General features: G+C 34.8%; 3 protein-coding genes and 1 pseudogene across 5 annotated transcripts; 2 read left to right on the top strand and 2 right to left on the bottom strand.

Moving 5' to 3' along the window:
- Window positions 1-5,453: 5,453 nt before the first annotated feature.
- Window positions 5,454-6,852, bottom strand: LOC133858937 (probable aspartic proteinase GIP2; annotated as a pseudogene).
- A 2,704-nt stretch (window positions 6,853-9,556) lies between these two features.
- Window positions 9,557-11,092, bottom strand: LOC133882075 (probable aspartic proteinase GIP2). The gene has a single exon (XM_062321180.1). The coding sequence runs from the start codon at window positions 10,962-10,964 to the stop codon at window positions 9,690-9,692; it is 1,275 nt and encodes a 424-aa protein (XP_062177164.1). The 5' UTR covers window positions 10,965-11,092; the 3' UTR covers window positions 9,557-9,689.
- Window positions 11,093-14,817: 3,725 nt separating this feature from the next.
- On the top strand, window positions 14,818-18,955 carry LOC133882059 (dual specificity protein phosphatase 1). 2 transcript variants are annotated; one of them, XM_062321165.1, is made up of 7 exons: window positions 14,818-14,997; window positions 15,417-15,573; window positions 15,713-15,848; window positions 16,258-16,378; window positions 16,774-16,919; window positions 17,520-17,556; window positions 18,698-18,955. In XM_062321165.1, exons 2-7 carry the CDS (start codon window positions 15,466-15,468, stop codon window positions 18,699-18,701), a joined length of 552 nt encoding a protein of 183 aa, XP_062177149.1. In that variant the 5' UTR covers window positions 14,818-14,997; window positions 15,417-15,465; the 3' UTR covers window positions 18,702-18,955. The 2 variants fall into 2 exon arrangements, with proteins under 2 accessions (XP_062177149.1, XP_062177157.1); XM_062321173.1 differs by lacking the exon at window positions 17,520-17,556 and having other exon boundaries at window positions 14,822-14,997.
- A 4,317-nt stretch (window positions 18,956-23,272) lies between these two features.
- On the top strand, window positions 23,273-24,511 carry LOC133858936 (transcription factor MUTE). Of its 2 annotated transcripts, none has more exons than XM_062294385.1 (3): window positions 23,273-23,453; window positions 23,581-23,982; window positions 24,327-24,511. In XM_062294385.1, the coding sequence occupies exons 1-3, from the start codon at window positions 23,397-23,399 to the stop codon at window positions 24,417-24,419; spliced, it is 552 nt and encodes a 183-aa protein (XP_062150369.1). In that variant the 5' UTR covers window positions 23,273-23,396; the 3' UTR covers window positions 24,420-24,511. The 2 variants fall into 2 exon arrangements, with proteins under 2 accessions (XP_062150369.1, XP_062150368.1); XM_062294384.1 differs by having other exon boundaries at window positions 23,274-23,492; window positions 24,327-24,509.
- The last annotated feature ends 32,310 nt before the right edge of the window (window positions 24,512-56,821 follow it).

Raw genomic sequence — 56,821 nt, 5'->3', positions numbered from 1 at the left:
TTTATTAACTAAAATAGTTAGACATGTAGAATTCCACATCACACTAAATCCAGGTGGAAGCTTCCATGGACAAAGCTTCCATGGACGGCTGGCGATGAGCTTGGGACAGATGGACGGTCGGCAAGAAGGGAGAGGAGAAATGCTAGGGGTACTTACAAACTCTTACAAAAAACATTTACAAACTGACATGGCATGCATGTGGCATTTTATTAAGTAAAAAGTTAGACACGTAGGATTCCACATCACACTAAATCCAAGTGGAAGCTTCCATGGACGGTTGGCGATGAGCTTGGGACAGATGGACGGCTGGCAAGAGGGGAGAGCACGGCATGCGGGCAACCCTGTGGTCGGGGTCGAGCACACCGGCCGGATCTGAGATCCAACAAACCCACGCCGGTGTGCGTGGGTTTTTGGCCAGATCCCACGCACACCGGAAGAAAATTTGACATGCAAACGAACCCAAAGATCTGGCCGGAAACCCACGCACATTGACGTGGGTTTGGTTGGTCCGGTCGGAAACCCAAATCCGTCCAGAGATCCGGCCTTCTCGAACCCAGATCCGGCCGAGAATCGATCGTCCATTCCAGTACCCAGTTCCGGCCGAGCATTGAGTGTCCATTCCCGAACCCAGATCCAGCCGACTGTCCATTCCCAAACCCAGATCTGGCCGGAAACCCACCCCTGTCGCAGTTCCCTTGCTTCGTCCTCGTTTCCCATTCTCTGTTCTCGACGGTGAATCTGGGTTCAACCGGATCTACTGGTCGGGCTTCCACCGAGCTGGTCAAGGTCGTGGTTGGCCGGTGTGTTGGATTTCCGACGGTGTCTGGGTTCAACCGGCCGGCAAATGGAGGGGAGAACGGGTTTGGAACGACGACTGTAGGTGAGAAGGGCATTTTTGTATTTTAACATTTATTCCATGTAGGATGCCACATCAGTTTGTAAACTTCTCTTTGTAAAGGTTTGTCAGTACCCCTAGCATTTCTCCTTTATTAATTCTTTTTTTTTTTTGACAAAATATGTGAACAGAATGAGTATGAAAAAATAAAACTATTGAAATTAATTTAAAGTCAATGATGTGGATAAGAAATATATATATAATATACGTGAAATATATAAAAATATATATTTTTTCAATAAAATAGCTAATAAAAAAAATTGTTATTAGCAATCTAGCTAGAATATAAATATGCACAAAAGATATACAAGAAAAAAAAGGTTAAATAATACACTTTCTTTATCATACACTAGACATAAATGTTTTATATCTTTTGCCCACGTCTTTGTATAAGAAATTAGCAAATTTATTATTGAATATGTGAGTTGATCCTTTAAATTTTGTGATGGATTTATAAAAAAGATAGATAAGAGAAGTATGTGTATCAACTCTCTACACTAAAATTGCTCAGTCACTTTTTTTATTATTATTATTATTATTTTAATCTTTAGCACCCACAAATGCTGGCATTTCACCAAAAATATGAAATGTCTTATCCGAAAGAAAAATATAATATAAAGAAAATTAAAGCGAAATAATAAAATAGAGGCAAGAGATTTACGTGGCTTGGTCTATGACCTATATACACATGATAAAGTCCAAAGGACTACATTATGCTTTTATTTTTCTTGATGAATTTATAATACAAATGATCCATATTTATAAGAATATAAGGAGAATACAAAAATGTATGAAAGAATATCAAATCAAACCATACAATTTCATATATTCTCCAACCATATCCGATTTGAATTATATAGAGAATATACACATTATCAATATGCCTTATTCTATATTTGAACAAGGGATTTGGAAGTAGAAATTTTGCTTAAATTGTAATTTTTTGTGAATTATTAATATTAACTTATTTTGTTTCAATTATCAAGAAATAACTAAATCTAAAAAGTTTGTGAAATTTGAATTTAGGATTTGGATATTTAATTTAAAATTCTATAAGGAAATATTTTATTGTAATTATCACATTCCAAAAAATTCAATAAAAAATTATTCACAACAAGTCTTAACTCTTTTTGGGCGATAATTCTTGTGAATTCAGAGTGACTTTTGGACAACAGTTAATACGCGGAATGGCCCACAAGAAGTCTAAAACTCATTGTTGTACGGCTCTGCAGCAAGGACCCCACAGGCCACAAATATTAGGTCCTCCCGATCCCACCACCGCCTGATGCGTGCTAAAGCCCTTAATCACGACCAAAATCTAAATTAAACAATTCTGCCGGGACACTTGGTCCAACAAAATTACAAAAGTCAGCATCCGCAACGTGGGGGATAGTAATAACTCCAAGTCCACAATGGAATTAAACGTAGAGGATCAGATGCCCGGTCCCACAACATGTTACCCAACCCTTCTCCCTGCCTTTCGCATCGGATACTGCCACGTTTACGTTACTCGAAATTTACCCTAATACCCATCCCAAAATACAGTCCATGGATTGTCACAGAACATTAGGAAGGTTACCCACAGTCATTTCGTACATCGCACAACCAACATGTTCTAGTTCATATCTCCTGTATTGGACGCTCGGCGCATGCATCATGCTCAGACTTTGTTTGTTTTTGAAAGAAAAGGTTTTTTTTTTTTTTTTTTTTTGACATTTTTTTATCGGTTGAAAATTGCTTTTGATGTTAGGTTCATATGAAAAATTATCGACAGCAACGGGTGGCGGATTCCGACAGAAGATGAACTCGAGCAACCTCCAACGACAACAGAGAATGAAGTGCAAAAGAGAATGCATGCAAGAATAATAAACTCAAATTTAAAAAATGGTTTACAATTTTAGAAAGGGAAAACCATTTTATATAAATTAAAGAAGGTTTTACTAGTCAACTAAAAATGTTTTCGATTTGAACACAATTTTCAATTGTATCAAACATCCAAAACGTTCTCTATAAAATATTTTATGTCGAAATAAACGAAACCCAAATAGCTCTATTGAAGCATGTTGTTCAGCTGCTGGAGTACAAGTTCAGTCATTGGAGCTCACCTTTTTTTATTTTTTATTTTTTATTTTCTTTTAGCAAACCATTATATTCATTAATAATCGTCGACAGAGAGCCTATATCTATTACTCTCCTAATACAATATCATAGATAGATTTCAGTATCTCATTTAACTACACTTGATCTATGACATGTGTAGTTGCTATTTTAGCTAATTCATATGCAGCAGAATTAGCTTTCCCTTTTCACATAATAAATTTGCCAATGTTGTGATGCAGGCTTTCTGATGGAATTGATGAATAATGGAGATGAATGTAGAAATAGAATGGAAATATGATAGTGAACTCCAATTAATGGCTGGAGACAGACCGCAAGTGAATCCAATTAAGGCTGGAATCAAACCACAAGACAAAAGTCTATATCAATTCTTTTCTCTCTTCTCATTAACGACCAAATGGTCTTTAAATAGAAATACAAGTAGATAATACCTAAAGTGATAATGCTTGAAGTTCAAATATTCAAATTCAAATAAGCTCTAATCCTAATGAGTTGGAATTCCATTCCAACTCAACTATTAAACCTATCTAACCCTTTATCCCTATCAATTGATATAGAATTTTGTCTTGTGGTTTGATTCCAACCTTAATTGAATTCACTTGGGGTCTGTCTCCCGCCATTAATTGAAGTTCACTATCATATTTCCATTCCAACTCAACTATTAAACCTATCTAACCCTTTATCCCTATCATATTGCAACTTATTCAAAACATCTCTTATATTATCCACAATATATATGTTTAAATTTACTTCATTATATACTATTTGCTTTCACAGCATTCACAATACGCATTGAATCTCCCTCTAGTATAATTTCTTATGAGTAATGATTCACTACCACCTTTTAATACAACTTTTTACCACCTTACTTATGTGGCAAGGTGGTCCCCTACTACATTTTAGGTTTTAAAAATAAAATAAGGTGGGGGACCACCTTGCCACATAAGCAAGGTGGTGAAAAGTTGTATTAAAAGGTGGTAGTGAATCATTCCTCATTTCTTATAGTCCCAAGTTGCAATTGAACTTCGTTGCATATAAAGTAGCCAATACTTTCGCTACTACTGACTCTATTAATATATTTTTAGTAGTACTTATTGCTTTTTAATACAAAACATTCAGAGTCCTTTACTTAGGGGGCGCAAGATGAGCCCAACCGCTCGTGAATTCAGCTCGGCTCAGTTCGGTTAAACACAATTCGGTATCAATTCGAATAATAAATGAGCCGTTCATAAACACAATCATATGTTCAAATATTAAACAAGACATATTTGTATAAACTCGGCTCAACTCGACTCGGATAATTAAGTTTGTATAAACTCGTATAACAATTCATTTTTACAATTTTTTTTTTCATAGTATTTTCATTTTGTAATAAGAACATCTTAAGTAATATGGTAGATATAACTTGAATTATTGTTGTGAGTTTAATTTTATAAATTTGTGTGTACATGAGTGTGTTTGTGAGTATGTGTGGTTATATATATGTGTATGCACGCATGTAGTTTGTATAAGTGCATATATAATGAATTTACATATATGTAAATATGTATATATAAACTTGAGATTATATTATTTAATATTCAAGTTAATTTATTTAATTAACTCAAATAATAAAATTTTAACAATATCTAATTAATTAATGATTAGTATGGATTTATGAAAAGGTAAAAAAATCATGATATTTACTTTATATAATAAATGAATAAGTTAATTGAGTAACTCCCGATAAGATTGAGTTCGACTCGTGTTCGAAATAAAATTAAACGAGTCAAATTAATTTGAACAAAATATCTAGCTGGTTATAAGTTCGACATCGACTCGTGTTCGAAATAAAATAAAATGAGTTAAGTTTAAACATTTAATATTCGACTCAAACCAACTCGAATACATCCATACGGCTCTACTATAATGCCGATGCCTATGTAACCATTTGTTTTATCTAGTGCAACATGCTACTAAAAAAATGTCTTTTACTAGCGCATACTTTCCAAGCACTCTAAATAGGCGTTGATACGCATTGTTTTTACACGCGTTTTTTTCGAATGCCGATAGTTTGTGATTTTAAAGCAAAAGTTGATTTATCAACAAAATTTCTCATAATATATATTTTTGAAAAAAAAAGAAATGAAGGAAATTAAAAAAACTTAAATCAAATGGTAGTCAATTAGGTTTAGATTATTTTAATCAATGGGGACGTAGCTCAATTGGTAGAGCCTCTACTTAGAGCTGCGTAGAAGGAACGGGGATCGATACCTCGTGTCTCCAATCTCCATACCCTTTTTTCTATTCTAAATATTAGAATGCATGTGGAGATCATGAAGCTAAATCTTGGTCAAAGTGAAGCACATGCCCTGGACTCATATAATAATGTAATATATTTATTTATTAATTCATTTGTAGCAAAATTAAAATAAATATACAAAATGCGATGTAATAAACATATTGGTAAGGCCAGTCTTCATTCATCTGGTCATCCCCGACACTTGGTCCAAATTATTGCCTTCAAGCAATATTAGAGGTAAAGTTGAAGTTGGCGCAGGTTGTTTGCCGAAAAAGTAGTGAGGAGCTGAAGCCAAGCCTCGATTTGGCTAAATCAAACTGCAGAAGATTGTCCTCTATTTGATGCCCTCCAATCACAATCGAAGTCCTTGGGTTTGAGCCTCCATCCACGAACCCCAAACACACCACATCGTTGCTAACCTGGATCATCGAGTTTGCGCCAAAGATCGCCCAGTACACGCGTTTCCTTTGCAGAACAAGATCAATCTGGGGCACTGCCGGCCCAATGCGTGTGCTACCGATGTTTTTCGAGCTAAAGCACGCCCCGAAGGGTGCCACCGACGCCACTCTAGTGACATTTGCGAGCGCTTTCACGAAAGCTTCAATGATAGCCTTGTAGATTGTGGTCTCCATGACGGTATAGGGATTAACGGAGCTGATTTTCGTTCGACCAAAGCCTTTTTTGTCAATGGACAACAATGTTGCATTTAATGGGACAGATTTTCCGTTGATTTTGATGGATTTTACGCCAATGAAGTATTCCGATGAAGGGTCACCTATTTGGTAAACTGAGGCTGTACTTACGGGGTTGAAGATTAGCGGTGTGTAGATAAGAGACTTAGAGACATCGATATTTGGAAGCATAACATATGGCCCATCGCCGAAGAATATGACACCATTGGATCGTGTCGAAGAACTCAAGCAAATGGCAAACTTTCTATATACAGAAGCGAAAAGCGGCAGAGAATTGGGAAGGAAGCGAAACTCCAGTCCTTCCAAGGCCAGCCATACCCTTAACACCGCTAGCAAGGCGGTCTAGGATAAATGTGGCGCCACAAGCGAAGGCGAGCTTGGGCACTGAAACCACCCTGCCGGGGTTAGACCCATTAGTGGATTGGATGGAAGCAACATCGATAGCAATCTCACCGTTTGTGGCAGTGCCTATCACGGTGTTATCTGGGTAGACATTGCACTTGTGGTTGTTGCACCCTGGCTTAGGGCCAAAGGGGCAGTCTTGACACAAAATAGTAGCCTTAGCAAGTAAGCATTGGGCTGAGCCGCAAAGGGCAGGTTGGTAGGTGGATGAGACATAGCCCTGTTCACAGTCTACCCAAAGGAATTGGCCACCAAGGTCAACGGTTAGTTTGACGGGGACAAGAGGGGTCCTCTGGTTTAGTTGGGCAAGATATTGTAGAGTTGAGGCATCCTTGGAGACAGGAAGAACAAGAGCTTTGGGACGGAAGGATGTTGTGGCTATGGTTATGGAAGAGGAGATGAGGAAAAGGAGGGAACAAAAGAGAAGGAAATGAAATGAGGAAGCCATTGATGATTGAAAAGAAATTGAGTTTTGTGCGTGGGTGAAGTAGTGCATGGGATCGATCGCAGTGAATTGAACTTTATATATATAGGTGGTGTTGGAATTTCTTTAATATTTGTTTCACGTTGCTTTACATAATTTTTGGTTAATACAGTTTTTGTCACGTCACGTGTACAAAAAGACTGAAGACTCTTACAAAATGTTCCATCACCACTGCACTTTCGTTGTTTTTTTCTTTTCCTTTCTTTCTCTATTTATTGTTTTGTTTTAAGGGATATATTTATATGACAGAAATATACACTTAATAATATTTTAGAACTCTTACGTAACTTTTTATACACACAATAAAAATTCTATTAATTAGTTCTTTTTATGGAAGATGGATAAAGGGACAATTTTTTTTATAAATATATAAAGTATGTGGATGAAAATTTATTGCTTTTAAAAAGAGTAATACTTTATATCAAAGGTGAATTAATCACGTCAACAAAGAAAAATAAAGATGTGGTATATAATTTTAATCAATTTTTACTTAAAAAATAAAAAGATAATTGTAACCAACACACATTACCACTGTTCTAAAATAAAAATTTGTTATATAACGTTACTCCTTAAACAAGTATGTCATGGGTTGGTCATTGGTGGGTGGTAAAGATAGAGAATATGGTTTTTTATTTTATTTGAAGTGGATGGGTTTTTTTGACCCATCAAGAGCAGTATATACGATGTCGGTATGTCATCCTGTTGATGGGTCAAAGTCTTCCACCTCGGGAACGGAACGCGTTCATACATGAAATTGCAAGTCGTTTGTTATTTATTAATTCTTTTTTTAACCAAATGTGTGAACAGGATGCGTATGAAGAAGTAAAACTATTAAAATTAATTTCAAAAGCCAATGATATAGATAAAAAGAGAAGTATATATATAATATACATGAAAGATATAAATCTGTCTTATAGCATGATATACAATCACACACAAAGCCACCCATATATATATATATATATATATATATATGAAGACTTCTTATTTTATTTTATTTTTTTTTAAAAAAAATAATAATAATAATATTTCGAATTTTATTGAATTGATAAAGATATTGCAAATTACTCTAATAAAACTAATGGTCTGTTTAGGTTTACGATTTCAAAAAGTACAATTTAAAATAACGAATTTAAAATTTAGGCGATTTGAAAAAAATGATTTTTAAAAATGCAGTTAAGCGTTTGACAAAATCGCAGTTTAACCTTTAAAATCTCAAATTAGCCTTTAAAATTATGCGTTTCTAAAAAAGCATCATCTTACCTACAATTTTAAAAAAAAAAAAACATATTTTTTTGTGTTTTCAAATTGCAATTTTAAGAAATGTTTTAAAATTTTATGAAATGTATTTTTGTCATTATAGGATATTAACATTGTTTTAGTAGTTTAAGAGTGAGATTGACACAATTTTTTTTTTTTTTTTTTATTCAAACATGGGAAAGGGGAAGGGGATCAAGCTACAATCCAACCGAACCATAATGGAAAAGGCAGTAAAAACAGACACAAACAGAGAACAATAGGCAATGGTAATCATCGATGATTCCAGAAAAATCATAAACGAGCCGGACCTTTCCTGGGGCCGCACTAGTCGGTTTAAAATGGCAAAAGGACTCAAAGAACCCCAACCAGTAAAAACAACAACCACCGAGAGATGGTTGTTGCAAAAGAACCACTGCCAAGGACCGGAGAGGAACCGTTGGTGAAGAACGAAACCCAGCTACAATAATCTCCACTAACAGAACAGCTTTCAAAGGAACTGGGAGATTATAACCCAAACCACATAACAAAACTAACAAAACACAAACAAAAATATAGAAAACACCCACAAGTGTGGAAAAACAACAAAAATACAACGAAACAGTAGCAGTATCGGTGGAAGAGGAGCTCGCACGGTGGTGGATGGCTATCTACACGTCGGCGCGTGAAGAACACACGCCAACGAGTAAGATCTACTCGCGGGCGCGTGGGGGCTACGCGCCGGCGTGTAGAAGCCGGTTGGAGACAAAATCGGTGGCGGATGGAAGCGGTGAAGCCGAGGAGCATGGTGGTATGGCGCGTTTGAGGGTGTGGCTTTCAAAAATAGGTAGATCCGAGTTTGAAAAACCCAAATCCAAAAATTTCAAGAAACTATTGGATCCGCCAAAGGGAACGGTTGGTGGGAGCAGAATCCGAAGGGATGGTGGAGGAGGAGCCGATGTTGGTGTTATTGAAAGGTAAAACCTCAAAAGAGGTAAATAGGGCCTCAAAAAAGGCAGGTAAGGCCTTCAAGAAGGCAGGTGGAGCCTCAGAAGAGGCTGGAAAGGGAGGGGAAGGTAGGAAAAGGGAAGAAAGGGGGAAAGGAAAGGAGGAGGCAGTGGATTCCACTCCCTCCTCCTCGGAAACCATGAGTAACAGAGATGTTTTCTGCAGGGCTAGGAGAGAGAACAGAGAAAATTGAAAGAGAGGCAGTGCGCCTGGATATCTGTTTTTTGTGAGATTGACACAATTAATAGTACATTGACAATAAAGTAATAGTTTGAGGAATTCTGTATCCTTTTTTTCTTTTTAAAAGCTTAAGATGCATCTCTTCGTAACACAAGTTTATACATGTTCAACTCGTCTAATAAGTAAGCTAAAAAAAAAAAGGAGTCTCATATAATAAACTAACGGATCTCAAGCCGAATTAATCAAAGCCAAACCCAAAGTTGATCACGAACTACTCTCTTCATTTACATCCTAAAACACAAATACAAGAGGAAGCAGGGGTAGTAGTACAAATATTTACAAGCCCCACCCCACCGTTTCGGTTTTCCAAAAGAGGGAAAGCTAGAAAACAATTTACAACGAGTAGTACTGATGAGGCCAGGAGTCAAATTTGAAGTCGGAACATGTTCTTCGCCACATCAGCAGAGACGGACTAAATCCTAGCATGGAAGTACCCAAATCAAACTGTAGCATAATGTCCTCCAATTGATGTCCCCCTAACACAATCGGAGTCCCTTTGTTCAAACCTCCGTCCAAGAATCCCAAGCACATCACTTCGCCGTTTACCCGGACCATAGAATTTCTACCGAATATCCTCCATTTCACCATCTCACTCTGCAGCACTAAGTCAATAGCCGGCACTTTTGACCTCAACTGCGTGATATCAATGCCCTTTGAGCTAAAGCAAAGGCCAAAAGGTGCCACGGATGCCACCCTTGTCATGTTCATTGAAGCAGCAGCCTGACTGTAAGCTTTGATAAACGTGGTATAAATTGTGCTCTCCATGGTGGTGTAGGGAACAATCGTGCTTAATTTGGTCCCTCCGGACAAGGATAGCAGTGATGCGTTAAGGGATAATCGCTTGCCATTTATTTTGATAGATTTAACGCCAATCAAGTGTTCTTCGTGTAACGAGTTATCACCATGGTTAGTGACGAGGGGTGTGTACATTGCTGACCCGGAAATTTCGGTGCCGAAAACAGAGCCGTGAGGCCCTTGGTCGGATACTATGATGCCGTCCGATGATGACAGGCAGATTGTGAATCTCTGGTGATCAGTGCCTAGAGCCGCGGAAATTTGTGATGGCAGAGCAATGCGGGTCCTTCCGAGGCCTATCATTCCTTTGGCGCCACTTGCTAGGCCACTCAATAAGAACGTGGGCGCGCAAGAGAGGACGAATTGATCGACGGTCGCCTTCGACCCGTCCATGGACAGAACGGCGACGACGTCTTCTACTAACTCTCCTCCTGTGGCCATTCGCGTGATCCTGTTTTGTGTGGAAAGCTCGCACGTTTGAGCGCTAGAGGGGCAACTCTTTGTCCCAAGATCATGGGATTTTGCTCTTGAGCACTTGATTGAGCGATTGGGGATCGAACGGGTAGAAGATGACACGAATCTGGAGGCGCAGTCAGTACTCCAGAGGAGTGGACCGCCGAGATCGACAACAAGCTTGACGGGTACAAGTGGAGTGCCATGAAGAATTTTGGTCACGTACTGGAGGGTCGTAGCATCTTTGGTGATGGGGAGGAGCAGAGCATTTGGTGAGGGAAAACTGTGAGCTTGAGATACGTGGGTAAGGCACCAAAATGAGCAACAGAGAAGAAGGAAGTGATGAAACGAGGAAGCCATGGAAGGAAACCTGTCTAGTCTGAGGGAGAGACAGAGAGTACTGATGGGCGTCTTTCAAATTCTGTAAGGGGAATAACAACAATTCAACAAATGGTAGTTAATGGGTGCTGCGGCGGTGGGACGCCGCGGCTGGCTAAGATTGACGTGTGGAATGGATAAGGCCTTGGGAATTCAACCTTTGCTGACTAGACACCCATTCCCCACTAGTAGGTAACCAGAGGTTATCTTCTCGACTGTTGCCATGTGGACTCATGTCAGGGGCGAGTTTTTTAATGAAGAAATAAGAAAGAATATAAATTTATATTATATTATAGGACATAATATAAATTCATATTGAAATAAATGGAAACACCATTAGAGGTCCCTTGGCTGGAGATCTCAGAAAAAGCTTAAAATTTAAGCTAGCGTCTCCATTGGTTGTTTTTTATTAAGAGAAAGAGAGTAGGAAAAACCTTTTTCTTTTAAAAAGAAAAAGGTATAAGAAATAATGATAATGCAATTGGCGTCACATTGGTCATCGCATTGCTTGGAATCCAATCAATCACTCCCTTTATCACTTTATACGTACCGAAGAAATTAAATGGTTATATATATATATATATATGATTATATTCCATGTCAAGGACAATAAACTAGTCTCAGACTCTCACTCATGTAGGGGAAATGATAAAAGGAAAAGGAAGAAGACAATCTTCAATCCTATAAACACTATGTATGATAAGAGTAGCCAAAATAGTTATCAAAAAATTATTAAATTTTTTTATTTACACTTCAATAAATTTCTTATTTTTTTTTAAATATTAATTTTATTATTTCATTTTTATTTTTGGACTCTAGTAACGAAATAGCCCGTTAATCAAATATTTAATAACAGATGACTACCGGATGGTACCCAATTAACTGGTTGGTAATGTCTATGGAAAGAAGAAGAAACTGCGGCATATAAGTTGGAAATGAGAAGGCTTTACGATTACATGGCTCTCTACGTTTCGAAATCTACAAGAGCTGCATGCATATGCATGTCAATTATTCTACAGAGACATTGACATCGGAACAAATAATAACAAAGGCAACACAAGCTATAAACGGGCGATCGAGCATATGATCAGGTGATAAATATTTCAAGAGCAACTTTGAGAGGTTAGTGCATGTTAAGACTTTGTTTCAATTCGCTAGACGCTCGATCTGGACCGTCTGGTTCAAAAGAAAGAAAATCAAACAAAAAGAAACTTGAAAGAATCAAATAAAAGAAAATAAGACCTGAACGACTGAAGAAGAAACCAAGAACTGAAGAAGAAAGTAAGGAGAAAGAGACGGCTCCATAGATTATTTTGTAATGAGAGAGATCGGTATGTTTGAGTGTTTGATTTTTTGAAATTTAAATTCAAGTATAATTTACTGTGCATATTTTGAGATAAAATAAAGTTAAAAAAGATGCTTTGATGGTTTGACTTTTTGAGATAAAATTAGAAAAAATTGAATAAAATCTAATTTATTTTTAAAAGATCCGAATACTGTTGCAAATAGAATTCAAATTATATTTGCATTCAAACATGCCATAAAAGCGTAAAATCTTATAGGATAATTTTATTATTTTTAATTTATATATATATATATATATATATATATATATATATATATATATATAATAACCGGGTTAAATAATTTCTAAAATCGATAACTGTTATGGTAGGGCTGGTTACCAGTTATTTCCAACCGAGTAGCAAAGTAGTTGGCCAGTACCAGCCGGCTTTACACCCCTAGGAAAAGTAACAAAAAATACCCATAGCAAATACCCTATCGGTTCTTTAAGTATTAATTGGAGATACTACATTTCTACTCAATGTGTATGTAGGAAACCAAAAGAACTTCCGTATCCATTATTTTAATACAAAATATTAATTTCTCTTTATTCTCTCATCTCTCATCACTTTGCCTTTTATTGGGAATTGTGTTGAAATTTTGTGAAAAATATGAGGGTAAGTAGGAACTTATATTTGTGAAAAAATAATATTTAATTAATATAAGGAAAGATAAGGAAAACTATTATGGAGTGTATTTGGATACGGGAGCAAAAAGTAGTTTGTAGACGTAAAACGACTTTATGGAGTAATTTGTAATTTTTGCCTACCATAAAGACCATACAGTTATTTTTTATACTAATGGAGTTATTTGTAATTTATACCAACCACATGGACAAATGATGCAATTTTTTCTAGAAAAAATTAAGAAAATTTATTGTAAGGTATATTTGAATAAGAAAGTAAAAAATAATATGGTTCCCTAAATTTAGGGAAAATTATTAGGTATTTGATGTAAATGCTCTTAGGAATTTGGCTATTCTATTGGAGATGCTCAATCAAGCTAAGAAAAATAGCTTTGTAAAAAAAATTAAATATTTGTACTATCTCCAAAAACTGTCCTTTTCTAAATGCATCTACTTTGTTCTTATAACAATAGTCAAAAGTTCAAAAGACATAATTTCCTAAAGATATAAAATCACTAAAATATGGAAAATTAGAGAAATATAGAAAATTCTTGTTAAAATATTATTTAAATGATTAAGTCTACCATTTGTGTAAAATGGTAAGTAGAGAGACTAAAAAGTGTAAAATCATATAGGCTGATTTTATTATTTTAATTTTATATATATAATTTCTAAAATCAGGTTCAATAATTTCAAAAACTGATAACTGTTTTAGTAGGGCTGGTTACCAGTTATTTCTAATCGGGTACCAAAGCGGTTTGCCTGTACCAGCCGGTTTTACACCCCTAGGAAAATGTTAAAAAAAAAAAAAAAAAACAACAAAAAATCACCCACAGCAGATACCCTAAGCATTGTGTATGCAACATTTCTACCAAATGTGTAAGAAACCAAAAGAACTTCATTATCCATTATTTTAATACAAAATATTTCTTTTTATTCTCTATCTCTCATCACTTTGCTTGTTATTGGATATTGTGAAAAATGTGAGGGTAAGTAGGAACTTATATTTGTAAAGAAATAATATTTAATTAATATAGAGAAAGATAATGGAAGCTATTGTGGAGTGTATTTTGATAGGGAAACAAAAAGAAATTTTATTTCCTAAATTTATGGAAAATAAAAGGAAAGTTGCTTCCTTTCTCTAAATATAGGAAAAATCTTTAAAAAAAATTACAAAAACTCACCTATAGCAGCTTCCTTGTATCTTTCCTATACATTAGGAATGCTACAGTGCTACCCAATGCATTGGGTAGCACTGTAGCATTCCAATGAATTATTATAAGAAAAAATTGCACATTGATCCTTATGGTTGACCTAACTTACAAATCCCTCCCTCTGATATCAAAATTAATTTAGAGATTATTGTGGTTGGTTTAATTTACAAATCGCTCACTTGAGTCAAATTCCGTTAAAATTTTTGATAGACTTCATTAAATGCCACGTTAACGCCAATATTATGTTCGACACATGTCGCCATCATATTGGTGCTGACGTGGCGTCAATACTTCTCTTTTTTCCTTTTTTTTTTTATTTTTTTATTTATGAAGATGGCTTGATTTATTTTATATTATTTTGTTATTTGTTTAATAAAAACAAATAAATATACTGTAACCCTGATCAGTTGGTCTCTCTTAATATATTGGAAGGGATTTTCAAAAAAAAAAAGTCTTGCATCTAAAATGATCATAAAATCGGGTTTGAAATTTACAAAAAACTGGGATGTAATTATGTAAATATCAAAATGAGAGTAGTACATGGCTGTATATAATTTTCACAAAAAAAAAAAAAAAAAAAAAAAAAAAAAAAAAAAAGGAGAAAGAAAGAAAAGAAAAGGAGGAGAAAATTTTTAACGGTTTAGCATAGAGAAGCCATTCCCGCGACAAGACATTTTGCAACGCCCCAAACTCTATAGAATCGAGCCCATGCCCATATATTATTTTTGACAAATTGCGAGCGATAAACGGAGAGAATTTTCTACTCGAATATTCAGTCCTTCCCAGTTCCCACTTCACAGACCCCAATTCCGCTAGATTCAGAGCTTCTTCTGTGAGTTTGTTTTCTTTTTCCCCTTTTCTCCTTGTCAAATAATATTTTTGTAATCCGTTAATCCATTTTAGGTATGTGTGATTAATCCGATCTTGGTTTTACTATGTTTTGGGGTTTACCCGGATGGTTGTTTGGCCAATTCGACGTGATCTTGATCTCTCTTGGTTGTTATTGCTGTTTTGGGTTATATTTCTGATGTCAAGATCGTGTTTTTCAATCTAGAATTTATAAAAGATAACAATTTTCCATGATGATTCAATGTGCTATTATGCGTGGAAGGAGGACGAAGAAGTCAGTCTTTTGTCACATTCTTACTTGTGTTTATAGAATGGGGAATCATTGTATCAATTTTATGCCTGAAACTTGTTGGAGAACCACACATCCCTTAGGCCTTAGCAACTTTATGCCTGTTTTTGTAGGGGAAAAAAGAAAAAAAGAAGAGAAAGAAGCGTTCAACATCTGCTTCCAATGGATCAGTTTGACGAGTCCCTCAGGAGCCAAATAGCGGCCCTTCTGCGAGTTATGAACGTAACAAGATGCTTTAAAGAGGACAATGTTCCGTGCGAAATTGAAGAGGTGTTTGAAATTTGACTTCATGATCCTGTTTGATGTTTTTACTGCTTATTTCCTTAGCATCTTGGTTTTGTTTTCATCCTTTCCGTTAACCTGGTGTTGCTGCTATGATCATTTCGCATTTTTTTCTTCAACTTATCAGGGTCTTTTCTTGGGTTCTGTTGGAGCTGCAAATAACAAGAATGCACTGAAAAGCTTCAATATCACACACGTATTGACTGTGGCTAGTACATTGTTACCTGCACATCCAAACGATTTTGTATATAAAGTCATTAATGGTATGAAAGTCTTTCTTTTTGGTCCGTTGTTTAAATCTTCAAGCATATATAAATATATTCTTTTATTTTCTCTGTTTCTATATCTAATGTTTCTTCTTTAATATTTTGTTTCTTATTTTGTTTCTGCTTAAACGATTTTTTAGCACTATTTATGGCATTGTAAAGTGACTTCCATTTGTGTTTGTCATGTCTACTGATAAAAATGCATCCCGACAGAACCTATTTTTTTGCTGGATTTATCTCACTGGGGCGCATTATATTTGTATAGCTCTCACCTAATAGAGTTTCAATGCCTTTAAGATATGAGTATTTTGATGCAGAAGTTACTGATGCTTATCTTTGTTCTGAATGTTGTTGAGCTTCTAGAACTGAAAATTTTATCTTTGCTGTTCTTTGTAATTTGATGTAGTCACCGACAGACAAGAAACAGATATAAAACAGTACTTCAATGAGTGTTTCAATTTTATTGATGAAGCTAAAAGATTGGGTGGTGGAGTGTTGGTCCATTGCTTTGTGGGAAGATCCAGAAGGTGATTTTTCCTTCCCTATCTAGGTTATTCGCTTTCCAGGGGTCATCTTCTTGCCCATGGTCTTTGGACCAGATGGCATCTTGGTAATTATGTCATATTCTTTATAATTCTTACAGTTTTTCATATATTTTGGTAGTTTTAGTTATTACAAATTTTTTATTTCCTGATCCAAGCCTTATCTTATGTCTTAATGTGCATTATTCAAACTTTTAAGAAGATTCATGCTTCAAGGAAACCATATTTTGCTTCACTTAAGTAAGTGGAATTTGGATGCCGACCATGTATACCGGGAATTGTCTTGTACCTGGAGTGTGATCATGTTTGAACTTCCACTTTGCTCCAAAAATATAAATAACTGCTTTGAACTTTGATTTTTTGCATGTTTTGGCTTGCAGTGTGACTATAGTTGTTGCCTATCTGATGAAAAAGCATGGAATGAGCCTAGATCAAGCTCTGGAACATGTGAAGAACAGACGGGCACAGGCAGCTCCTAATTCTGGTTTTATTTCTCAACTAAAGGACTTGGAAAAATCTCTTCAAGGTGCATCAATTTTGTATTTTGTTTTTTTTATATGCATATTTTAAGTTACAGCCTCAACTTGAATCAGCACGCACATGAAGCTTTGAATAGGTCAAGGTAATCAATGTAGAATAGCCCTGTAACTTTCTGAGAATTCTGCTATATTCCTGAAGTTTAGAAGTTCACCCTTAACCCTGTTGAAACTTCTAAAATCAAGTTTAGATTGTTTCTTTGTCGTCGTAGAAAACATTGATGACTTGTTGCAGTGAAATAATTGTTCTATCTCAAAGAATGTTATTGTATACACTATGGCAAACCCTTTTTTTTCGCCTTTTGATTGTAAATTGTATTCTTCTAGGAACATCTATGTAATATGAGTAATGCTAGAAGTCATTCTTATGTTATTTTAAAATTGATGTGATTTTTAAAATCGACATTGAGCTTGTGATTGATCATTATTGAATTTTGATCAAGTGATGATTTTAAAAGTCACATCATTCTTGGAGTGACACAAGAAAGACATAAGAGTGACTTATAGAATTACCCATGTAATATCCTAACTCTCAAAGAAAATATGACGAATCTGTAAATTCTAACGTCCAACGTTCTGTCAACTAACAGCACCCCTACTAAATCCACTCTCCAGTTGCATCTCCATGTGAGTCACCTCTCTCTCTCTCTCTCTCTCTCTCTCTCTCTCTCTCAATGCTACCTCAATAGTCAAAAAAGTATTCCCTGGAAGTATGTGTCTTGATTTGCTCTGTATATACACACACCTAAGGAAGGTAACAAAACAGGGTGAGAAAAGCTTAGCGAGTAGAATGTGTGGATTTGGGCTTCTTTTTGGACTTTTGAGATGGTTTTACGTTAATGGTTGATTGCCTAGTTCAATTCTTGTATGCAGTTCCCATAACCGAAGCCGTTCATATACCAACCTTCTTTGGCTTTTTGGTTAGTTGTGTGTTTTTCCATCCCACTATCAAAGGTGCAAAGGTTGGTGAAGGGGGGAAAAAAAACTAAAGCCATTCATATAAAGTACTGAAGAGAACTTAAGTTACCCACATTACCTGCTCTAATCAAGAACCTTTTTCTCTCAAACAATTTACTGTTTTCCATAGATTTGAAAATATACTATGCTTTGCCCCGAATAAGAAAGTTCCAATTCTTGGAAAAAAGAGATGGGTTTTTATTAGACTTGATTTGGGAATGTGGTTCTTGTACTACTACTTCATCACAGTAGAGTCTGCTACACATCACACAACCGGTTCCAATCTGGAAAGTACCCAAATCTTTGGATGAGATTTGTTTTTCAAGTCTTTTGTGTCTGAAGTCTAATAAAAGTGAAGAATGCATCTCGAGTTGAGTGGAAATGCATGTAAGGAATGTAATTAATGTCTGTTCTCATTTCTGGAATTTTTTTGGGTTTTATGCTGATTTTGTGTATAATATGTAATAAATAATGTATCATTTAATGTTGTTAAAAAAGGTTACAGACGTTTAATGGAAACTAGTTTATGTTTTGAGAAATAAGCGTAAGAATGGTGAAATTTTATGTATGCATGTAATGAATGCTTGAGTTAGTCTGTCTAAATATGGTGCTTGGAATTGCCAGTTTTCTCGCAACCAACATTTGTGTTTGCTGCGTGGCCTATACAAGTGTTATAATCATTGCTGCTCTAATAAATATTCATTGGTTATTTCTTTATCCTTTTTTTTTTTTTTTTCTTGTTTATATCTTGAGTTAACTGAAAATTAATCTTGTTTTGCATGACTTTCTTTCTATAATGCGTCAAATGAAGATGAGAAGAATACGTGTTGAAATGCAGAGAGTCCTAGCATTACAGATTGCCTTTTGGTTTGTTACCAGGATCAGACGTAATCTTCTTTGTAGAGAACTTTGCCAGCTTAATAGAAATAGATGATGTTGATTTGATTAGATATATTGCAATATTGGCACGATGTATATTGTTAGTCACTGGACGTTATGCATGTGAACTAGAGTGAAATACTCTTGTGATGTTGATTAAATATATTGCAATACACTATTCTAACACAAATAGTGAGATGGGGGATATTTATTTGAAGCTGAATATTAATGGATTATTAGTATAGTTAGAGACTTAAGAGTTCGCCGTAAAAAAATAGTTAGTTGGGATGAATGTGTCTTGAGGCTTAGCAGATGAGGCCAGTAGCTTTGCAGTCTGTAGAGTTAGGCAGCCAGTTACTGCAGAAAGCCCCTGGTTTCTGTTTTCAGCGACTCACAGAGAAGTGCAGGACCCTCGTGTTTTACAATTTTGTTGCTCGTCATTGCTCGCCGAGAAATAATATAAATACACTTTCTACGCATTTTATTTTTAAATTTAATTTTTCATTAGATTTATGGGTCTTATATTGAGACGTCTCACAAATTTAATAATAGATTTAAAACTTAAATGTATGGAGATGCGTAAGGGATGCATGTATATCTTTTATCTTGTAAAGGATAGTTTTACAAACATTATTGTTGTTTATTGGTGAGGATTGGTGAGGATAACCAAGGAGATGACTCATACTGTTTTTTTTTTAAAGAAATATTTGTTTTCATTCTCTTGTTCATCTCCGTATAAATCTCTATCATCTCCGTATAAATCTCTATCGAGTTACATCAACTACAACCAATTGTTAACAAACCCAATCAGAAAATTTAAATTTCACACGAACTACAAATAAGGAGGAGAATTAACTCATCAGCTTACCGTAGCAGATCGAAGGTTTTGATCTTCTGCATTATTCTTATCTTAATTCAAACTATTGTGATTTTGTCTGAAGGCTTCTGGCTTACAGTAATAACCAAGTGACACTTTCTCATTTTTCTGAAGGTAAACTAATGCCACTTTAATTCGTTGGATCGAAAAGGGATTTAAGAGGATAGGAATCTGAAAACACTCATCCAATGCTTCCCTTGGTGTTTAAATCTTCATATTTTTGCCAAAATAGGAAACAAAGCACACATTTCTTGGCCGGGCCTGACGAAGTAGCAGTAGCCACTGCCTACAGGCTACAATCCTGCTTTTGTATGAGGCTTCGCAGTCTAATCATTTGGGGACCATCTATTGAGCCCGAGTTCACATGCAGTTTCGAAGTGGTCATAAACTCTGTTTGTGTTAGAATATAGATATGTTTTCATAATCGGTATATATTTTTAATAGGATAATTACTTGAGAGCTAGGATAATTACTTGAGAGCCCCTTCTGTCCGGCCATTGCAGAAAATATGGGTTTTTTGCCCACCAATAACCAGTTGACACACCAGCTAAAAACAATAAAAATCAAAAAACTGAAATGATGTTGATGTACCGAATCCCTCTCACATCTTTCCATTTTTCCCTTCTAAAAAAACAAAAAAACTCCAAATCACGATCGGTGGACATTGAAGAAATCAAAAAATTTCAATCCATCGCCGCCCCAACCGGAAGAAGATCTGCACCATCGCCGCCCCATCGGAAGATTTGCACCATCGCCTGGGTCGGAACACGTCGCCACAGCTAGGCCAAATCGGACGCTGCTCCTACGATGTGGGTCTGGACGCTGTCGGCATTGCCCATGTCGGAAAACGAAGCCAACGCCCATGCCAGACCACTCCGATATCGCCCGTGCGGGACCACGCTGCCACCGTTTAGGCCAGACCACTCCACCGGCTTTTTCAGCATTGGACTCCCAAGCTAGACCACTCCTCCTCCCCAAATTCGCGGCCCCACCGTGGCATTGCCTAGGCCGGACGCTACCGCCACCAGCCCCAAATCCGCACCACCACAGTCAGGCCGGACGTTTCCGGCACCGCCCAGGCTGGAACACGTTGCCAACGCCGATGTTGGACCACGCCGCCACTGCTCGGGTCGAAACACGCCGCCACAGCTAGGCCAAACTGAACGCTGCTCCTCCGATGTGGGTCTGGAGGCTGTTGGCACTGCCCAAGCCAAAAAACGCCGCCAACACCCATGCTGGGTGCTTGCAGATTGAACGGGAAAGGGGGGCTTCGCAGATTGAACAGTAATGGGAGCTTTGCTTGTTGATTGATTTGAGAAAGGGAGGTTTTGATCGTGTGTGTTCTGCATAATTTCATTTGGTATAATATGCTGATGTGTCTTTTTTCTATTAAAGGGAATAAAGGGCATGGTTTCTACCAAGTCCGAACTGAAGTTATTCCCTAAATACTTTATATGATTGATTGTAATTAGGTTCGATAGTAGTCAAATCAAAATGATTTGATTATTATATGTATAGCTTCACCGACTCCAATTCTTCTATAAATAAGAGTTTATTGTATTGTAAATTTCATCCCTTTTGAATTATTTTGTAATGGTAGATTTAGGTGTCTAACGTTAAACCAACCGTAAATCTTTGTCTCTTTGTCTCCACTTTCTCTCTTTCTTCCACTTTTGTATTTAATTTTCTGTTACATTATAAGTTTCCTCAATTTGCTCTAGCTTTTTTTTTTTTTTTTTGACATGTCCACAACAGTGGGGGGAGAGGGGATTCGAACTAGTAACCTCCGCTTCATGAGGCGTGGTTCCCAGCCGATTGAGCTTCCCCTTAGGGACTCCGTTTGCTCTAGCTAGGTTGCTTAATTTGAGTGTATTTTTGCATAAATCACCTTACTAAAGCGAATAAATTTGTGTGAACATATATTTGAGGAGGGATTAATGGGGGATTACTGATAATTAGAGAACGCAATTAATGCTATACATTTAACAATAACGAAAAGGGGGGAAATTCTTTAACTCTCTTTCGATCGATCTTGAAACAACCCCACCACAGTAACCCAAAGGAAAAAAGAAAATACAAGACCATTACTACAACTTGAAATATGGCATGAATAGCATTCTTAAAGCACCCTAACAACACGGTGTTCTGAATAAATTAAGCCACTGACAACTGCAATGTTACAAGTTGCCGAGTTATGAGTGACATGCAAATTTATTTATTTATTTTTTTCGTTTCTTTCTTTGGTATCCAATTTTTACAAGCTCATTTTCAAGTTACTTATTGCACCACTCTAGAAGCCTTATCGCCAATCGCCATGGATCACCGTGTTAGCTAGTTTTTAGTTGATATTAGGACAAATCATGATAATAAAATAGAAATAAAAATGTCGCTAAACCATGAAGAACCATCAACCAAGTCACTAAAGCCATTGCTTATATTACATTGCATCCAACGTCAGCGAACTTGTATGGACAATTAGGGATGTAAACAAGCTGGGCTACTTGTGAGCTTGCTTGAGATCGGCTCGAATAAACTCAACTCGTGCTCGAATTGATTATTAAATGAGCTACTTGTGAACACGGAATTAGGCTCGATTATTAAACGATGCAAACTCGTATAAACTCGATTCAACTCGATTAAAGCTCGTGAACCTGCTTGTATAAGGATCAACTCATTTATTAATTAGGCTCGACTCGTATATATATAAATTATTTATATATTAATTTGTTAATATATAACTTATTTTTATAATATACTATATTAACAAACAATATACTATATGCATGTAAACATAAATTAAGTAACAAATAATAATGGTTATTGGTCAGTATATATTAATTAGTTATAATTTATTAGTTATATGTATATAAAATAGTAAAAGAGAATAAGATCAATACTTAATTGTTAGTCATTGATATAATGACAATTTAGATACTTAATCATATTATTTATGTAATATAATAGGATTATAGGATTACATGATCATATAATAAAATAACATTGTAGCATATGACATGTAATCACTTTATTATATGTTATAAGTATTATCGTTAGATATTTAATAATCATTACATCATTTATTTTTATTTTTTTGTAAGTTATTCGAGCTCGGCTCAAACTCATTTAGCCGACTTGAGTTTAATTTTTAAAACTCTTCATGAGCTCAGACTCATGATAGATGAATTCAAGTTTGTGATAAATTTAAATGAGTTGAGTTTGCAAATGTACTAATCACTCAAATTCAGCTCGTTTACGCCCTAGAACAATATTAAAACCCTCCAGATTTTTTAGGAAAGAAAAAAGGGTACGGTAGACAAGCTAGAAAGGAGTTGATTGAGTGATGAAGAGGTGGACATGTGGCATGCCTGATAGAGGAAAAGGATCGTAAATATATAAATTAATTAATGTGCATGGGAATTAAAGATGTGAGCAAAAGTCCCACATTTTAACTCACACGGGGCACGTAACTGACCCAAGATAATAAACGTGAGACGCGTAATATATGAGAGAGAGAGAGAGAGAGAGAGAGAGAGAGAGAGAGAGAGAGAGACTACTAGTGGTTAAAAAGACACCTCACGGGAGTGCAACATGTTGCATTTAATATGAACCAAGTCATAGTTTGCTACCTCTTACAATAACATTGTATATATCTTATAAATAGGCTTTGCATTCCTGATGAGGAAGACAACTCATGACGGGGTACAAAAAGGAAACATAAGCTGATCGATCACTTAACATTGCTTCAACCACAAACATGTCTCACATAGCTGTGGAGAGAAACAGGAGAAGACAGATGAACGAGCATCTCAAGGTTTTACGCTCTTTAACCCCATGCTTTTACATCAAAAGGGTACGTAATATTCCTCTCTCTCCTTATCTCTCGAGACACTTAGGGTTTCTTTTCTTTTTTCATTGTATATATGATATGATGTTTATAGGGAGATCAAGCATCTATAATAGGGGGTGTAATAGAATTTATAAAGGAGCTGCACCAAGTTCTTCAATCCTTGGAATCGAAGAAAAGAAGGAAGAGTGTAAGCCCTAGCCCTGGCCCTAGCCCAAGGCCACTAGCACTACTGCAGCCAACTTGTCAAGTTGATCATAGCAACAACGTCTTTGGATTTGAACATGTTAAGGAACTAGGAGCATGCTGCAACTCTCCTCTTGCAGATATCGAAGCCAAGATTTCAGGGTCCAACGTGGTCTTGAAAATCATCTCACGCCGAATACCTGGTCAAACCGCGAAGATAATCAGTGTTTTGGAAAGGCTTTCATTCGAGGTTCTTCATCTGAATATCAGTAGCATGGAGGACACCGTTCTATACTCCTTTGTCATTAAGGTATATTATCATAAATCTATACTAACCTAGCTATTTGATTAATTAATTGTTCTCGCCAATTGTCATATATATTAATTTTTTTTTTTCATCTTGGGCAAACCCAACAATTAAATATTAAGATTATTAGCTAGATGCGACTAAATTCACCGTTTAGACTTTTAGCGACGACTTTAGTGAGTTTTCGTCCTCACTCAAAACTAAATTTCTTGTAGTGATATATATATATATATATATAGATCTTCAGTGAAGTGGTTGCTGAATATTTCATGTTAAAATTATTCTGTTGATTAAATATTGGAAACTGTATTTATTATTTATTTATTATTTCTCATTCACTGTTACAGATAGGGCTTGAATGTCAGCTGAGTGTAGAGGAACTAGCACTTGAAGTTCAACGAAGTTTCTGCTCAGACACCATTTATGCAAATGAGATTTAGTTTTTTCAAGTGATTAACTTTCAATAAGGTCTGTTAAAACCATTTATATATATATATGTGACAAATGGAACCGTTTGCTTAATATATATTTCTTCAGTTCGAAGAATTTTGTTCATATAGGAAACCTTATTTTAATTAAATGAACAATGAATTAATGGTATATTGGTCTATGAAATATCTGGCACGTTATATATTTTTGTAACTAAATTATAGAAAAATCTGTATAATATTCGTGTAACATCTCTCCGTTTGAGAAATACATGGGGATACTCTATTTGATCGTCTACCTGACTACGTACCTCTTATATATATATACTGATTCCTGATCAAAGAAGAAAGGAAGCTAGCCACAGCCTACCTTCTATTGCGGTTGTTACTATTAGTTAACTAGAGGGTTTTCCAGAGTTAAAGCATCTCTCTCTCTCTATATATATATATGAATTGATTTGCTTTTAAAACTCAATATTTGATTGGTTCTTAATTAAGTTGTAAATCACTTTGCAAACGGTATAGATAAACCCTAAGCACCATTATGGCGATTGACTTTCCAGTCATGCCGTGGCCCCAATATTATTTATGAGATGGGAATTTTTTTTCTTTTTTTGAATAGAAGTTCCGTGATTAAGGGTATATTGTTAATCGTGCATGTGTTTGATCGATATATAGGTGCTCTTTTTTATTTTTTTTGAAAAGTGTTTTGCATAATATAAAAATAAAAATAATTTTGAGTATTTTATGTTTTAAATTGTTTATATATATATATATATATATTTGTTAAAAAACAAAAAATTACCCTCAAGAACGTTGCATCTTAAGTGGCAAATGAAGGTGCCTAGGGTTTGTATAAAGGTCAGTTCTATAATTCATGAAATTAAAGACCATATTTAAGTCTGGTCAAATACACTATGAAGTACCATCTTGGACTCTTGGTATGGTATGACTAAAGAATATAATCCATCGCTCTGTCCAAAGATTAATAGAAAATAGAAAAGACAATCTGCAGATATAGTCTTTTTTATTATTACTCATAACTAATTAAAAAATTTTAAGAGGTTTTTAAAATTCTATTTTTTATGAGTCTTTTATTATTATTATTTTCGTTTTTGGTCAGAATTCTTGATGTGTCAACACCCGTACGTCTACATGCTTCTTCTAATTGGCTTGGACAAATTAAGCGTACGTTGAGGGGACAGAGAGCATAATATATATCCTAGCTAGCAGTAGCATACAAGCTAGCATTCATGATCACAGACTTCACAGTCACAAAATCCCAGTAATTAAGCAAAAGTAGAGAGCATATATATATATATATATATATAAAATATATCCTAGCTAGCAGTAGCATACAAGCTAGCATTCATGATGACAGACTTCAGTCTCAAAATCTCAGTAATTAAGCAAAAGTAGAGAGCATATATATATATATATATATATGTATGGAAAATGTTAAAGGAGAGACTTTTATCCCGTTGTCACTCTCTTTTTTTAAAAAATATTAATTTTTATTAAAAAGTTGTCTCTGATGTGACATTAGAGACAACTTTTTAATAAAAATTAATTTTTTTATTATAAAAATGTGATAAGAGGAAGATGTATAGAAGCTCTATATATATATATATATATATATATATATATATAAAAGTGTTGATAGAACATGGGACCAAATCCATATATCATAATCATGGGTATTAGGTAAGCTGAATCGAATAGAAACCACCATGCCAGCAGGAACTTGGACCTAACATGCCCGGGCCTTGAACACTTGAACAGTACATTTCTCATACAATTTCTTCGTTTTTGGGTCACCCCTCCACATTATTGGAGTGCACATGATGAAATGAGCCACCATTGATTAGCCCAACGTTTCCTTCATTTAATTTCCAACTTCACATCCGACAATTTGTCTTTCACTGCCAAACAATAATTAAATAAACTAACTAATAAAGTACCCAATAATAATAATAATACGGACTAAGGATCAAGAAGCATAAAGTGGAAACAAGCCAGAACTTGCTGCCCTTTTTGCCAAACGTTCATATTATATATATATATATATATATAAAGCTGGCAACATATATATAGCAACCAGATTTTCAACCCACCATGCATGGACCCTATTATCTGTCACTCCTGGCTTCCCTTTCTCAGCATTGTTCTTATGGTCCACCGTTGGCAACTAATGGATCCAGATCCATCCAAACTCCTGACTAGTAATTAGCGCTAAGGATGCAAGGGTTGCTGGGTTGGTTCCTAGTAGGTGAAAGAGGGATATTTCACTACAAAAAAAAGGCACAATTTGCCGTGTGTCTACGGTACCGGCTACTCATGTCTTGATGACAACGTGGCTAGTTATATAAGCCGAACATAGCTGCGTGTAGTAAATACACACGGCTAATTATACACGTGTCCAATTGTACACGTGGATTTTATACATGTGGCCACAAATGGCCGCGTGTATAAAATCCACGTCGCCAAATGTTAATTTTTTTCAAATATATATTAAAAATAAAAAATTTTGGTTGTGTTCATTTTTTTTTAAAAAAAATAAATCTTATATAATTAACTATATATCATAATCTTAAATTTGTGCTATAAATATATAAATATATATAATTACGGTGTACATAACATATACACGTAAGGTTAGGTTTTAGGGCTATATGCTATATGTAAATTCTATACTTAGAGTCTACATGTTGAGTTCCTTATATATATATGGTATACTGATAAATACGTAAACCTTAACCTAATTTACACATTGTACTATATGCATAATTAAACCAAATTTGGTGCTATATATATATATAATTAAACCAAATAATTCAAATTAGGGTTTAGTTTTATACACCATCTACGTTTAGAAAATATATATATATAACAAAGTTAAAAAACCTATAATTAATACTACATATATAGATATGCATAGTATATGCATGCATGCATATAAACGGTTAAGAAACTATATCCATTTATAATGACTTGTATATATCCTAACCTTGCTATTTACGGCTATATATAGTAAATGCAATTATTTTGAGGGTTCCGTGCTACATAATAAATTAAATACTTATGGTTTAGTCCCTTATATAATATATGCACTTAGAGTTTATGGCTATATATAGTACATACACTTAGGGTTAGGGTTTATGGCTATATATAGTATATATATTTAGGGTTAGGGTTTATAGCTATATATAGTATATACACTTAGGGCTAGAGGTTTATAGCTATATATAATATTTACACTTAGGGTTTATAGCTATATATAGTACATACACTTAGGGTTAGGGTTTATGGTTATATATAGTATATACACTTAAGGTTAGGATTTATAGCTATATATAGTATATATACTTAGGGTTAGGGTTTATCAATATATATAGTATATATACTTAGGGTTATGGTTTATCACTATATATAGTATATACACTTAGGGTTAGAGGTTTTAGGGTTTATAAGTATATATAGTATATACACTTAGGGCTATGGTTTATAATTTAATTGATTTTACATTTTATGAATAATAATGTCAATATATTTTTCACTTGTTATTATTGTACACTTTTAAATATAACATTAAATCCTAGATTGATTATAATTAAATTGTTCCGATATTATAGAAATTCAAATGAATTTGGCTTAGGTGCTGTTAGCCTATTACAAAAAAGTACAATATATTTACTCTAATTTTGTATGAGAAATATTGTAATATTAAATCTAAACAATTGGAAAAATGAAAAAAACTATAGCGTATATCTTATAGGTTTTTTTGCGGCATTTAAGTCGAATTTTATTCAATCAAATTAAAGAGAGAATCTCCTCAAACAATTAAAAAATTAAAAAGCTAAATGTTGATTTTTCTCATTTTTTAAAGAGAAATGTTTAATTTCATTCTCTTACGCATCTCTTATCCATGTTTGTACAAGAAATGTATAAATCGATCATTGAATTTATGTACTATATGTGGGTTTTATAAATAATATTAAATTTTTCAAAAAAAAAAAAGGGAATAAAAATGATATATATATATATATATATATACACACACTTAGGATTAGGGTTTATGACTATATATAGTACATACACTTATGGTTAGGGTTTATGGCTATATATAGTACATACACTCAGGGTTAGGGTTTATGGCTATATATAGTACATACACTTAGGGTTAGGGTTTACGTACATATATAATACGTACACTTAGGTTAGAGTTTATGGCTATATATAGTACATACACTTAGGGTTAGGATTTATGGCTATATATAGTACATACACTCAGGGTTAGGGTTTATGACTTATATAGTACATACACTCAGGGTTAGGGTTTATGGTTATATATAGTACATACACTCAGGGTTAGGGTTTATGTACATATATAGTTAATACACTTAGGCTAGGGTTTATGATTATATATAGTTCATACACTTAGGATTAGGGTTTATGGCTATATATAGTACATACACTTAGGGTTAGGGTTTATGTACATATATAGTACATACACTTAGGTTAGGGTTTATGACTATATATAGTACATACACTTAGGGTTAAAGTTTATGGCTATATATAGTACATACACTTAGGGTTAGGGTTTATGTACATATATAGTACATACACTTAGGTTAAGGTTTATGACTATATATAGTACATACACTTAGAGTTAGGGGTTATGATTTAGTTTTAGGGTTAGGGTGTCGTTTTATTAGTTAGAGTTTATATAAATTTATATAAACCCTAAAATATATTTGTATTTATATAGTATATACACTTAGGCTCGGGTTAGGGTTTGTGTTTGTGTGTGTATATATATATATATATATATATATATATATATATATATATATATATATATATATATATATATAATTTACAAATGGAGACGTGTATTCATACAAGGACGTGTATTAAATACACGTCCCTGATTGGCCACGTGCCAAAATTCGGCCATGTGAACCGCGCGGGACATTTCCCGGGCGCCACCTGGCCAAATAACTTTAAAAAAAATTATACTAAAAATAATAAAAATTAAAATAACACTTAAATGGGTAGCTTCCTCTGGAAGCTACCCATTTTCGATATCTCTCTCTCTCTCTCTCTCTCTCTCTCTCTCTCTCTCTCTCTCTCTCTCTCTCTCTCTCTCTCTCTCTCTCTCTCTCTCTCTCTCTCCGTCACAGCCGCACCGCCAGCTCCCCGGCCACCGTGCGTCCGCCCTTCCCGCCGGTGACACGCCCCCTCTCTAGCTCTACCTGCTCGGTTCTCTCTCTCTCTCTCTCTCTCTCTCTCTCTCTAATATCTCGCGCTCTCTCTCTCTCTCTCTCTATCTCTCTCTACCTGTCTAAGCTCCGGCCGGCCAGCACTTAGGGTAAGGGTTCAGTAACCCTCTCCCTTTCTCTCTCTCTCTCCCTCTCTCTCTCTCTCTCTCTGTATCTCTCTGTCTCTCTCTCTCTCTGCATCTCTCTCTCTCTGACTTGTATTTTTCTTTTGTTTTATTTTATTATTTTTTTTTCCCAACAATGCAGGTACAAAATATATAAGGAGCATAAATTACACCACAACAAATATAAGGAGCATAAATTCTGAGTAATTTTTCCTTATTTTTGTCCTTGATTTTTTTGCTATAATAAACGTGGTACATTTAAATGTATTTGTTTAAAATATGTTCCTATTTGTTTTAATATTTTCTAATAATAAACGTGAATTTAGCAATTAATATTGGACTATTTTTTTTCCCCATGCAATGCTACTAATTTTGTTGGGTTTGTATATATATTGTTGTGTTTTTTTTTTGTTAAGTTTTTTTGTGGTTTTGCATGTGAAGTATACGTACATTTTTTTTATATATATTTTACTGTACTACGAATATAGTTTTGCATGGGAAACCAACGATTACAAATTAACCGTCCACTTTTTACTTCATTATTCGTATTATAAAATTTACAATATCATTTTGTCACTTTAAACATTGGTGTGAGGAGAAGACATATTTTTTCAAAGCATTCAGTACAATTTGCCTTAACAATAAAATTTAAAAAAACAACATAAAATCAATATATGCATTTTACATATGGTCAACATATACAAATTCATAAAAAATAAAAATATGAAAAAATGAATTCTAAAAATGGTCCACATATACAAAATCACCTCAAAATAAATTGTAGAATTGTTTAAAATAAATTTTAAACAACTATGCTGTACAATTAATTTCAGCATTTTTTTCTAAAAAAAGAATAACATAGTTTATTGTACTTTTGTGTTGCTATTATCCTTTTTGACAAATTTTTATAAAAATGATTTTCAAACAACTTTCCCTTATTTAATAATAAAATGATTGTACCCAACGATTTCAACCAAAATTAACCTCAATAATTATAATCAATAAAACAAAAACAAATTTGAAACAAATTTGCCACCGTCTACCATTTAGAATAATATATGTTATTGAGCAATCCATAACAAAGGTCATAACCCTAAACCCTAAACCCTTAAGGAAAAACTAAAACCCTAACCCTAAACCCTAAACCCTTAAAAAAAACAAAAATCAAACACTCTAAACCCTTAAGAAAAAACTAAAGCCCTAACCCTAAACCCTAAACCCTTAAAAAAAAACAAAAATCATAACCCTAAACCCTTAAGAAAAAAAAAACCTTCAAAAAATATAAATAAAAAAATTAACCCTAAACCCTAAACCCTTCAAAAAATAAAAATAAAATCAAAAACCCTAAACCTATAAGAAAAAACAACAATCCTAACCCTAAACCCTAAACCCTAAAAAAATATAAAAACCCTAAACCTATAAGGAAAAACCAAAACCCTAACCCTAAACCCTAAACCCTAAACCTTAAACCCTAAAAAAATATAAAAACCCTAAACCTATAAGGAAAAACGAAAACCCTAACCCTAAACCCTTCAACAAATATAAATAAAAAATAAAACCTAAACCGTTAAAACACAAACAAAAATCCTAACCCTAAACCCTAAACCCTAAAAAAATACAAAAACCCTAAACCTATAAGGAAAATCAAAAACCCTAACCCTAAACCCTAAACCCTAAGCAATAAAAAAAAAAAAAACCAAAAAACCCTAAACCCTAAACTCTACAAAAAAAAAAAAAAAAAAAAAAAAAAAAAAAAAAAAAACCCAAAAACTATAAACCCTTAAAAAAAAAAAAAAGAATTACAAAAACCATAAACCTTTAAGAAAAAACAGAAACCATAACCCTAAATCCTTAAGAAAAAAAAAAAAAAAACCCTAAACCCTTAAAAACAAAACCCTAAACCCTTAAGAAAAAACCAAAACCCTAACCCTAAACCCTTAAAAAAAAAAAAAAAAAACACGTAAACCCTAACTTTAAACCCTAACCCTTAAGAAAAAAAAAACCCCAAACCCTTCAAAAAATATAAATAAAAAAATAAAACCTAAACCCTTAAAACACAAACAAAAACCCTAACCATAAACCTTAAACCATAAACCCTTAAAAAAAAATTACAAAAACCATAACCGTAAAATTGTAACCCATGTTCTTTCTTTTTTTACAAGTTTACACTGTAAGAAATATGATTTGTCTCGGTCTCTTAACCCTATACAGAGAAATATGGACAAGTCTTGGATGTCAGCACGTATGGGTACGACACAGTATAACGACAGGTGTAGGGCATTTGTGGCATTTGCCGTTAGTAACTGTACGGTTGTCGATGGCAAAATTTACTGCCCATGCAAGTATTGTCGAAATAACCAGCGTCACACTCCAGATTACGTTCTTGCCCACCTGACAGGAGGTAGGGGGATGAATCCGGGATACAATTTGTGGTATATGCACGGTGAGACCACTAGCGGGTCTGCTGTTCGTGGTCAGTGTTCGAGTCATCCCAGTGGCACAGATTCCGCTGCCGGTAGCACTGAACAGGGTAGATTCACAGAACCAGGGGGGCGCTGGAACAGGATGGTGACATGCACGCCATGTTGCGTGATGCCTTTGGCATGCACGATGTTGCTGAAGCAGTCAGTACGGATTCACAACAAGTTGACGAAGGAACCTCTTGCGAGGACGCATTGAAGTACCAAGAGTTGTTAAAGACTGCCGAGAAGCCACTTCACCCTGGTACCGAGCATAGTAAATTGAGTGCTACTGTACACATGTGCAATTTGAAGTGTGTTGGAGGTATTAGTAACAAAAAATTTTCAGACATTCTCGAGTTTATCAATCAGCTGTTACCTCCTTGTGATGAGACATTGCCAGTTAATACGTATGAGGCGAAGAAGTTCCTAAGTTTCATGGGTCGAGGGTATGAGAAGATTCCGCCGTGCCGTAATGACTGTATGTTATTCTGGAAAGACAATAAAGACTTAGATTCATGTACCGTATGTGGAGAATCTAAGTGGATGGCTGATACACATATAAATGAGGATGGTGAGGTCATATCAGCGAGGAAAAAACGCCCGGTGAAGATGTTGAGGTGGTTTCAACTCATCCCACGGTTACAGAGGTTATTCATGTCTGAGCATACTGCGCCCCATATGAGATGGCATGCAGAAGGCCGCACTAGGGATGGCGTATTGAGGCACCCGGCCGACGGTGAGGCATGGAGATCGTTTGACATTTTACATCCAAATTTTATGGCAAACAGTAGGAACGTCCGGCTTGGTTTGACAGTAGATGGATTTAATCCTTTTGGGAACATAAGCACATCCCACAGCACATGGCCCGTAATGCTTGTGCCGTACAATTTGCCTCTTTGGATGTGGATGAAACAGACGTCGTTCATCCTGTCACTGGTTATCCCTGGACCGAGCTCACCTGGTATGGATATTGATGTCTACCTTCAGCTATTGATTGATGAGTTGCTGGAACTGTGGAATGTAGGGGTACAGACATTTGATGCTTCAAAGATGGAAAATTTTAATATGCGATCCCAGTTGATGTGGACAATAAATAACTTATCAGCGTATGCAGATTTATCTGTTTGGCCTAACAGGGGTGTGAAGGCATGTCCTTGCTGTATGCAATCGACACGTTCTAAATATTTAAAGAAATGATGTAAATTTTGCTATATGGGGCACAGGAGATACTTGCAAACTGAACATTTGTGACGGCTGAACAGAAGAACATTTGACGGTACTGAAGAATTTGACAGCGCGTCAAATGTGCCATGCGGAGACGAGATCCTCCAATAGTGAGACGGAGTTGCGTTTGGGGATGAGAACGCGGGTAAGAAGAAGAAACGAAAGAAGCGGAAGAAGGGTGCAGCGAGTTCCGATGATGTTATGTGGAAGAATAAAAGTATTTTTTTCAGATTGCCGTATTGGAAAGACAATTTGCTTCGGCACAATCTTGATGTCATGCACATAGAAAAAAAATGTCATGGATAATATACTTGGCACTATTTTGGATATCAAAGGGAAAACAAAGGACAACCTGGCAGCTCGGCTGGACTTGCAGGAAATGAGGTTGAGACCTAAGTTGCATCCGTTCACAGCCGCAAATGGTAAGACATATATTCCCGTTGCCTGTCACACGATGTCTAGGGAGGACAAAGAAAATTTTCTGAAGGTTCTTCGAAATGTGAGGGTCCCGGACGGATACGCCTCGAACATTTCACGGTGTGTTCGGCTCAAGGACCGTACAATTTCGGGGTTGAAGAGCCATGATAGCTACATACTGATGCAACAATTTCTCCCAATTGCATTGCGTCAGTCATTGCCAGATAAAGTGGTTAGACCTCTAGTGGAGATTTCTGCATTTTTTAGAGGCATATGTTCAACCAAGCTATCACAAGAAGAGATGGACCGACTGCAGGGTGACGTCTGTATCACTTTGTGCAAGCTAGAACAGGTATTTCCTCCATGATTTTTTATCAGCATGGTCCCCTTGGTCGTGCATCTTGTGCGCGAGTGTAGACTCGGCGGACCCGTGCAATATAGGTGGATGTACCCGGCAGAGAGGTAAAATTTTGCATAATATATACATATATATTTTGATTTAATTGGTTCCCTAATTGACGACAATATCTTGTCGTGTATGTGTGTACACCAGGAGTCTTGGGAGTTTCAAGTCTAATGTGTGCAATAAAGCGGCTCCTGAGGGGTGCATTGCAGAGGGGTACATAGCGACCGAGCTGATAACGTTCTGTTCAAGGTATCTAGATAACGCACCAACATTCCACAACAGACCTCAGAGAAATCCTGATGGATCCTAGGGGGCGGGCACGCGAGTTACCCTTAACCGGTTGACAATGCACCAGATTCATCATTATATTGTGTTCAACTCTGTAGAGTTTCACAATTTGCGGATGTAAGTAGTGTTTATATATTTAACATAATTCGAATAAAATTATTAATAACAATTATTACATAATTGTATACGCTGAATGTAGGATGCACAAAGACGCGCTTAGGCGATCATGCACTAGGGGTCACATTACGGAGGCTCTTATTGAAGTACAACATCATGAGCAGTTCTGCGAATGGTACCGTGCATATGTAAGGAAATAGTGGTAATTTTGAAATTGGCAAAATTTATGCGTGTTCAATGTAATTAACTAATGTGATCTTTAATATTTGTAATTATAACATAGGTCGATGGCTTGGACGATCAACGTAGGGAGGAATTGGGCCACAAATTGGTTATGCGTTGTAGAGGGCTAAAGAAGACAGCAGTCAAGTACAACAGGTACGTGGTAAATGGGAAATTGTTCCGCACGCTTGCCCATGATGTGGGAAGGAAGACTCAGAACAGAAGCGTATGTGTTCCAACCGTTGAAGGCGAAACGTACTATGGGCAGTTAACCGATATAGTTGAGGTCGAGTACTATGACAGGACTACGTACGTCCTATTTAAGTGCAATTAGGCAGACCTCACGATGGACAGAGGATTCACAATAGACGAGTATGGCCTAGTGTTTGTCAACTTCAATCACCTCGTCCACAGGGGAGAACTGATTAAGGATGAGCCGTACGTGCTTACATCTCAGGTAGATCAAGTATTCTACGTCGAAGATGGAAGGAACCCAAATTGGGTTTGTGCAGTTAGGACCAAACCGCGCAACGTGTACGACGTTGGTCAGGGGGAAGGGAGTAATGAGGTAGGTACAACCTATCACGAGTGCGTACCGCTCGTACTAGCCACTGATGACCTACCCGATACGAATGACGAATTCGAGTACGACAGGCCCGACATTGATCCGATTGAAGCTCCCGTGATACAATGATTGATATATTTATTGTCGGTACAATTCGCTTGAACTCAATACACTTTTTTTTATTTGCATAAATTTCATTGTATAATTTGCATATTCATTAATAATATATAAAATACAAATTTTAATTAATTTGTCTACATTTGTTCGTAGGTATCGATGGACAAAGACCCCCTCCTTGTGCATATCGAGCACCCCGCCCACCCGTGCCCCCCATGACCATGCCCACAGATTCGACGGCACTATATACTGCGGCATGGCCACATCACCCAGATGCCGCTTATAGACCATTGTTGCCGGGTACGGTGGCCATGCCCACGTCAGATCACGGGCAGACCAGCACAGCTGGATATTGCAGTTCTCCAAATTCAGAGTTGCCGACATTATCTCAGATAGAGTTCACCCCACCAGGTAACGTGGCTCGATGGTGGGTGCGAGAGGGGATGGGGCCACATGGTTATGCGCCGTACTTTCCGTATACATATACTGGACCTATGCCATGTGGTTCTGATAGTGAGATACAGGATGATAGGTTTCCTCTGCCACAAACCGGGGAGATGCAGATGCCGACTGTGGGGTTGGGACAGATGCCAGCATAGGCAGCGATGCAGGGCCAGATTATGGGGTTGAGACAGATGCCAGCATCGGCAGCGAATCAGGGCCTGGGGCCTGGAGAGAGCCAGGTGCCTTTATCTGGGGAGAGTTAGGTGCCGATATCTGGAGAGAGTTAGGTGCCGATATCTGGAGAGAGTCAGGTACCACTTTCCGATGAAAGTCAGATGCCAGATCTGGGGGAGAGCCAGATTCTCCATGAGGGGGACGTTGCGATGTTGGGTACCGATTAGTTGGCCCCCGATAGCCCCCAGGATATGCTTTCAGATAATGATCAGCAGCCTCCACCAGCGGGAGGGGTTGACGAGGAGGTCGCAGGCGACCCAACACATATAGATTGACCAGATTCGATTAATGGGTACGTACATATTTAGACATCCTTAAAACTCATATTATGTTACCAAAAATAAATATTAAGTTTGAAAGAAAAATAAATTGAATTTACAATTTATTGATATAATTATGTTTTTTAGTGTTAACCAATTAAATGTTGTTTATTTTTTTCATTATGGTACAACCCAGACGGAAACATATATTATGAGGTGATTAGGGACCCAGAGAGAAATTGGGTGCTCCCGAGGGGGAAGAAGGTTGTGTTGCAGTACAATGCTACTCTACAACCTGTAGGACGAGCTTGCAATCGTTTTAGGCGGGCTGAGGGCATGCTTATTAGGAGCGGGTCCTACATACATATGTGGGACGAATGAGCGAAGGTAGATAAGCAGATTAAGCAGGCTATGTGGGACGCGCTGATGGTATGTTTATGAATCTAATTTATTTATTTATTTGAATTAAACTTAAGATTAAGTTTTCCTTGAAGTTTTTAAACTAATGCTTAAATTGAATGTGCAGGAGGAGTTCTATCTACCTGTATCAATAGACAACCCAGACGGAAGCATATATTATGAGGTGACTAGGGACCCAGAGAGAAATTGGGTGCTCCCGAGGGGGAAGAAGGTTGTGTTGCAGTACAATGCTGCTCTACAATCTGTAAGACGAGCCTGCAATTGTTTTAGGTGGGCTGAGGGCATGCTTATCAGGAGCGGGTCCTACATACATATGCGGGACGAATGGGCGAAGGTAGATAAGCAGATTAAGTAGGCTATGTGGGATGCGCTGATAGTATGTTTATGAATCTAATTTATTTATTTATTTGAATTAAACTTAAGATTAAGTTTTTCTTAAAATTTTTAAACTAATGCTTAAATTGAATGTGCAGGAGGAGTTCTATCTACCTGTATCAATAGACAAGCGCAAGGCACAACAGGAAGCCTGGAATGATGTTGGCCGTAAGCACCGCTCGTGGAAGTCGAAGTTCAAAACCAAGCTAGATATTCGAGACGGTGACACGCCCGAGATTATACATGCGAGAGTGCCGGACAATGTTTTTGCGAAGTATGACGCAGAAGATGTAGAGTTCCTGCTGAGCGATTGGTGCACTGAGCAAAAAAGGGTATGTAGGTCTTTGATTGTATGACAAAAAAATGTTGTGGTTTTTTAATAACAGTTCATTTAATTTTATTACTACTTTAAGTGTGTCAATGCTTACATTTTTATCTTCATGTTCAATGAGTAGGCGACCTCTGAACGGATGAAGAGGCTGCGGGAGTAGAATGACCTTCCCCATTGTACGGGATCCAAAAGTTATGCCAGATTTAATCACGAGGAGGTATGAACAAATATATGTATATGTTTTTCATATTTGTTGCTAATTGTTTTTCTTTTTCTTTACACTATTTTCTCGCTCTCTGTTTGTTATATATTTCAACTGGATGACGACAGACATGTACATCTGGCACGCTCCCCACTCGCGCCGCGTCGTTCGTGAAGACCCACACAAGGAAGGACATCATTTTCTTGAATGAACGTACACGGGTCCTATGCGTATGCTACTGATCTATTTTACTAATATTTCCAAATTATGTGTGTGATATGACATTATTCAATATATGAGTATTTCATGTTGACGACGTACAAGAGAGGATGCCGCAGAGTTTATCCAGTGATCCAGCCGCCACGCAGAGCGTCTCAGCAGACACGGTGCGTTGGGCACCGAACGATGCGTACGAACAGGCGGTTGGGAGGCCTGAGTACGCGGGGAGGGTTCGGCAGGTTGGGCCGAACATTACTCCTGTTCGGGGGACATGTTTCTCATACAGGCCTCGCTCACAGGGGGGGACCATCTGAGGGCACATCTCAGGATTGGGCCAAACACGCCCGGAAGATGGAAGAAATGCAAGCGGAGCTACGGGCTGAGCGAGAGAGGAATGACGCGTTGGAGCAGCGCATGCAACAGTTCGACGTCATGGAGCAGCGCATGCGACAATTCGAGGCCTTCATGTCCTCAATGGGAGTATCACAACCATGTCTTGGTGCTCAGTCTTCACCTGCAAACGTAGGTAGTACATCGTCTGTTAGTAGTGCATCTGCAGGTATGATTTATATTATGTATACGACAAAATTAATTTTAATTTGTTTTCATTACCCCTTTAAATTTGCAAGTAATATTATATACTTTAATTGTTTATATTACTTGCAGGTAATGCGACAACGGTTGGTACGTTGTCCCTATTGGACGACGGTTGAGCCAACACTCTCCTGTCACTACACCATCCCTTACACAGCAATCGCCAGTTGGCGAGAACACGCCTGGGACGGTACCTCGTGATCCGCAGGGACGCCCTTCGGATTTGTAGATATTTTGTGTAATTATTTTTTGTTTGTAAAGATTTACGTAGTTAACAAATACGTTATTAATTATTGGTTTGTGTAATTTGATTTTATAATATTTTTGGGTAAAATAAATATTGCGTTATTTGTGGTCGAAAATAAGAAAATTAAAAATTAATTAATTAACCCAAACAAATTTAAAAAAAAAAATAAATAACAAAACTAAATTGAAAAACAAATTTTAAAAAATTTAAATTTAAATTGTATTTTTTATTTAATTCTTTAATTGTATTTTTTATTTAATTTTAAAATACAATTAAAGAATTAAATAAAAAATACAATTTAAATTTTTTTTTTTAAAAAAAAAAAACAATTTAGACACGTGTATGAAGTGTCTGACAGTCAGACATGTGTAATAAAATACACGTGTCTATCAGTCAGACACGTGTACAAGAGTACACGTGGCCAGGTGGCCACGAGTACTGGAATACACGTGTCTAACTGTCAGACACGTGTATTTAATACACATGGCTGACAGTCAGATACGTGTATGAAGATACACGTGTCTAATCTACCACGTGTATTATGATACACGCGGCAATTTGGTCAGTTAGTCACATTCAAATCTAACACGAGTCGCACACGTGGCAAACAGTTTGCCACGTGTACTATGTCCGTACACGTGGCAAACTGTAAGTGGCAAAATGCAACTATTTTTGTAGTGTTTTAAGACTTTACATTGGATTTTACGGAGAACCAAAGGATTGTTGAGGACTGTCGATCAATCGATGAAACCCTAGCTAGTTCAAACGATCGATCGATGGACAATATTCGATCACATGCAATAAAAATTGGACATCTCAACATTTAATTTGTATGCGTGTGTCACACCTTGCCTAAGAAAAACATTAGGGAGAGAGAGAGAGAGAGAGAGAGAGAAAAAAAAAAAAAAGAGAGAGAGAGAATGACAAAGTTGAAGTTTACCTTTAAGAGAAGTAAATCTCCTACTCTTGATATCTTACCAATGAAATCTAGGATTAGAAGGCCATCGGAAAATCTACTGGTGGAACCTGATAACTCCAAGCAATTTAGTTATTGTCTTTTGGTGAAATGAATGTGCGCTACTAATTGCTCTGGCATGGGCTTTTAGAAAGAAAGTAGCTAGCGGCCATATTAACACTAAATCCCTTCTACTTAAATCATGTCCCACTTTAATGGCAATTAGAAAAAGAAAGCTATAGCAGATGAATCGCGTTTGTAGGGCTGTTTTCTGATCTCTTTTCTTTTTGAAAGCAAATTATTGTCTTCCTTCAATACCTTTTTCCCCCTTTAGGTTTCTTTTATCCCTTTGAACTGGTCACTTTACCTGCAAAAATGCATTTAACTGGTGACCAAGGACCTAAACATAATTAATTGCTTTCCTGACCTGATCATCATTTTAACTAAAAGACAATATGGTTTCAGCACACCCAAAGGTTTAGAATGGTAGCAGCTAAATTTGCTAGCTTATTGGTTTTCTCAAAGCCGATTGAAGCTTATTCAGTAAAATATTAGTAATCGAATTATAGTAGCAAAGCAAAGCAATGGAAATTAGGCTTCGCGCGCCAGAGTAATTTTGCATGAATTGAAGAAGCCTAGCTAGCTATTCTTGGAATTTGATTTTACATCTCGATCTTTTGTCTCTTTAGGGAATGACTTGTGCAGCTACGCAAAGCCATTGCCATTTACATTGAAGGTGTCACATGTGCACCCTATGGCCCTCGGATGCTGACTGATAACATGCAGATCTAGAAGAAGATCGACGCACATTGAGGAGGCCATTTATTAACCTTTAACCTACTACCAAAGCAGGCTCACATGCATGTAGGGCGACTAAATCACCCTAATCACCCCCAAGGGCCATGAGGTGGTTTGGCCACCCCTAGACCGGCTAGTTAGGAGTGTTCGAACATACTCTCGGGCCAAACGGCCACCCCCAAAGCTCTTGAGGGTGGTTTTGGCCACCCTTATTTTTGCTATTTAGGGGTGGCCGAACCAACCCCATGGTCATTGGGGTGGATCAATTCGGCCACCCCTAGACCAGTCATGGGGGTGGTTCAACTACCATCTTGGCCAAAATGGGGTAGTCGCCCAAAGGGCCGACTCAAGCCACCCCTCTTTTTTTCTTTTCTCTTTTTCTATTTTCCTTTTTTTTTTTCTTTTTCTTTTTAGTTTCTATTTTTTTTTTTTTTTTTAAAAAAAAAGAAGTTTTTCTAATTTTTTAATTTATTTTTAATAATGCATAGAAACGTGTTAGTTTTTTTAAAGCATGGACTTCCGTTAATTTTTGGACGGATGTAACTTCTCCGTTTTCAGACATAAATGAAACGGGGTATCATCTACTATATGAAATGGACCACAAAGGGTAAAAAATAAAGTCTTTAAACGATAGGGGCAAAAAAATATTTAACCCTTTTTTCTTTTGCTATTATTTTAGTCTAAATTTTCCATTTTCACTAGTGGTTATGATTTATTTTAAGAGGTTTTTGAAGATTCTATTATTAGTGAGTCTTTTTCTTTTTTTGGTCAGAATTCTTGATGTGTCAACACCCAGGCCTACATGCTTCTTCTTCTTGGGCTTGGTCAAAGAGTTGAGGGGAGAGAGGAAGTAAGCATAAGAACCTAGCGGATTTTTTTATTTTTTATTTTATGAATACTATTCATAGTCAAGAACCTAGCCCATTTTGGCTTAGGTGCAAAAAAAATAACTACAACATATTTTCAGTAATTTTTTTTAATGGTCTAAATTTAATTCTATTCTTTTTCCCTCTTTTTTATAAAAAACTTCAAATTATATTTAAACCATAAAAAGGAACTACAAAAAATTTGCTGTAATTTTTTAATTATTTATTTTTACAGCAGGTAAGCCTAATCCTAACCTAACAGTAGCATTCATGATCACATAAATGCTGTAATATATATATATATATATATATATATATATATATATATATATATATATATATATATATATATATATATATATATATATATATATATATATATATATATATATAGTAGTGTTGATGTGAGCAAACCCAAAATTTCATGATCATGGGTAAGCTCAATCCTAGTGCAATGAGAAGCCCGAACCCAATAGAAACCACAACATGGGCCTTGAACACTTGCATACAATTTCTTTGTTTTTGGGTCACCCCTCCACATTGATGAAAGGATACCCACCATTGATTAGTCCAACGTTTCCTTCATTTCAAACAATAATTAAATAAACAAATAAACTATCCCAATAATAATAATAATAGGAACCAAAGGATGAAGAAGCAGAAAGTGGAAACAAAGCCGCAATAAGCTGCCCTTTTTACCAAACATTCACTCATATTATATATAAAATAAAAAAGCTGGTAACATAGCACCCAGATTTTGAACCCACCATGCATGATGCATGGACCCTGTATATCATCATCCATGGTTGGCAACTAATGGATCCAAATCCATCATCATTATTGCTAATTCACCGCAGATCGTAGTGTTGGACTTGGATATATATGTGTTCACATGCATGAATATCTTGAGTAATGATTAGATGAACTTGAGACCAAAAGCCCACATGACAAACATTTTAATTTATTTGTAAAGAAAGCCTTCTTGATTGTCAATCATTCCAACCCATAATTTGTGTTACTAAAACTATTCCTTTGACAACCCTTCTTTTCACCTTTGAATTTTGCACCCAAATTGTTGAATTAGAGCAACCAAATCCTTGAAACATGTAATAAAATAGTCCACTCTTTGCACTTCTTCTCCCACCTATCACCTAACCCTAATCCTCACTAATCAAGCAGGGATTGAGAGCCTATGACCCGGAACATAAAGAATTAGTATCATCTTAAATTATTTGTATGAATTTAAGAGAATTCGAACAGTCGGGACAGAATTCGAGCCGTCTAATTTTTATTTGGTGAAGTGAGTTTTATAAATAGTCTTTCACAATCACGTGTTCGAATTTTTTCAAATTCGAATAAATAATTTGAGACGATTCTAATTCAAACAAAAATCTCACACACAAATTGTCCAAATTGCCCATCACAAAGGCATCGTTCATAGCCGAATAGGGAGGGCAGTTCAGGGAAAGAATAGATAAGAGTGTGAAGCTCACTCACTCACCCCCTTGAGAGGACCAGTAACCCCACCCAATAATGGCAGAGGGTTTGACCAACCAACCCACTCTGACCTCACTCATGCAAATAATCCCAACCATCCTCTGACAAAAATTACCTCACACCCCCCACCACCGCCGGTCCCGCGCGTGACTACACGTTACCGTCATCCCCTATTCAAGTAGTACAGAACAATCGTGCCACGTGTACGGTCCAAAACGACGAGCTCTCTCTTTTCTTTTCTTTTAGTTATTTTAGAATAATGAGGGCGTGGTGTGTGTACTGTGATTGCAACGGGATGGGACCCACGCTCAAAAGATTCCTGCTCATCTTACCAGACTTACCCCACCCCCGTTGCAGGCTAATCGACAATTTTCGCCGTTAATGAGCTTCCGTCACCTCTTTAGCTTCTTCCACTTCACTACTTTTTTACTTTTTTTTAATTTACCGTTTTGCCTTTTTTTTTTTTTTTTTTTTTTTACCGTTCCTCTCTTGCGGCTCGGCTCAGCTCAGCTCAGCTCGGCTCGGCTCAATAAATCTATTTCTTACATCCTTGCTTTTTACTTTTTCACTGTATTACCCTCGTTTTTTTTATTAAAAAAAAAAAGAAAAAAACTGCTGATCAATTGGTGCCCATGACTGATGACTGACTGAGTCCATTAATTATGTTCCAGTTTGCACCATCGCGAACAAGTGCAAGAAAGTGAAGAATTTCAGGATGAACAAGTACTTGATGCTATTGAAACACCCATTATGAAAATAAAATAAAAATAAAAACCCAACAGTAATTGAGTAACAGTTAAACAACCATCACAACCCAACTTCAAATTAAAACTTGTAACATTTTCACATGACAAATATTGGATCCGTTTGTTAATTTTTTTAAAAAGTTCTTTTTTGTTTTATTTTTTTTTTCTTTCTAAAATTAAAAAATCGATACGACATAAAGATGAGTGTATCATGATAACGGTGGGCCGTAGTTTGACAAAATTTTAATCACTTTCGAAGTGTTTTGTATTTAAATTATTTTTAGTAATTTTGTTTGAAAAAGGGATTATTGAACAAGGTTATCATTTTCTTGAGTGATGATGAAAACAAAAGGGTGAGAGGGACATAAAGTTGCATGAGGCTGAAAATAATGGGGGTAATTTGAGCAGTAAATAAATTTGAAAGCGTTGAATCAGGTGTTGTGACAAATAAATGTGATAGAGAGAGTTTAGGAAAGAGTAAAATTGAAGTTTGGAGTTGGAAAAGCAAAAGAGACAAAAAGGAGGAGAGAGAGAGAGAGAGAGAGAGAGAAATGACAATTGACAAAAGAATGAAAAATTGAATTCCGTGAAGAGGGAGGGAACGTAAGCAGGACGTACTTTTGGTGTTAAGCGTGAAATATCTTTTCGTATGAGATTTCTTTCATCTGAGATCTCTCACTCACTCATTAAAACCTCTTTTGACTCTTTCAGTCTTTCTTCAATGCCATCCAGGACTGCCTATCTCTTTCTGGACACAACTAGCCCCACTCTTTTTACTGTTTCGTAGCTATTTTGGTGGGCATTGTCGGAAATTATATTTGTACTACGCTCCTGGGCCTACCCCTACCCCTACCCCTACCCCTAGCACTAGCACGTACTGCGTAAGCAAGTATAAATTTTGTTGTTTTTTATTTTTTATTTTTTAATTTGTATTAATTACTTCAATGCCTGAGAAGTGAATTAGCTTTCCTTGTCTCTTTTTTACGAGCCATATAATTACTTGTCAATTTTATTATTTATTTGGAGGAAAAATAGATTTAAAATCTTCATAAATTCGACTCTTATAAATTAACCAAATTAAAAATTAGGATCTAGAAGACAAAATCGAAAGAAAAGAAAAGCATATTTAGGGGTGGCAAAAACAGTTACTAAATGCTAATTTTTTACCCATATATATACACACAAAATGACGTCGTTTCATATAGAATTTTAAATGACACCATACATTCGGCAAAAAAAAATCTAAAATAAGCAAAAAAAAAAAAAAAAAAAAAGGTGATATAATGAAGCCCAACACCCAAAAAGAAGCTCAAAATGTTCAAATTTATAGCTTTAAATAATCACTGATCGCTTAAGACAAAGTGGTTGCGATTATTAAAATAGAATAATCGCATTTTCACCTCTACTAGGAATTGATATTCCCATATTAATTTAGTATATGATATTTACTTGCCAAGTCTATGGATGCAACTCAAGCCTTAGTTAAGACCCTGAACTAATATTAATCAAGATCCGTTTGAGTTTGCTATTTTAAAAAGTGTGATTTAAAATGTATGATTTGAAAAAATGATTTTTAAAAACACAATTAAACGTTTGACAAAATCGCAATTTGGCCTATAACATTGTGCGTTTTCAAAAAGGCACTGCCTTGCCTGCGATTCGAAAAAAAATAGATTTTCTACGTTTTCAAATCGTAATATTTTAAAAACACAATTCTCAAACGATTTAGCTTCTGCGATTTGGTTTAAAATCGCATTTTTATGTCTATGAAGAAATTACAACCGCAAACACACTCTCAATTTGGGTTAATTTGGTTTTAGCTTTACATGGTGGTAAAATATGAAAACAAAATAATACTAATAATAAGGAGCGAAGTGACAGGGAGATACCGAGACTTAGATTTGAGGTGGTTCGATTTTAAAGGCCTGTGTTTACCTTTTTAATGCACAATCTATATAATTAATGCTCTCCTAGACAGGCCGAAGATCCTATTTAGTATTTGATTAAGTTCCCATTTTTAGGTTTCAATCACGATCATCATGTAAAGTACTTTCAATTTATATCTTCTTAATTAAAAGTAATAGAAGTTTGGCATTATACACTATTAACATTTAAAATTTGGATATGTATATATATATATATATATGAGAAAAAGTGACAAATGATTTCACTTTGTAAAGATTCGACTCTTTCAAAATTGTAAATAACACCAGTGGTGCTAAGCTTAATGCGCAGTGCAATAATTAATTAACAGTAAATTAATTAATTATCTTGGCAAAAAGATAAAGTAATCGATCCTAAACACCATACAAATTAAAGGTAATATCAAATCGCCGTATTTGTGTTGAACTAAAGCCTAGCCTAATAATTAAGGAGCATGTTTTCATTTAATATTCATCCAATTGCATGCATATATATATATATATATTGTATGGTCGCAAACATTGAATTTGAGGACGACTGCGACGTCCGCCGAATGTTCCTTTAAAGGGTCTGGACCAGTAGTACTACTAGCTGAAGTGCTTGCAATTATAGTTGCGATGGATATTAATAATTTAATACAACTCTTTTTGAAAACTTGCATTCGTTTTCGTAGTTGACAACATGGTTGCTCCCTTTGATAGCGAAAGATACAAATTTTAAGTAGGATTTATCATTAAAAATCGGTTTATGAGAAAATGGTACATGCTTAAGAGATTTCACTTTTTGTAAGGATTGTGTTAAGTTATGTGTTAATTAAATGAGTAAAAATTCATTAATTTTTATAAGCTTATAGTAACGATTTAAAAATGTATCAAAATATAAGTTCTTATGAGTTTGAACCTTGAATTTATAGTTTATTCAATTTCAATTAAATATTTTATTTGTTGCTTTAACGTTTATTATTTGAGGATTTATTTAGTATTCAAGATAATCACCACTAGAAGTGACGGAATCACATTGCACTCTCTACTTAAATTATAAACACGGTTGCACTACTTTGCATTCAGTGTCAACCTAATTAATTAAAGCCCGATGCATAGACTATATATATATATATATATATATGAAATTAAGGAGCTTGTTCCCAATTTAATTATTATATAATCTATGATCAATGTATAAGGGCCATTAACCTTTCCAATTTGTCTTCATCCACGAATAATATGGCATGCATGCAAGGACTAATTAAAGTCTCGAGGATTATGACCTTTGTCGTCAAAAGTTCCTTTCTAGGGTTTCAGCTATTGTTGAGAGATATGTTATTCAAAACTCCTGATAATTGTTATTAGCTATTCAATCAGTAGCTTCTTTTGGGGTTTACAGTACTCTCTCATTCTTGAAGAGAATGACATCAATATCATTCTTGCCATGCATTCAAAAGCTCTCGGATCTCTTCGAGGATTGAATCTTTGCTTCCACTAATATTTCAAATATCAATTTTTTTCTTGCTTTATTTTCATTACTAGTAAAATCTCTAGAAGTGCTATTGTTTATGGACATTTGTTATAGCTAGATAAGCCCCTTCTAACTTACTATTCGAAAGCATTTTCAATTAGTCTTTCATTCTCTCTTCTGTCCATGTCAAGAATGAAAATTAAAAGACCCTCGTTTGTAACCCTTTTCCCATTTGATTCAAAAAAAGAACGAAAGATGGTGTTCAATAGCATATGGATTTTGTGGGATGTGGGTTTAGTAATATCTTTTCAAAATCAGAAGATAATTAATAGTTTAACATAGACACCATTATAGGTGCAATAGTCTAATGCAGAGCTGGACCACGAATTCACGGACCATGTCTCCCATTTTGTTCATATGTTTATTCATGAAGAATGTGTTACATGCAAAGAATACGACTTAATATATAAGAGAATCAAATAGGTCAAATTAAAGTTCCTTTGGTAGGCGTGGACAGGGGACTAATTCTGGAATGGTTTCAATTATAGTGGCTATTGGAATCATAGTAATGTAGTAACATGCATATGGTGGCTGTAGAGTTCGTACTGGGACAACCAGCTAGCCCCCCATCTTCCCGAATTTTAAAAGGCTATAGCTCACCATGGCTTAGTTGTAGCTCTTTCTCTTTTGACGGGAAAACTAGTTTATAAGGAGAGAGTATGATGAGTATCTAAGAATTTATATACACGTACATGGTTAACATGCTATTACTTTTCGCAATTAGTTTCTCTAAAACTTTTTCCTTCAATTTAGAGAATTAAACCACTTTTTGCCTTCTCTTTTAAATACACTCCACAATAACTTTCCTTTTTTTTTTTTATATTATTTAGATATATTTTAAATTAAATGCTAAAAGAAAGAGATATGAAAGATAAACCATTTAAATATTATTTCAAATAAATAATAAAGGAATTAAAGAAGAAAGATAATGATTTTTATATTAAAATAATGCTAAAAAAATCTGATTTAAATGACTTTTTATGACTTTTTTTTACTCGTAGGAAAGATAATGAGAATTTGAAAAAATTATATTAATCAAATAATTAAATTAACCATTTCCCATAAGTCGAATCTTAATCACCCGTCTAAATTTTTTAAAATCCAAACAAATAATACGAAAAAATCGTAATCGGAGTTGTCGGGATCTGAAAATAGAGGGTAGGATTGATGAAAGAGAGAGTAGGTCAGTAGTGCACATGTAGAACGGGAGCCTAGCAGTACTCCTTGGGAAATCAAGCAAACACAGGGAATTGTCGTAATAAAACCAACCCTGCCCGACCGGCGAACGAAATCCAAGAGAGCGTGTGTTTGGGGCGGGGTGCACCGGTTTAGGCAGAGCCCAACATGGCCCCCATGTGAGTGAGTTGCTGGTAAATGCTAATTCCTTGGTTCTACCGCTTTCAACCTTGATTTTCTCGATTTGACTTCTATAAATCTATATTATTATAACTTCATTAAATTATTTTAATCTTCTGAAAAAGTTGTACTGAGCTTTTTAATTTACTATAATAACTAATTCGAAGTAGGTCGCATCACTCGCAAGAGTCTCTAAATGCGGCTGCAACTAATAAACTCATGCACGCATTCCGATTCCCAATTACCTGGTATCTATATATATATATATATATATATAAATTAAAAATAGAAAACATTAAAGCTATGATTGGAAATAATCTAGATTTACCACTAAAAGTAGCAACCACTGATAGTGGTATTTTGTAATGTAAATTAGAGAAGTAAGGGATAAATAATGTCAAAATTTTAAAAGTAAAAAAAAAAGAGTGTTAAAACTTGTTCCAATAACCAATGCAATACTAACAATTAAAGTATTAGATTAAACGTGGGTTTAGAATTGTAATTTCATTAACAATAATTATAATTTTAAATTAAATTACATAACATAAATTATTTAGGAACTATATTTTTAAAAGTTACAATTTAAAAATACAGGAAATAAACTTTTTTAAATCATAAATAAGATGGTACTTTTTTTAAAAAGTAGAATTTTAAAGACTAAACTACGGTTTTGTCAAATACTTAACTGTGTTTTTAAAAATTACTTTTTCAAATCGTATATTTTAAAATCGTTATTTTAAATCGTACTTTTTGAAATTACAAATCTAATTTTACGCTAAAATTGTGATTGTCGTTATTCGAAGGAAACATATGAAATCATTAATCCCACTTTCTAATTAAAGTATTGGTTTGATTTTTCTTTTATAAGAACTCGTCATAATTGCTACAACTTTCGTGATTACCAAAACCTTGAATTAATTAATTATTGTAAGAAATATGCATTTTTTTTAAATAACTTTAATTAATTTTTAAAAACTTTCAAGATTTTTTGTGTTTTTTTTTTTAAAAAAAAAAAAATCCAGTGTCGGTGCATCAAATGGGGACTCCAAAGTTAGGTGTTTCAAGGTGGAAGAAACTGTTCGTCACCAAATTTTCAGAATATTTTTTCCAGAACAGGCTTAATAATGCAGTAGTGAATAGTGATTCCTGGAAACCTGACCTTATCCAAAATGAACACCCACATCTTCTTGTATTAGGATCGTTTTAAATTATTTCACATGATTATGAGAGATTATTTATGAGACCATCTTGACCTAATAAAAATTAAGTTATCAACTAGTTATCCGGTTAGATAAATCTCATAAGCGGTCTTTTACAATTATTTACCTAAATTCTTTTAAATTTAAATAAATAATTTGAGAGGATCTGAACTTTGCACACAATAAAAAAGAAGGCATCCTCTGTTGCATTTACTTAGAATAAACAGAGCACTCGCATGATTGTTAGGAGCTTGTTTTCCGTGAAATGGACATGCCATCCACATCCTGATTGGTAATTATGGATGAATGTTTAGAAGCCTAATTTTCAGTTTCCAACATCTAGAGTGCATAGGAAAAAAAAAGTAGGAAGTGCTTCTAGAAGGGATGCTAAGCAAGTGGTAACTCAAGTAAATGCTGCAGGTCTAAATTTGTCGGCAGCTAGCCAATTTGTGACAGGGATTCAAGAAGAATTACAAGACTTAAGGCATGCTACAATGGTTTATGTTGGTAGAGAGTCTAATAAGGAGGCCTATTCCGAGGTAACAGACATGGTGTGGCTGGAAGATATACCTAACTTTATATTGCAAGATGTATTTAGGGACTCCTATTATGCGATCAATTTTTTTTCTCAATGAAAGAATTTTCACTTTGTTCAAGAAAAAAAAGGAAAAAAAAAACCTACTAACCAATAAAAGAATTTTGAGAGGGGAAATGAAGAATGAATTGATTGATGTGATATTTATCATTAAATTTGTGGAACCCATATGTAGCTTCACATATTTAATGGTGGATTTGTACATCTCTTGTACAGAGATGAGAAAGAGAATGAAACCAAACATTTTTTTCAAAACTTTAAAAAGAATTTTGATTTTTTGTGTGTAAGCAAAGCGAAGAAAATTGTTTAGTAATGAGGAGGAAGGAATTTGATTTTTTTTTTTTTATTTTAGAGAAATGAGGAGAGAGGGTTACCAAACATAACCTCTTCTTCCTCCCCCCCCCCTTTTTTTTTTTTTTTTTTTTTTTTCCGCATTTTTTCATTTCACTCATTTCGGCCAAAATCATCTAATCTACTTACATGGCATTAATGAGATTAATGCCACAAATAATTTTTCACCTCACTTAAAAAATATATTTTTTTTAATTAAAAATTAAAATTGGAAAGTAAAAAAAAAATGAGAGAGGAATGGTAGAGCAACCTCTCCATCCTCGCAAGGGGCGGCTACTACCGCCTAAGAGAGGAGTGGCTCATGGCCCTCCTTTTATTTTTATTTAGATTTAAATTTTTAATTAAAAAAAAAAAGGTGACGCAGCAAAACCGCTCAAGGGGGTTAATTTCATGCAAGCAGTTTTAGACACGAAAAATCCAAGAACTTAAAAGTGGGATTTAGAAACTCAAAGAATAAATTAAAATCGCGCGATTATGCAAGGAGTAAATTTAAATTTTCGGGTCTATATGTTAGTTTGATCTTGCAAAAACTAAGTGTGATTAATGGTTAGAATGAACATGAACATTAATCCTGTTTTTATTGAGAATTTAGATTCCATTGAGATGTTGCAAAAATTGCTCATAGGGAAGCTTCTCATTCTGAAATCTGGAGGACATAACATAAAAAGATGTATTTTGGAGAATAATTATGATATTTGGAATACAGACAAAAGAAAAGTAAAAGCTATCCAAAAGCAATCGGTTAAGTGTTGCTGAAGCCACTCGTTTCTTTTGAATGATTTATACGAAGGACTGATCTGATCTTATCTCACTTTGGTGCATATTATATACACTGCTCTCTCCCACCTTGTCGCCACATTATCACACGCTACAGCTTCCACCCCCACCATGTCGGCCTCCCACCCACCCACCCCCCACTCTCCCACACTCATGCACACCACACTATTTCAATTTCGGCTTTTGCTTCTTAATTCTATTTGGCCCCTGTTTTTCTTTTTCATTTTTTCCTTCTATCAAATCAAAATTATTGTACGTCACCCTCAACCTGTTTTTAACGTGTGTTTTAATTTGGGCTAGGTTGGCAACACCTTTTAGGGTAATTTTTTTACTTTTTAAATTAAAAAAAAAATTATTATTATTAACAAACAACGCAACACGCATAATACTAACAAATTACTCGAAGCAAATTTCACCTTTATGTTACATTACAACCAAAAAGTTAGAAATACTATTTAAGAAGTATTACCAAACCTAAGGTTTTTCAACTAAGAAATACGGCCGTTGAAAAGTGGAATGTGTTTGGTTGAAATGTCACGTTAAGCCTAAGGATGGAGTTCAAATGAGAAGCTAGACTCCCATAAATACCTCATATAATGTAGAAGTAATTAGGGGTGTTCAGGTGGGCGGTAAAACACTGCTCGTATTCGCTATTTGCAAGTTTGCATGGGTTACGAGCGAATTTTTAGCCCTTACTCTAGAACAGGTGAATACCATATTCGCTATCCACACATGTGGGTGGATAGCGGATACAAAAAACAATGTCGTTTCGTAAAGAGAGATGAGTAGAAAATGAAACCCTAATGCCTCATTTTTTTTGCCCTATGTTTACAATTGAATTTGTGTTTTCATATTACAATTTACAAATGTATTTAGTTAAAAAAAAATTGATTCTATAAAACCTCATAAAAGGTTTAAAAAGTAAATTAAGTATATAGCAAAAAATAAAAGAAAAAAAAAAATCTAAAAATTCCCAAGAAACCTTGAAAAAGAGTTCAAAATGCAAAGCGAACGTCATTGGAGGTTAGTACCAAAAAAAAGCGCTCACCCATGTGCGGTTATTGGCAAATTTTGCCCGCCCGTTACTAAAATATGTCCTTTGTCCACTATAATGCTACATATTATACCCTATCATATCACTTTTTTACTGAATTGATGTGACAATAATGATTAGCACAAAAATTAAAATACTGATGGAAACTGCTACATCATCCCAAGTAAAATATAGGTAAAGAATTTAAAATTTTACTTAGATTACCTTTAAGGTTTGACATGATTGGTAGTCATTCCGGTCGAACATTGTCAAAAACAAAATAGAAAGAACATGAACCGAATTTCAAATGATTAATAACTAATTAACTATGATGGTGGAAATTAACCTTCAATGCCGTGGGCTAGTCTTTTCGAGAAAATCTCGCATACATGCATGGTAAGATTGATGAGCAGAAATTGTTCTTTAATGTCATATAAGGGCAAAAATATTTTTAAAATGCAATTATAACTAAACCAATATATGAGGCAAGGAATGGAGTACGATTCAAGAATTTGACCTAATTAATAAAAGCACAAAAGATAAGGATAAAATTCCTTTATTACTCCTTAAGATATGACTTTTTATCAAATCGTTCTCACGGTTTTAAAATTATCAATTTATTTTTTAAAGTAAAAACTATTACCAAATAAACCATTTTGTCTACTTTTCGTTAAATTTATAACGGTGTTATCATCTCATACCCAATTAAAAGACGAAACGTGTCTCATTTGATACAAATAAAAAAAATATAAAGTAAAAAAGGTAAAAAAAAAAAAGAAAAAAAATCTGGCCAATCTACATGTGATTAAACAACTCACAAAAAACTGAAAATATATATTTTTATTTTTATTTAGTTCCTTTTTTTTTATACTTTTTTTTATTAAACAGAATATGTGTTATCTTTTGTTTGAGTATAACGTGACGGTACTTTTAAAAATATAGCGGAAGATATTTAGAATGATCTACAATCATCTACTTAATTGATTATGATTCTAACCTTAATTACGGAGTAAACTAATAACTTTCGAACTTTAAAGACACTACAATAAAATTGGTTTTTAGTGACCTATATTTAATGGCATTTTCTATCATTTAACACGTCCCTAAATGTGAACCGGAGTATATTTTTCAAAAGAGCAAAAAAAAAAAAAAAAAAAAAAAAGTGACTCGTGGTTTCTTCTGTCAAATATGAACTCAATTTAAAGTGGTAACTAAATAACAAATATTGCTATTTATTGAGGACAAAAAAGAAAAAGAAAAAGAAAAAGAAAAGAAAGATCGAAGGAAAACAGAAAAAGGAAAAAGTAGAGCTACGGGATGATTCGATTCTTGTTGAAGAGAGTTGGTTGATCTCTTTATCAAAGTAAAATCATGATTGATTGTTTGTTTACTATGCCGGTATCTCTCGAAATCCGAAAGCACGTGAACACACATACTCTTCTGAAAAAGTCAATAAATGAACAGCTTCTAATCATAATCATATGCTTTTTGTGATTTTTTCCTTCGAGATTAATCAATCTTTAATTAAGACAACACTTCCAATCTCTACAAGGCTGCATTTTGGATTATCTCAGCTTTCACTAATTAATTAAGCTCATTCTTTATTTTTATTATATAACCAAGAGGAAGAAATTACTTTCCATGTCCAAATCATTCTCTCTCATGATCTTAAGTATTTTAAACAAGAGGGTTGGCAAGAGTACCACAAATTTTGGAAACTAACTTCCAATTTACATAATACTACTTATTTTTCATTCCGGAAACATGTTAGTCATTATCTCTTAATCATTTTTTACTCATTTTTATACAATCAAGTTTCAAATTTACCATTAAATTTATATGACCCACGTTAAATACGAAATGAATTTACATCATTTTCCTTTTCATAAAGTATAGCCTGTCACGCGTAAATTTGTAAAAGGTTAAAGTAAAAGCTACCGTGTTACAAATATTTTTTTATTAAACAATTATGCTGCATATGCTTCATAGCCAACGCCTTCTATCTCTCTATTTCTCTTTTTCTATAAAAACAAAAATATGAATATATATATATATATATATATATATATATATATATATATATATATATATATATATATATATATATATAAAAGAGAGAGAAATGAGAAACTTCACTTATTCTTCATGAATTTATTGATTTTTTGTAATATTTGAAGGTGAAAAACTCTCAATTTAATATATCAAACTTTCAATTTTTTTGCAATCTCATTCTTCCAACTAAGATTTGAGGCTAAATCTAACGGTCAAATGGTAAAATGACCCTTATACCCTTGTAAATTTTATAAAATTATCCTTAAATTAAAAAATAATTTTTTTTTTTAAAAAAAATGAGGGTATTTTGAGAATTAATCACATCTCCATTAAGATTTAACAAAAAATTCTAACGAACGAGTGAGATTGCAAATTTTTAAAGTTCGATAAACTAAATTGAGAATTTTTAAAGTTCGATAAACTAAATTGAAAATTTTTAAATTTTAGAAGTAAAATTACAAAAATAATGATACTTGGAGAAGGTGAAATAAAGTTTTCCTTTAAAAAAAAAAAACTTAAAATTATTTTCACATTTATTTATATTACACCAAAACACTTTGTCAATAAAAAATAATAATAATAAACTTTTAAAAATCGTTATTAAACGAGTCCTCTATTATATGTAGTTATCTGTATGACGAAGACAGATAACAGTAACACCATGATAATTAATGAGTATTTTGTTCAACAAGAAAAGAAAAAGAACAGCTGGAGTGTTTGACAAAAGGTTGTACGTAGACATCTCCACTTTAGGTCTTCCATTTTCAAACACTTGGAAACTAGGGCCAGCACCACTCTATATCCATTTATAAAAAAGAAAGGAATGAAGACGACGTGCACTAAATGTCAAGTCTTTGAATAAAGCCATTCCTTTGCGTGAAAATATAGCTATCTATTCAATGATCCTGATCTTCCTGCACCAGCATCTCCTAAATTCTTAAATGATTGATTTTAGGCTGCTGCATATGAAAATTGAGTATATTTTTATCAAATTTTTTATTTTTTATTTTTTTATGCAAAAAGTGAATAAAAAACTATTTAGAAGATAAATTATTCCTAACTGCCTCAATAGCATGTCTCTTTTTTAAAAAATGACATTTTTTAAAGCGTTTTATTGCCTAAAAATAACCTAAATTCGGTAATTTATAAGATGATCTCATGCTTTCAATCCTACCCCACTTTAACTTATAAAAAGCAGCAAATGGGTCTGTCTTGTTATTGCCAAACAAGCTGAATTATATAACTATGCATAGGGATGTAATCGAGCCGAGTCAAGTTTAAAGATTTTAAGACTGGCTCGTTTATGAGTCGAGCCTAAATAGTAGAGTTCGAATTCGAACCGAACTATAAATTGCATGTTCAAGCTTGGCTTGTTTAAAACTCGGGCGAGCTCGAGCTAAAACTCGAATTCTTTGAAAATGACATTCGAGCCGAGCCGGGTTACTCGACAAGCTCGGCTCAACTAAAGCTCGAAAGTAGACTATTAAATTTTTCAATAAGTGATCAAAGCAGAATTCAAGCTCAAATTTATGAATAACCTCTATGCATTTATCAATAACATAAATATGTAATATGTAATTATATAAGGCATATTATAAAATATAGTACATAACTATAGTTTATAAGTAATAAATTAACAATATGTTATTATATATAACTAGAGAGTATAAACTATGGTATATGTATAATGTGAACAAATAGTAAGTCTAATATATTCAATATATATATATATATATAACTAAGTAACAATAATATAAGTATAATATATAACTATTGTTAATCATGTATGATGTGATATATGTGTTTATATATATATATATGCTAACTATTAATAACTTAATATGTTAATTTAACATACTATATATGTTATACTATATTTACTATTTACTAATACATATGAAAGATATGAACGAGCTAACAAGTCGGACTAACGAGCCGAGCGAACGATCCGGTCGAGCTTTAAACGAGCTGAGCTCGCGAGCCTCTATCGAGTTTTGTCGAGCGAGTCGGGTATGTTTCACTTACTAATCGAGCGAGTTTCTACAGTAATGATCGAGTTTCTACAGTATCGAGCTCGAGTTTGGATCGGGCTAAACCGAGTGGGTATCGAGCGAGTTGTCGAACGGACTAGTTTATTTACATCTCTAATTGCCTGTGCAAATCTTTGCCCTAGATCAAACCTCTGGTGCTGATGATAAGATCACATCACATTGTATGGATA

Source organism: Alnus glutinosa, chromosome 1 (assembly GCF_958979055.1).
Source record: "Alnus glutinosa chromosome 1, dhAlnGlut1.1, whole genome shotgun sequence".
Classification (NCBI taxonomy): domain Eukaryota; kingdom Viridiplantae; phylum Streptophyta; class Magnoliopsida; order Fagales; family Betulaceae; genus Alnus; species Alnus glutinosa.
This window is presented reverse-complemented; position numbering and strand designations above follow the sequence as displayed.

Coding starts and splice junctions, on each gene's coding strand:
- LOC133882059 (XM_062321165.1), top strand. CDS start 15,466: ATGGATCAGTTTGACGAGTCCCTCAGGAGCCAAATAGCGGCCCTTCTG. Junction 15,574..15,712: donor TTCCGTGCGAAATTGAAGAG/GTGTTTGAAATT, acceptor TCAACTTATCAG/GGTCTTTTCTTGGGTTCTGT. Junction 16,379..16,773: donor TTTGTGGGAAGATCCAGAAG/GTGATTTTTCCT, acceptor TTTGGCTTGCAG/TGTGACTATAGTTGTTGCCT.
- LOC133858936 (XM_062294384.1), top strand. CDS start 23,397: ATGTCTCACATAGCTGTGGAGAGAAACAGGAGAAGACAGATGAACGAG. Junction 23,493..23,580: donor CATGCTTTTACATCAAAAGG/GTACGTAATATT, acceptor TGATGTTTATAG/GGAGATCAAGCATCTATAAT. Junction 23,983..24,326: donor TATACTCCTTTGTCATTAAG/GTATATTATCAT, acceptor TCACTGTTACAG/ATAGGGCTTGAATGTCAGCT.
- LOC133882075 (XM_062321180.1), bottom strand. CDS start 10,964: ATGGCTTCCTCGTTTCATCACTTCCTTCTTCTCTGTTGCTCATTTTGG.